This window comes from Oryx dammah, unplaced genomic scaffold, assembly GCF_014754425.2.
Source record: "Oryx dammah isolate SB20612 unplaced genomic scaffold, SCBI_Odam_1.1 HiC_scaffold_28, whole genome shotgun sequence".
NCBI classification, from domain to species: domain Eukaryota; kingdom Metazoa; phylum Chordata; class Mammalia; order Artiodactyla; family Bovidae; genus Oryx; species Oryx dammah.
Window position 1 is genome coordinate 63,925,149 of NW_024070212.1, and position 72,089 is coordinate 63,997,237.

At 38.0% G+C, this 72,089-nt stretch overlaps 1 protein-coding gene across 1 annotated transcript; it reads left to right on the plus strand.

Moving 5' to 3' along the window:
* Positions 1–27,328: 27,328 nt before the first annotated feature.
* Positions 27,329–28,945, plus strand: LOC120856962 (zinc finger CCCH domain-containing protein 8-like). The gene is given in 2 exon segments (XM_040232475.1): positions 27,329–27,815; positions 27,818–28,945. Coding segments are annotated over 2 exon segments (912 nt in total). The 5' UTR covers positions 27,329–27,398; the 3' UTR covers positions 28,313–28,945.
* Positions 28,946–72,089: the final 43,144 nt, after the last annotated feature.

The window sequence follows — 72,089 nt, forward strand, 5'->3', positions numbered from 1 at the left end:
TGTCCATCACATTTTTACATTTGGATTCAAAATGTACATTAGCGTGATAAAATGTTTTCCCCATCATTTTCCCATGAGCTGCTTCTCATTTAGTTAAATACCTCTTCAGGGGGCTGAGACTCCATTGATTTCAAAGGGGGATCAGTATGCAGATGAGATTTTTAGACCATATTGAATAATGAAAAATTGGACCTCTCATCACTCTTCCCCAAGAGGGAAAGGCTGCATTCAGCAGAGCCAAGGAAAGAGAACACAAATGAAAAAATATAGAAACCAAGGGAACAGCAGGTACAAGAATTAGTCATGGTTGCTCTGGAGTATAAAACTTTACCTCCAATATACTGCCAAAAATACTGAATGATTTCATAGAACATGTTATTTGAGCTTTTACAGAAAACAGTTTCCTGAGATTTTCTTTTTTTATGCCCTTGTGTTTTCTTGACTTTTTTTTTTACCCAGTTTCAGCTTCCTTAGATATGTTCAGAGGATAACATTTTTAGAGCACATTACCAAAACTACTTACCCACAGGAGTCCTACTGACCTTGATCAAGGCCACAAGGCAAAATCCCCCTTCCCTAACTTTGAAAATTAGCTTGATATTTCCAGTCATATTTTCATCTGGTTTTGCTATTCCACATATGAAAATTATTTCTCTGAGAGATTTGATTTACTTCTATTAATTATTATTCAAAAATATATGCTGTAAAACAATTGCAAGCAAATACCAAATGAATGAAAACAGATGGCATTGTAATCTGGAGAAAGAATTTTGCTCAGAGGTGGGAGGAGGAATGAGCAGAAAGATACAATATAGATAGAATTTTCTTAAATTGCCCTCAGAAAGTTAGCATTAAAAGTGACTAAAATAACTTTTGCTGGTATCTCTTTTAGTTTTAAAAATGTTTATATTTCTAAGGTAAAAATCTATAAAAATAATCCAGAATTTAAAGAGCAAAAATAAATTATTTTATTTTATGGTCTCAGTTACATTTCAGCCTATGTTAGATCAATGAAAAGATTTACCTAATGAATTTAGAAACCATGACATCTGAATGATAAAAGTAAGCATGAGAATTTAACAATTCTTTGAATAACTCATTAAAAATTTCCCCCAGTCTTTAAGACTCTTGTTCTAGCAGTGTTTGTAGACTTTATCCACCCAAGATCAGAACAGTTGGTCGATTTCATCAACTCTTTTAGATAATGTATCTAGAAAGTGAAAAGGAGTCAACTTTTGAGGACAATACCTTTCACCAGATTGCTGCTGCTGCTGCTAAGTCGCTTCAGTCATGTCCGACTCTGTGCGACCCCAAAGATGGCAGCTCACCAGGCTCCTCTGTCCCTAGGATTCTCCAGGCTAGAATCCTGGAGTGGGTTGCCATTTCCTTCTCCAGATTAGGAGCGGGTATTTTGATCTCATTAACATCCACAAGAAGTTGCTGAAGTGAGGACCTACTCTGGGAAAGCAGGCCTCCGGGGCACAAGATGAACATGTAAGGTCAAGTTCACCTGATATTGATCAGTCAAAAATACCTCTGCCTAAAAAGCCTAGTCTGAGGTCCCCATGAGGCAATGTACTTAACACTTCCCAAACTCCCTTTTGAGCACAGATTACCCACTGTACTTAAAGCACCAGATGGAATCTTGAAAAAAGTGTTGCAATGCAATCAGGCATCAAAGTTAAAATGAATTTTACAAACAGTACTAAGACTAACTACATTTCCAAACCACTTTTGGCATATTTCTTTGGTCTCCTCCATTCATTTTGCCAGCAGTCGTTGATTTAAAAGGTTATATGAATGTGTGTATTTTTATTCGAATGTAACATTTACAGAGAAAGCACTTATGTAAATAAACCTTTGGAAAATGAGGCTGTTATGATTAAAGCACAAATGTGGGCATATGCCATGGAAAATACTGTTCTTTTTCTTTAATATTATGTTAAGGAGAAGCTATTTAAATAAATCCCAAGTAAACATTTTATGCATACATTCACTATTATAGACACTCAGTTTTCTACAATATTATAGAAATGTGTGTAAGTACTTTTAAACTGGAAATATCTATCATGATTTTCCCAGTACAACGATCATAGGGAGCATAACTCTCATATTTCATACATATATATAAAATATATAATGTATATATATTAAACACCAGGGCCAACTCTGGCTTCTATTTTTTCTGTATAATTCCACAGGTGATATATGTGAGACCTGTGATGAAGCTACATTTAGCCAACTCTGCATTCACCAGGGAAGAATTGATCTTCAGCTTTCATTAGGTGGTAGAAATAGACCACTAGCATAAAAAATTGTTCTTAAAAATAAATAAGAGAATTTTCTGCCTGGGGACCACTGTTCTCCAGTAACTTGAATTATGGAATGGGCTAAATAAAGGCCATTTCTCTTCTCTATTTGCCCAGATGAACCACTTGAAATGCAAGTTGATTTTTTTTTAAATTCTTTTATCCCCTCAGCTTGGTAGGATTTATCCTTGAATGTTCTGTTCTGTGCAAACTGCATGGAGTGCTGCCATATATTTATCTAGCAATCTCTAAAAAAAATAGAGAGCTTTTAAAAAATAAAGACTATAAAGCCCATAATATTTGCCAAACTATTAACTGTGATATGCAATTGTGAGATTACTTGACAGGGAACTTCACAGAAAGCTGAAACTTCTCATTTCTATAAAGTCTTTTTTAATCAATGGCTTCAAAGTTGTTCTCACTATGTCTGCATGAACACAGGAAAAAGTATGCAGCAATTTTAATCTGATTAAAATCTACCAGTGTTCGTTAAGTATCTACTATGTGTAAGAACATGGTTTGGTAAGTCTGTGGTCTACAACATTCATTTCTTCACCAGTTAATGAAGTTTAAACACTAAGACCTCAGCTCAGCATCAACAATTCCTAAAATATTTTCCTATCTCCCGCCTCCCCAATCACCAACTTAGATTCAGGTCACTTTTAGTTTTCCAGTGTTTGCTTCTATGGCATTGCACTGACCCTCCTGGATTATAATTGTTTGTTGCAATTATTTCCTACTCTAAAGGGTTTCTCAGAGTTAAGAACTCTGTCTTTTTCTATGTTGTGCAGAGATTAGCACAATGACAGAGAGGTGAGTGAATAAATGAGTAAATCAAGACAAAGTCAAGGAGTTTGTAACCCCATAATGCAGATGAGCACAAAATTTCCAGTAGTGTAAGGTGGGATTTAATAAACAGCCGAAAAGAGTTAAATAAACTGCTTATAGAGTAGTTCAGAACAATAAACAACTATGTGTGGTTAATGCTGTTCAGTCACGAAGCCGTGTTCCACTCTTTTCAACCCCATGAACTGCAGCATGCCAGGCTTCCCTGTCCTTTAATATCTCCTGGACTTTGCTTAAACTCATGTTCATTGAGTCAGTGATGCCATCCAAACATCTCATCCTCTGTCACCCCCTTATCCTCCTGCCCTCAATCTTTCTTGACCTCAAGGTGTTTTCCAATGAGTCGGCTCTAAGCATCAGGTGACCAAAGTGTTGTAGCTTCAGCTTTGGTATCAGTCCTTCCAATGAATATTCAAGGTTAATTTCCTTTAGAATTGACTGGTTTTATTTCCTTGCAGTCCAAGGGACTCTCAAGAGTCTTCTCCAACACCACAATTCAAAAAAATCAATTCTTCAGTGTTCAGCTCTGTTTATGGTCCAACTCTCATATTCATACATGACTACCAGAATAATGATAGATTTTACTACATTGTCAGCAAAGCGATGTCTCTGTTTTTGAATAGACTGTCTAGGTTTGTCACAGCTTTTCTTCCAAGGAGCAAATGTCTTGTAATTTCATGGCTGCAGTCACTGTCTGCAGTGACTTTGGAACCCAAGAAAATAAAATCTGTCACTGTTTCCACTTTTTCCCCATCTACTTGCCATGAGATAATGGAACCAGATGCCATGATCTTAGGTTTTTGGAGCTACTATGTGTGTAATAAGAAAAGGTGACTTTTGAGATCAACCTTAAAGATGATTAGGAATCCAATAAGGAGAACAGTTTTGATGATGGAAGGAAGAAGCATCACAGGAACAAGGAGAGAAGGTCAAGAAGACAACTAACACATAGCAGGCAAGAAGGAGGCAAAATATGGTGATTTAAACTTCAGGCTCTGGGACCAGCCAACTGAGGTACCAATCCTCATAGTGGCCTACCTCTACTACTGTGACCTTGGGCAAGCTGTCTAACATCTTTAAGTCTTGCTTTTTTTTTTCTTTTTTCCTAATTATAAAATGAGAATAACAATGGTAACTACCTCACAGAACTATTGGAAAAATTAAATGATTCCAAACATGTATCAATAACCTCAGATATGCAGGTGACACCACCCTTATGGCAGAAAGTGAAGAGGAACTAAAAATCCTCTTGATAAAAGTGAAAGTGGAGAGTGAAAAAGTTGACTTAAAGCTCAACATTCAGAAAACAAAGATCATGGCATCTGGTCCCATCACTTCATGGGAAATAGATGGGGAAACAGTGGAAACAGTGTCAGACTTTAGTTTTGGGGGCTCCAAAATCACTGAAGATGGTGATTGCAGCCATGAAATTAAGAGACAGTCCTTGGAAGGAAAGTAATGATCAGCCTAGATAGCATATTCAAAAGCAGAGACATTACTTTCCAACAAAGGTCCGTTTAGTCAAGGCTATGGTTTTTCCAGTAGTCATGTATTCATGTGAGAGTTGGACTGTGAAGAAAGCTGAGCACCAAAGAATTGATGCTTTTGAACTGTGGTGTTGGAGAAGACTCTTGAGAGTCCCTTGTACTGCAAGGAGATCCAACCTGTGCATTCTGAAGGAGATTAGTCCTGAGATTTCTTTGGAAGGAATGATGCTAAAGCTGAAACTCCAGTACTTTGGCCACCTCATGCGAAGAGTTGACTCATTGGAAAGGACTCTGATGCTGGAAGGGATTGGGGGCAGGAGGAGAAGGGGATGACAGAGGATGAGATGGCTGGATGGCATCACTGACTCAATGGACGTGAGTCTGAGTGAACTCCGGGAGTTGGTGATGGACAGGGAGGCCTGGCATGCTGTGATTCATGGGGTCGCAAAGAGTCGGACATGACTGAGTGACTGAACTGAACTGAACTGAACTGAAACATGTAAAATGCTTGACACATGACAAAAATTCAACAAATGAACACTACTTGTAACTCATCACAAATATCCCCATCACTATTGTGGAATCTTTGTGCAGGGAACAATGTGCAGTACATCTTGAAGTGGATGTAGTCACAATATGGAAAGTGTAAGCTTCCAGAATTGGGTTTACATATAATTTGTGATACTACAGGGAGAGACATAGTTTTACTTCATCTCAATTTAGTGCAGTTCATTGTACATCAGACTTGTTGACCAGGAGCCCATGTCTTGTTTTTCAAATAAATGGAAATTCCTGAAGCCACAGACTATGTGGGGCACTACATAGCATAGCACCTAGAATTTATTAAATGTCAGATAAATCATTCGTAATCAAATCCTGGACTAGAGAGATACCTTTAGATCTCCACTCTGGAAAGTCAAATATCTGATTAAAATTTTCTTTCCATCCCTTATTTAGAGATATTCACCAAAAAACACTCCCAGACTCAAACTTTTTTTTTTTTTTTTGCACTGGAAATTGACTTGGGCACTACTGGAATCAAAAGATAAAATAAACTCTTTCTGTTCAATAATACTTTTTACAGATAAGTTTATTCTGAGTAAAAGGTGTATTTAAAAGAGAGATAACAATCTAAATTAATATAGAAGGAGTGTTATTTAATTGCAAATTAAGTCTTCCACAATCCATGATACTATAAACCCTAACTTAGCAGATAATTTGCCCTAAATTATTTTAGTGTATTCACATATTAAATCATTGAAGGCAGGGAAAAATCATCATAAAATATAGGAAAAATATCAAAAAAGTAATTAAATAAATATATCTATATATTTGAGATAGGAAATAGATTGAATTTAAATTAATTTCCAAAATACATTAATAAGTTTGGGTAGTGACACATCTGCTTTCATTGGAAAGAATGCACCACTGTTAATATAAACATTAATACTATAAGGCTTAAGAATATTCTTCTACTCAAAATACAGTAATTTCATCATCTACTAACATGAGCAATTGTTGAAATGGGACTGGAATTCAACTTTCTTAAAACAGTCTTCTAATTAAAGGTACATTATTACAGAAAATATTAAAATCAGTATAATGATATATCTTAAATATTCTTCTAGAAATTAACATAAGTATACATTCAAATGGGAAATTTAATATTGATAATTTTTGCATATTGATTTTTTTTTTTTTGCTTTGATTTTTGTAAATGAGAGTTAAACTCGAAGTGAGGGAGTCATATTGGGAGGTAGCTGGCTTTTACTAACTATAGAGAAAAGTCTACTTTTTTCACTGCATTTAGTAAAGTGTCCTTCCTCTCTGCTTGAATTATAATATTACCTGAAATAATTAACTGTACATGATTATTTGCATATTCAGCCCACAAAGCCACTTCAGTCATTACATGACTTTTCTGTTTGATTTCATACAAATTCCCAAGGCAGTTTTAAAGTTCTTTGGAACTGTTCTTTTCAACATAATTGCAGATTTGTTCATGGAAATGGAAATTATTTTTTTATTCTGCTTGGAAGATGAACTTCTCAGAAACTGCGGATTTATCAGCAGAATGAGTATTTATCATACTTCCTCTTTGAAATATTCCAGGAATTCTTATCAGATCATAGAATGTGCAATGGAAGGCATTGAGTTTTGCTGGGTGTCTATGAGGATCAGTTGAAAATACCAGTTATTTCATCTACTTTTAACCAAACTATTTTCTGGTTTTGGACTCCTGAGTCTATTTTCCAAGGTAGAGCTGTGTTGTGGAGTTTATCCTGTTCTTTCGCATGTATTCATCTCTAGTATATCAGTTAAGGTCACAATCCTCTTGAACTAGTTCCTCAAAGTGAATTTGGACCCAGACTAGAAAGTAGTCTTCACTTTCCAGTCATTGTTAGGAGAGGATCCAGCAACTCCTCTTCCTCTTATTTGTTTTTATGATCTCAAATATTCCTAATTCAAATGTAGCTAATATACCATATACCAAAAACTGTCTCGAATTCTATTTAAATATACAAAAAATGCACACAAACGAACAAACTTTGTTTTTAATCCCCCTAGGAAGAAATTTAATGGATTTCGCAAGTGTGTGTGTGTTAGTCGCTCAGTCATGTCCAACTCTTTGCAACCCTGTGGACTGCAGTCCACCAGGCTCCTCTGTCCATGGAATTCTCCAGACAAGAATACTGGAGTGGGTATTCAATACAAACACCCAGATAAATTTAGATAAACTAAAAACTTGGAAAAATAACATTTGAATAAACAACAAATGTAGGAGTATATGTCCCAAATATTGTATCTTGTATTTTTATCTGATAATTCTACACAGGAAAGTCATCAGTTCACCAAAGAAACAATGCCTTTGGAGTTTTGGAGCCCAGTGTTATTTTAGAAAGCAAAAACACCATAATACTGTGAAGAAAAGAATTACTCAGTTTAAACAACTTCTTAATATTATGAAGTTAGTAGTTTAATTTTTCTTCTAAGTTGTTAAAGTTTTCAGGCCTAATCATCCGTATTTATTTGACAACTCTTATGGTCTGATGAAAGCTAGAAATGATAACAATTTAAAGAACCTTACTGCTTAACAAGATCTCTGATCTTCGGGTCAAGTCACTATTTATAAGACTGTGAACCTGAAGGTGTTGATTAGATACGGCAGGTACTCATGACAAGAGCCCACATGGCTAGAGCGGAGGTCTGGGAACCGATAAACACACACAAAATTTTGCAAAAAAGAAGAAATCAAACAAAACAAAATATCAGATGAAATAGTAGACACTTCACATAATGATTCTGACTTATATGTTCAAATGCTGCATTCCTATAGCACTCAGTTTGCAACACTTTCAGCCCTGCAGAATAATCATTTGTGTATTGTTTATCTATACACATAAGTTAATACCCCTCTGTGAATTACAAAAGCACAATGGACCTAGTATATGTTGACCAAGTCTTGACTTCATTAGCTTAATCAACTATTTGTCACCCTGAAATAACCAGTGATCGAGACATAAAATTTTTAAATTGTGTTAATATGTACAAAATCCACTGGAGTAATGTTTTAAAATACTGTTCACTAGTTTAGTGTGGACAAATTCTGTAGTGGATTTGAGAGCCAAAAACTAGAAAATACTGGTATCATTAACGAGAAAAGGACAGTTTTAGCAAGGGAAATTGTACCTTTATCTCATTTATGAATATAGAAACAAAAATTGAAACACTAGATATACAAAATGAATCCAAACCAACATAAAAATGTACACCATGGCCAAGTTGAACTTATCTTAGGAATACAAATAAGCTTTAACACTAAAAAGCCTATTAAACTCTTTAATAATAAATCTATTATATTAAGGGGAAAGAGCACAAGGGCACCTAAGAGATTTGAAAATTTTATAAAAGACCCACCCATCTTCATATAAAGAGCAAACAGAAAACTAAGAAGAGAAGGGGCTTCTTAACCTTATAAATGACATGTACCCAAGTGGCACGATGTTAAAGAATCTGACTGCAATGCAGGAGACTCGAGAGACATGGATTCAACCTCTGGGTTGGGAAGATCCCTTGAAGGGAAAAGTGGCAACCCACTCCAAGAATTCTTGCCTGGAAAAGATCTAAAGAGAGGTAGCCCATGTTCAAGGATAAAATTATCCAGTATCCTAAAAGTGTATGCGCTCCTCAATTTCTACCACCTCCACTTATATCAACCTAGTCCAAAACCCCATTCTCTTTCCTCATTTTTCTAATCCTCTCCTTATTGATCTCCATACTTCTACCCATGACCTCAGGACATGTAAGTCCTGTGCTCAAAATCTTCAGTAGATTCACATTTCCCCATATACTTGCTAAAATCCCTAAAATCACTGAGAAGATACATGGTGATCTGGGTCCTTCATTCACTCTATCACTGTCCCTTCATTCAACTTGCTCCTGATGTCATGGCCTCTGGGCTATGCTTACAACATCCCAGGATCCTTCCTGCTTTGGCTGTTCTTTCTGCATCCCTAGAACCCTCACCTATGTCAAGTCCTTGCTGAAATTCTCTTTCAAAAACATCGATCCTAGTTACCTTACTGAAATTGCAGCTGGCCTTCTACCTCCAGACCCCCCCATCTCACTTGATTTTTCTCAATGGTAATTGTTACACTCTTGTTCAGTTGCTCAGTAGTGTCTGACTCTTTGCAACCCTGTGGACTGCAGCACATCAGGCTTCCCTGTCCTTCATTATCTCCTGGAGTTTTCTCAAACTCATGTACATTGAGTCAATGATGCCATCCAACCATCTCATCCTCTGTCATTCCTTATGTACTGCATAACTCACTTTTTTATTATGTTCATGTTCAGTCTCTGCTCAGTTAAAACAACCTTCATGAGGGCAGGGATGTTTTTCTTCCGTTTTGTTTATTGCCAGATCCACAGCACAGGCAATTGATACCTAGCACATAGGTCAAATATTTGTCCAATTATGCAATGAATGAAATGCAACTTTACCACAGTGAGATAGGGATTATTAATTAATTAATCTAATTATTTGTAATTATTGCCCATACCCATTAGAGTGCCAAAAATTTAAGAAATATGACAGTCAGGAAGGATGTCGATCAGCAGGAACTCAGACAATCTGGTGGATAGCAATTTTGGATTTATTTCAGAAAACATGTTGACATTATCTTGTAAAGTTAAACAAACATCTACACTCCCTACGAAGCAATCATTCTACTCTTATGAACAGATATTAGAGTAAAATCTAAAATTTTCTGTAAAAATTATTACAGAAGTATACAAGAAGGCACATGCAAAGTATTCTTGACTGCAACACTAATAATAATAAAATGCTGGAAGCGACACAAACGTCCTTTGACCAAAGAATAGATAAATAAATGATGTTTTATTTTTACTGAATCAAATATTACAAAGCAGTGCAGATGTATGGAACACAGCTATGTACAAAAATATGGATGTACCTTATAATGCTGAATAGATATAAGACTACTTAAAACAGAACTATTTTTATAAATTTCAACACAAGAATTAATTGGATCATATATTGCCTCTGGTTTACATACATATGTCAAAATAATGACATATATAGCTTTATATACTAGTGTAGAAACTACTAGCACTGCTAAAATACTTCAAAGTAGTTTTGTCCAATGGAAAGCATGGAATAATCAAGTGTACACAAATAGGTGAAACTCACATTAACATTTAAGTTCTTAGGTTGCATAATGGCTTCATCAATGTTTATTATATTTTTCGCTATCATATGGACTTCTCAGGAGGCACTAGTTTAAAAAAAAAAACTGCCTGCCAATGCAGGAGACATAAGAGACACAGGTTCAATCCCTGGGTAGGGAAGATTCCCTGTAGGAGAACATGGCAACCCACTCCAGTATTCTTGCCTAAAGAATCCCATGGACAGAGGAGCCTGGCAGGCTACTATCCATAGGGTCGCAAGAGTCAGACATGACTGAAGTGACTTAGCATGCACATGTTACATATAGTTTAAATGTACACATGTGCTTTGAATATGTCAAAAATAATTTAGGTATATTTTAAATAGTTAAACATTTAATATAAAAGACTAGCAGAAAAAGAAACGCAAAACGCCCAAAGCACTTTTTGCCTTGCTTCAAAAATGAATTTGGATGTTAGTGATTTCAAACGACTGTATATTCAGCTTATGTTTCAAAATTCTCAACAATCCTTTGGTGTTCAGCTTTATGGTCATTGATTAATCTCAAATTCTGCAATTTAGAAGATAGTCCACTCAAAACTTTGATCTTTCAAACTTCTGAAAGAAGTCCCTCAGTTCATATTTGAGATCCAAATTTTCTGCTTTGGTGTTTCATGTTGCTATTTTTACTAGTTGAAATAGCCTTTCTCGTTTATCCTGACAGAGACAAAAGAGTTGAAAAAGGGAAAAGCAGTCTAAAAGAGGAGTTTTTCCTAATCAGCTCAGCTGTACCACATTTTTACAAATAGTTCAACTGTGTCTATTTTCAGACAAAACCCTTGTGTTATTCCAATAAAGGATAACCTGTGTTTTTTTTTTTTTAATTTATATCATATTTTCTGACCCATGCCAATTGCTTAGATGGAGCTAAGAATGTGGCCACAGTGATAGGTGGCCATGAAGATTTTGTGAGACACATTATCTTCTGCTAGGCAGATGAAATCCTTGGAATGAAGGTTCCAAAAAAGAAAAGGGAAACTTATTTCCATTGCATTACATATTTTGATATATTCCTAATGTATTCCTTTTCAAAATATCCTTTGCTAAAGTAGAGGCAAAGACAGAATGAACAGCAGTTGCTCCTCTATGCACACCAAGTAACCATTTTTAAAATTCTTAAAAATGCAGCAGAGTAATTTAAAAGAGCAAGTGGCATGGTTACTTTTTTAAAGCATGGATTCTCTGTAGCTACATTTACCACGCTCAAAACATGCAAATTACACAATACATGAATTTAGATATGGCTAGTCTCTATCAAGACTAGCTAATGCAAACATTAAACCCACTTATTTCTGTGCTACATGGAGATTTATTATTACAGAGCCAACATTTCCCTTGCAACCATTCAACAGCATTGCCTTAAATATCAAGACATATTTAAGATGTTGAAATATTCCACTCAATAATATTCCTTGTATTGCTGCTAAGTCACTTCAGTTGTGTCTGACTCTATATGACCCCACAGACAGCAGCCCACCAGGCTCCCTCGTCCGTGGGATTCTCCAGGCAAGAACACTGGAGTGGGTTGCCATTTCCTTCTCCAATGCATGAAAGTGAAAAGTGAAAGTGAAGTCCTCAGTCGTGTCTGACCCTCAGCGACCCCATGGACTGCAGCCCACCAGGCTCCTCTGTCCATGGGATTTTCCAGGCAAGAGTACTGGAGTGGGGTGCCATTGCCTTCTCCAATTCCTTGTATTAACAATAGCTTTTTTAGTTTTAATCAGATACATTTTTTTTCTTCACTTTAACAATAGTCTTTTTTAGTTATTAATCAGATACATTTTTTCTTCACTTTATGTCTTCTCCTTGACTTCCTGTAAATACCTTAGAAATTTCCAAGTGTGAATTTACCTTGCTTGATGAAGTCAAGTTGTTTTTTTGCATTTGAATTGCAAGTTGAATGAGGCTATGGTTTTGTTAACTCAATATTTATACTCAAATGCAAAAGTTATCGAAATTATTCTATGCCTATAGTCTGTGATTTCTCCTTTTGTGTCCCATTCACCTTTCCTTTTGAAATCATTGTTATCTGGATATAAAACTATATATATATATATATATATATGTCCTATTAGCAAATCAATATTTCTATGTAAGAAAAAGGTCTAAAATAAAAAAAATTAAACTCTCTTGTATCAAAATAAATCATCTCCAGCAATTTAGTTCCTAAAAGAGTGGCTTTTATGCTTATGCAAGGCTGACTTCTTGCTAAGCCTTTACTCCAAGGCATTTCATAATAGAGATCCCTGGTGTTTGCCCTTGTCATTTTTCAAGGATTAATTTGATCCACCGTCATCCAGCTAAACTGCCTTGTGTCTCTTGTTAGTGTGCAGTTCATATCTAAGCCCTAGTATTTGTTCTTTATATTTTATAAAATAACTCTCTGTTCACTTTCAGGATATACTACTCATCATACAGTCGATGATTGGAGAAAATGCACTGTCTCTTTATAACATTTTAATGCTCCCAAATATTATTTGTTAAAGGAGGGATTATGAAGGAAGTATTGTCATTCTAGCTTAAATGTTATGATTTTCCAACACTTAGCATAAAAGGAACACATTAACAATCAAAATTCCTTTAAAGGTAAAGGAATAGAATGTTTAGTCTGAAAGCCTAAAAGGTAAATGAATATAAAATTTAGTCTGAAAGCTTAGAGGGAAGATGAGGAACAGCATAAAGACAAAAGAAAAATGGGAAAGCCGAAGCAGTAAGAAAGAAAGAAAAAAAAAGCCTCAAAGATGAACTGTAGTAGAGAGAAGTGCTTATCATTATTCTCAGAATGTATAAATTTCTCTTTTTGTACCAAAATATTAAGTCCTTTGAAATGTTCCAAAAAGATCAAAATATAAAATTGATTCCCACTCTTCTATTCAAAGATTAGCATTTCATGAGCTTCTGCCCCCTCTTGGTGAATCTTTCCTTACTAACATTAGTTATCTAGACACTTGGCATTTTTTCTCAGCATGCATGAGTCACAACACAGACATCTCTATCCTCAAAATAAATGGATGTTGAACTTTGAATAAAACATGCCTCTTTCATCTTCATCTCAAATGTGTGCCTGTGCACCTCCTCCCTCTTAGTCTGTTGTTAGATTGCCTTCAAATAACAATTCTTTCTCTTATGCAATCCAGGTTGAAAAAGGATGGGCTGAGGATTTACCTTGGGAAGCACCTCTCCAGGAATGGAAAGAATGAAGGAAGGGGTACCACTTCCTTGATATTTTTTGCAGGGCTCCAAGTTACTTTTATTAGGCTACATTTCTAAGAGATACTAGGTTCCAAGATTTCAGAAAATATACTTGCTTCTTGATAATACAATTCAATTTTCTAAAATAAAATTATTTTTATTTCACTAAAAAATGTGACAATCAGGTGGGAGGGGGGTTCAGGATGGGGAACACATGTACACCTGTGGCGGATTCATGTCAATGTATGGCAAAACCACTACAATATTGTAAAGTAAAAAAAAAAAAAAAGTGACAATCAGAAAGATTATTCTAAAGGAGAATGTGGAAATATCTTAGTCAAATAAAAATATGCTCCATTTTGGGTTTATTGACTATTGCAATATTCCCGAGTCTTACCTATCTGCTATCTTGTTTCTATACAAGGAACTGCTTACCTTGTAAGGTGGATATTTTCATCTCATTTTATGGATTCGGAAACTGAAACAGCAAGTCATTTATTGTGTCACACTCGAAGTCACTGGCAGACCAATGGACTCCTAAAATTAGGAGTGTCCTAATTTTTTACCCAGAATTGTTTTTATTTATTCATTCATCCAATATCATTGATTGAATTTCTGTTATGTACCAGATACTGCTCTGGACTGTAAGAATAACATTATAGTGCCTTTTAGCCTATAGCTGCTGCTCCTGCTGATGCTAAGTCGCTTCAGTCCTGTCTGACTCTGTGCAACCCCATAGACGTAGGCTCCCCCTTCCTTGGGATTCTCCAGGCAAGAACACTGGAATGGGTTGCCATTTCCTTCTCCAATGCAGGAAAGTGAAAAGTGAAAGTGAAGTCGCTCAGTCGTGTCCGACTCCTAGCGACCCCATGGACTGCAGCCTACCGGGCCCCTCCCTCCATGGGATTTTCCAGGCAAGAGTACTGGAGTGGGTTGCCATTGCCTTCTCCAAGCCTATAGCTAGATACCTGTAAATATATCAATTTGTGATGTAGAAATATTACACATAAATTTAAATTAAAATATATTACTGGAAGTCAAATTATTTCAAATGAAACTGAAACTATCAAATTATTTACCAAATTCCATTACTGTTTATGATTATTATTGATTCAATTTGCCACTATACCTAATTTGATTTTAATTACAATAGACTCTAAACTCCACAAAAACTGAAACTACCATCCTCTTCATTACTCTAGCATCTCACAAAATTTCTAGCAAATAATAGGCACCTAGAAAATATATCTTGAGAGAATTAAGTAACGACTTTTCTTTATTCACGGATGCTTATTCACTGTATCCCAAATCAGCCTCCCCACCCAGAGCTGGCACTTGACATAACTAGAAAATAGATAAATATCTTCACTGGCATCATCCTCCCATCTCCCATCTGACTCAGTCCTTTGGATTCTCTCCTTCCTCAAGCTTCTATACTGAGTCTCATGATCACAAGAATCTTTTCCGAGGCTAAATTTTAAATGATACTAGTATTTATCATGTGTGTGTGTTCTTAGTCATGTTTGATTCTCTGTGACCCCATGGACTGTAGTCCACCAGGCTCCTCTGTCCATGGAATTTTTCAGGCAAGAATCCTAGAGGGGGTTGCCATTTCCTACACCAGGGATCTTCCCGACCCAAGGATCAAACCTGGGTCTCTCGCATACCGACATTGGCAGGCTGATTCCCTACTACTGTGCCACCCGGAAAGATCATCTACACTTGATTTGGCCAAAATGCCAAGAGGTGTAAATACTAGTATTTATAATTCAAGACCATTTTAATTGGCTCCTCTCATAGCTCAGTTGGTAAAGTCTGCCTGCAATGCAGGAGATCCCAGTTTGATTCCTGGGTTGGGAAGACCTGCTGGAGAAGGGATAGGCTACCCACTCCAGTATTCTTGGGCTTCTCTCATGGCTCAGCTGGTAGAGAATCCACCTGGAATGTGGGGGATCTGGGTTCTATCCCTGGGTTGGGAAGATGCCCTGGAGAAGGGAAAGACTACCCACTTCAGTATTCTGGCCTGGAGAATTACATGGACTGTATAGCCCATGGACTCACAAAGAGTCAACTGACCGACTTTCACTTTCATTTTAATTGTATTTTTTTGTATGGTTCTTTAAAAGTTTCAAGATCAATGGAGTAAATCCCTAAAGGCAATATTTCAAACAAAAGCTGAGAATATATGTCTGAGGAAAAAACACCTACCCCACCCCCATTCAATGGAAATCACAATTTACAAGACATTGTCTCTTGATTCATTCGACTTTGGCCTCCTGCTGAACATTTGTATGAGTAAACCATTTGGAAATCAATGCTTCCCTAATTTTAAAATTAAATACTCTCCTAGAAATAAAAGAAAGACAAAAAGTAAAGACTCTTTCTAAAGTAAAAGAAAAAAAAATCCCTTAAAAAAATAAATTCTCACCTGGAAGCTCTCCTTGTCAGATTCTTACACATTTTTAAAAAATTCTTCAAGTTTGATAAGGACCTAACAAATTTGTTTTAAATGAAAAACCATCACGTCAGCATTTGTCAAGGGTGTTTAAAAGATATAAATCTGAAGGACAATAAAAGGTTTCCTTCCATTGTCCAGAGTTGTTACTGGGACCACTTGCCAAACAATGAACTGCAGTTGTCAGGCCTCTTTGCTTGTCACTGGAACCCTGGGACTGAGCCTTGCTGATGGTGTCTGCAGAAGAAATATGAAACACTTGCCAGCCAAACTGATAAAGAAATGAGCCTTCTTCACCTTCTCCTTACTTACCAAGGAGGAATCCATGGCTCTGGAAGAGGACAAAACGAAAGGAGCTTGGAAATGTGGAAAGCTGTCCAACAATCAAGAACAGTTAATCAGTAAGCATCATCTTCAGTAACAAAATGCTCCACTACAAAAACAAAATTGAGACAGATATTGTGGGTTTCCCTGGTGGCCCAGGAGTAAAGAACCCATCTGCAGTAGGGGGATGCAGATTCAATCTCTGGGTCAGGAAGATCCCCTGAAGAAGAAAATGACAATCCAGTACTCTTGTCTGGGAAATCCAGTGGATAGAGAAGCCTGGTGGGCTGCATTCCGTAAGGTTGCAAAGAATCTGACACAGCTTAATGACTAAGCACACACACACACATATACACACACTGACATTCGTTTGTTAACTATGTCTTTTAGTCTGTTTGGGTTACCATACTAGAATGCCACAGACTGGGTGACTTATAAACAATAGAAATCTATTTCTCACATTTCTGGAGACTGGGAAATTCAAGATCAAGACACTGGAAACGTGATGTCTGGTGAGAGCCCACTTCCTGGCTTACAGAGGTCATCTTTTTGTTGTGTCCTCACCTAAAGAAGTGAGGGTGTGGAGGGAACTTTCTAGGGTTTCTTTTAGAAAATGAAAGTGAAAGTTACTCAGTCATGTCAGACTCTTTGCGACCCCATGGACTATATAGTCCATGGAATTCTCCAGGCCAGAATACTGGAATGGGTAGTCTTTCCTTTCTCCATGGGACCTTCCCAACCCAGGGATGGAACCCTGGTCTCCTGCATTGCAGGCAAATTATTTACCGATTGAAAGGGATCCTTCAAAAGGGCTCTGCCCTCAACCTAATCAACTATCAAAGGCCCCACCTCTTGGTGTCATCAACTGAGGTTAGGATCTCAAAGTACCTGTGGGGGTCACAAATTTTCAGTCTTCAGAACTGTAGAAGCAGATAGGGTATCAGATAGGATCTGTGTATGGCATTTTTTTTTCATCTGTGTTGTCCTTTCTAACATTAATAATGCTTACTTTGGTCTTTGAACATTTATATAGAAGGAAATGTTACAGAGCAAATACACAGATGGAATTCTCCTAGGAATAAAAATTGTTGCAATCTGTGAAGTTCCTACAGTATTTCAAATATATCACCATAAATTTTGAGGGACTCCTACAGTTAGTTTGTAGTCTGTTAATTTCTATGGGTTTCATGGAGTTAAATGCTGAACTATAGATGGTGTTTTCAGGGATCCTGAGAAGATCTCAAATAGATTGACCATCCTCAAATATGAAGATAAATCTCATTTTAACTGGACCTCCTCCCTTGTGTCTCCAAAGGCAGCTGTGTTTTAAATCTGTCATCTCTACAGAAGATGAAGTAGCATCAGCTTTAGTTGCTAAGAAGAGAGTGGCCACAAATGCACAAAATAAAAACAAGGCTTCACCAGCTAGTGTAGACAATGTGGTTTAAAAGATGACAGTGAAAGTGAAAGTCCTTTAATCATGTCTGACTCTTTGTAACCCCATGAACTGCATAGTCCATGGAATTCTCCAGGTCAGAATACTGGAGTGGGTAGCCTTTCCCCTCTCCAGGGGATCTTCCCAAGCCAGGGATCAAACACAGGTTTCCCACATTGCAGGCAGATTCTTTACCAGCTGAGCCACAAAGGAAGCCCAAGAATACTGGAGTGGGTAGTCTATCCATCCCTTCTCCAGCAGATATTCCCAACCCAGGAATTGAACTGGGGTCTCCTGCATCTCAGTGGATTCTTTACTAACTGAGCTATGAGGGAAGCCCTGGGGCTAAAAGGGCTATTGAACTTAAAAAGCCCTTAAAAAGCTCAAAAAGCTATGAGGGAAGCCCTTGGGCTATTTGAACTTAAACATTTTTCAAATAAATTCAAGGTGAGTAGGAGAATTTTACATTACCTTTCTAGCTCATTTGCTTTCAGACACTACCAGGGAAATAATTAAAATGTGTTTACTAAATCTCTGAAAATGAATATTTCTTAATTAAAGGGAAAATGCTTTGTATCAAACAATGATACAAATCTCCTGAGAAATTCTGTAATTTTTTAAACTGTGATAACAAAGCAATGGTTGTTTACCCCTCCCCATGCTAAGTACATTCTTGTTTGATTACTCTAGTTCATAAACAAAGAATTAAAGAACAGAGAGATATGTCAGCCTTCTCAACCCTTGTAAACAATTCTTTGATAAGTGAAGGGCAAATTCGGTGGTAAGGAAATAACTCTGTCTGATGTAATGACAGGGTTTTTTTTTTTATATTTTTCAAATGAGCTCTTTCCTGTTCTTTAAACTACCTTATCAAAGAACACTTTAAGAGGGAGATGTTTCTTTAGACAATTTGCTTGGAGCATTTCTAATGTTTAGTATACCCAAGGTAAAAAAGAAAAAGCCCGGTTAAGACATTATGCTGTAAAAGGAGGAGGTCAACTGCTTTTTGCCTGCTATGAACATCAGAAGAGATGTTCTAAACAGGATTTAGAATTCTATCTATTACAATGGTTTAAAGGAATATTTTTTTTACTTTGATATTACAGAAAAACACACATTCATTAAGAATGGCTAAAATCAAATTAATAAGAAGAATATGCTGCTCTCATTAATTAATTTAAATATTCTTATGTATTTGATATATTTCCATTTTTTTTCCTTTAATTTCTAACCATGGCATATGGTGACATGTCTGGTCTAAATCTTTAATTTTGGGGAGATGTGAAGCTAGGTTTGTTTCGATTACACATGACCTTTTGACCTTCACCTCATCTGTTTTGGAAAGTTTCCTTCCTTCTACAATGGTTTTAACTAGAAGTTATAGAGAATTCTTTCCTTCTGTCCGTGATAATTCAAGTTTAGACTTTAGGTAAAACAGTTTTCTGATGTACTGTGAGATTTAAGTGTTCACCAGCATGATGAGATATCAATCCTTACAATGTGAAACCTCCTTAATGTTTCCTTCCCTGCTTTTATCCCTCTGATGTTAGTATGTCTAGGCATGGTTCTTAGACCTCTTGTCCTCTCTGTCTCCTCTACTATCTGCCTCCCTTGATGACTATATCACTCACCTGGAGTTGCATGCCATCAAAAGCTAGATGCCTCCTAAATTCATATTTCCAGTCCCAACATTCTTACAGAACTCCAGACTTAAATGGCCAATGTCTATTTGAAATCTCCATTTGAATGTCAAATAAGCTCCTTTAATTTAGCATAGGTAAAGCTAAACTTTTGATGTACCCTAAGGAGAATACGTGAACCGTGAACTTCCAGATGTTCAAGCTGGTTTTAGAAAAGGCAGAGGAACCAGAGATCAAATTGCCAACATCCACTGGATCATGGAAAAAGCAAGAGAGTTCCAGAAAAATATCTATTTCTGCTTTATTGACTATGCCAAAGCCTTTGACTGTGTGGATCACAATAAACTGTGGACAATTCTGAAAGAGATGGGAATACCAGACCACCTGACCTGCCCCTTGAGAAACCTATATACAGGTCAGGAAGCAACAGTTAGAACTGGACATGGAACAACAGACTGGTTCCAAATAGGAAAAGGAGTACCTCAAGGCTGTATATTGTCACCCTGCTTATTTAACTTCTCTGCAGAGTACATCATGAGAAACGCTGAGCTGGAAGAAGCACAAGCTGGAATCAAGATTGCAGGGGGAAATATCAATAACTTCGGATATGCAGATGACACCACCCTTATGGCAGAAAGTGAAGAGGAACTAAAAAGCCTCTTGGTGAAAGAGGAGAGTGAAAAAGTTGGCTTAAAGCTCAACATTCAGAAAACGAAGATTATGGCATCTGGTCCCATCACTTCATGGGAAATAAATGGGGAAACAGTGGAAACAGTGTCAGACTTTATTTTTCTGAGCTCCAAAATCACTGAAGATGGTGATTGCAGCCATGAAATTAAAAGACACTTAGTCCTTGGAAGGAAAGTTATGACCAACCTAGATAGCATATTCAAAAGCAGAGACATTACTTTGCCGACTAAGGTCCGTCTAGTCAAGGCTATGGTTTTTCCAGTGGTCATGTATGGATGTGAGAGTTGGACTGTGAAGAAAGCTGAATGCAGAAAAATTGATACTTTTGAACTCTGGTGTTGGAAAAGACTCTTAAGAGTCCCTTGGACTGCAAGGAGATCCAACCAGTCCATTCTAAAAGAGATCAGTCCTGGGCATTCTTTGGAAGGACTGATGCTAAAACTGAAACTCCAGTACTTTGGCCACCTGATGCAAAGAGTTGACTCACTGGAAAAGACCCTGATGGTGGGAGGGATTGGGGGTAGGAGGAGAAGGGGACAACAGAGGATGAGATAGCTGGATGGCATCACCAACTCGATGGACATGAGTTTGGGTGAACTCTGGGAGTTGGTGATAGACAGGGAGGCCTGGCGTGCTGCAATTCATGGGGTCACAAAGAGTCAGACACGACTGAGCAACTGAACTGAAGGAGAAACAGAAGGCCTCAGTTGTACTTTTTCTTATCTCAGTTAATGGAACTAGAATTACTCTCTCCTCCTGCATCAGCCAGTGCACTCCAGCCGTATTTGCCTTTTGCTGGTCCTCAAACACATAAAGCTAGCTCCTTCCTCATACCATCACACTTCTGTCCCCTATGCCTGGAACATTCTTATCATAGATCTTTGCATGACTATTTCCTTCATTTTGTTCACAGTTGTCCAAATGGCATCTCTTCAGAGGATTTACCTTTGAATCATGCCTCCAAATCAGTTATCACTCTCTTTACTCTGCCTTTCAGGTAGGATTTGAACTTCCATTATTTATTATTTGTGTCCCTCACAAGAATGCAGACACTCTGTCCTTCATGGCCCTATCTGCTGTACCTGTTAATACACAGCAATGTATAACATATTAAAGATATTCACTAGTATTTGTTGAATGAATAAGTGAATAAATGATACATAGGCTTCTTTGCTAAGATTTTAGCACCTTCACATGGCCAAGGCAGAAACTGCCCACAGTAGCCTACTCTTGCACTTTGGCACTGTGTGTTTGTCTTGGAAAACTGTATGTGTGTGACGTGAGTGAAAACTGAGATAGCTTTGTCTCTAAGGGGCTACGAACGTCTGGACCAACATTTGTAAAACATAACCATGACTGATTTTAATACCAAAAGAGACTTCTTTCTGCTAAAATCCAAGTCTCCAGAAAAGCTGTAGGACCAGCAGTGGTTCTTCAGGCTACTGTCTTGGGTATAGAAACTGGAAGATGCCTATAAATGCAAGACTACCAGTGATGCTACAGACTTAGAGATTAGTATAGCATGCAAGCAACTAAATTTATCTTTTATATCAAATTTGATTCTAACCCCCACATTCTCAAGTCCTTACACTAACCTACTATATCTAAGCATCCGTGATAACTTAACACCATGGGAGTAATTTAAAATTACTGCTTTCAGGTAGGATGAAACAAAAAATTGAAGATAAAATGTCATAAGATTTCTTAGAATTTTTTTTCTTCTAAATAGAGACATTTCTTGTTCCAAACCACAGGTTCCAGGTCAAAGCATTGAATTTCAACTCAATGACATGAGCAGCTATTAGCAAATATGTGTTGGTTATAGTGGTAGTAACAAGTAGGGAGATTCTGCTAGACCAGTTCTCACCACCCTCATTTGAATAAAGAACTTTGTGCATTCAATATGGCATTGTTCTATTGTTGAGATGCTAAATTGGCTATTTGAATCAAAGAAATATGTATATTTGCATATAGCATAAGATTTCAGTTTTGCATATTTTGCAAATATAATTCTGTTCACCATGACCTTACAGGATTCAGGGGAAGAAAATGGATCCCAACAAGCAAGTATGGTGGGAGTTGCAGGAAAAGTATTAACGACAGTGGCAGCAATATATTAGCTGTGGTAACTTTTTTATACCAGAGGTTATTACCTTTTTATTTTTTAATAACTTAATACAATAGGAACAACCTTGGGAAAATGAATTTTCTGGAGTAAACAATGGAAAGGAGTTATTAACTTAACACCACAGGAAATATATTGACCACAGTTAAAAATATATTCTCTCAGAATGCAGTACATAGAGTTTACTTACTAGTTCTAGTATCTCTTTGTAAAACTAAAGAGAGAAAAAAACCCAGAAAGAAAAAAAAAAAAAACACCATGCATTGATTGTTGATGTGTATTCTGCAAAAACAACATACTGAAAAAGCACAAAAGTATTCAACTGTGACTATGGAGTATGTGTTACTTTACATAAAATGACTCCTAAATATCCTTGTCTGTTTTAGATGTCTCAGAGTATGTAAAGGGAGTAAAATATTCAATTACTTTTTAATGTCTAAAAGTCACTCAGCAAAATGAAATCAATGCAATTGCCAAGAGCCCTCTTTAAAGGATCAGCTGTATTAATTCAAGATATGCCTTCTTCCCTCAGGTAACTTTAGTTGGAACACTGTTATTTACACTTAACCCTAGGTAGGAGTTGAATCCCATGCTTTTAAGAATAAATAAGAAATTGATCATTTTAATGATAGGCAGCAGAGACGTATCAAGTTCCACAAAAGCTAGATTATGAATCTAACCTGCTAAGAGATATCCACAATTTCATATCCTCAAATCCTACCTTAATGTACAGGTAAACTGATATAGATCTATAGCAGACCTGTTAGTGCTGATGTATTCCAGTAGTCTAATACATCCACCCACAACAGCAGAAAAGAACAGAGCTGTGCTCAATTTTCATAAGATTCATTGTGAATTGATTTCACAAGAGATAAATTAGGCCAAAATATTATCCATGGTTTGACTTGACACAAGTAGGCACTGCTATAAAAACTTGCATTCTTGGTATTTTTCCAGATTTAACTAGTGTGACAGGAACTTCCTCAATTCCAGGTATCATAGACATTTTCTCAATATACTTGTCAGAGGAACTCAAGGTCTGGCTCACTAAGGGTCCTCAGAAGTCCTTAAGAACTGCAGAAGATTCAAATTATCTCAATTATGCTGCCACAAAGATCAAAATGAATTCTTGGGCTATATAGTCATTGGAAAAACATATTAATAGTAAAGAAGTTATTTAGATTGCACACATAAAGGCCAGTTTTGCTGTAGCTTTTCACTTCATATGTTGAATATCACCTTGAGGAGAAATTTGCTGTCAGGACCTGATGAGAAAGGGAAATAAGCACATTCCCTATTTTTCAGTTGCACAAAAGACCTTCCCAATGAAGTTGGATTCACAACTAGGATGACCTGCCTGTGACAGAGAAAACTCCTTTTTATATGTATATTTTAAGAGGACTCTCTTGAGGAACCACCTAATACTAAACAAAGTATATTCATGTAAAAGCAAACAATAATAACTTTCTGATCATTATCAGATTTGTGTACTTACTTGAAGAAAAAGAAAATAATAGTCTTAACTGCTCTATAGCAGTAAGCCAAAAAGTTTTTGGCACTATTTGAAGATTTGACTTAAAGGTTTAATTCAAGGTGAAAATTGCACTGGGACACATCCTGAGAGAAATAGTTATGATTTTGTTCATTCTTTCCCCCTAAACAGGAAATTGCTTTTCTGACTCTACACTATGTTAACAGCAGCATAAATACAGCTCACTCTTCTGAATTCAGACGTAATACTCAATGATGAAATGGGGGTGCAAGGGAGATAGCAGGTCATATGCCAGATTGGAGTGAATAAAATTGATAAACACTAGTAATCCCCAAATACATCCCTAAGTAATACGTTGCTGGGAAAAAAAAAAAAATCCAGCAGTTAAAAAAAAATTAGACTGTTAGATTTAGAAGGCAAGGAACTGCTTTGCTACATGTCTTTAGGAGGATATATTAAACATTTTACCACACTAGAGATATCTACAAATATTAGTTGTAAACTGGAAAATTAAACAAGTTTAATTGCTTCAATGACATTCTTATATTATTTGCCTGAAGTAAATATTTGAAATATTGTCTACACTTAGTTGAATCTTAAAGGTGATAAAAATTACAATTGTATCTAGAGACAGATATTTTTATAACTTTACATTTTGCTTTTTTTTGATGGCATGATTGGGGCTTTCCTGGTGGCTGAAATGATAAAGAATCTGCCTGCAATGCAGGAGACTAGGTTCAATTGTTGGGTCGTGAAGATACACCGGAGAAGGAAGGGGCAATCCTCTCCAATATTCTTGCCTGGAAAATCCCATGGACAGATGAACCTGGCAGGCTACTGGTGTTGCAAAGAATTGAACACAACTGAGTGATTAATACTTTGGCATGATTAACTTCTGCTTTAAACTACACATTTCTGGCAAGGAGAATAAATTTCAATTTAAATTGAAACTAATCTGATCACTAATAGAGGAATATAGGACATGAATGATGTTTATCTTTCTTCCCCAAATAGAAAATTTTCTACATCAAATTAACTCAACAGCAGGTTCTCTTCCTGTTGTGGGCATGTTGAAGTTGAAGGACAATGATTTTAGGGTCAGGATCAAGAGCACACTCTGTCACTTTCAGATAAAATATCTTTAGGTAATTTATTTGACATCTTCACATCTCACTTTCATCAATTACAAAAGAGATATACTAACATATGTACTTAAGGGCATTGGAAGAATTCAAAAAGATGAGTATACATAAGCAAGTGATTAGTTTGTGGTCTATAATAGACACTCAATAAATGTTAGTTTTTTTGCATTTCTTTTCCAAGGGGATGGTCTTGATCCCTGTCTCCTGTACAATGTCACGAACCTCATTCCATAGTTCATCAGGCACTCTATCTATCAGATGTAGGCCCTGAAATCTATTTCTCACTTCCACTGTATAATCATAAGGGATTTGATTGAGGTCATACCTGAATGGTCTAGCGGTTTTCCCTACTTTCTTCAATTTGAGTCTGAATTTGGTAATAAGGAGTAAATGATCTGAGCCACAGTCAGCTCCTGGTCTTGTTTTTGTTGACTGTATAGAGCTTCTCCATCTTTGGCTGCAAAGAATATAATCAACCTGATTTCAGTGTTGACCATCTGGTGATGTCCATGTGTAGAGTCTTCTCTTGTGTTGTTGGAAGAGGGTGTTTGCTATGACCAGTGCATTTTCTTAGCAAAACTCTATTAGTTTTTGCCCTGCTTCATTCTGCATTCCAAGGCCAAATTTGCCTGTTATTCCAGGTGTTTCTTGACTTCCTACTTTTGCATTCCAGTCCCCTATAATGAAAAGGACATCTTTGTTGGGTGTTAGTTCTAAAAGGTCTTGTAGATCTTCATAAAACTGTTCAACTTCAGCTTCTTCAGCATTACTGGTTGGGGCATAGACTTGGATTACTGTGATACTGAATGGTTCGCCTTGGAGATGAACAGAGATCATTTTGTCATTTTTGAGATTGCATCCAAGTACTGCATTTCGGACTCTTCTGTTGACCATGATGGCTACTCCATTTCTTCTGAGGGATTCCTGCCCACAGTAGTAGATATAATGGTCATCTGAGTTAAATTCACCCATTCCAGTCCATTTTAGTTCACTGATTCCTAGAATGTCGACATTCACACTTTCCATCTTTTGTTTGACCACTTCCAATTTGCCTTGATTCATGGACCTGACATTCCAGGTTCCTATGCAATATTGCTCTTTACAGCATCGGACCTTGCTTCTATCACCAGTCACATCCACAACTGGGTATTGTTTTTGATTTGGCTTCATCCCTTCATTCTTTGTGGAGTTATTTCTCCACTGATCTCCAGTAGCATATTGGGCACCTACTGACCTGGGGAGTTCCTCTTTCAGTATCCTATCATTTTGCCTTTTCATACTGTTCATAAGGTTCTCAAGGGCAAGAATACTGAAGTGGTTTGCCATTCCCTTCTCCAAAAAAAGCAAAATGGCTGCCTGGGGAGGCCTTACAAATAGCTGTGAAAAGAAAAGAGGTGAAAAGCAAAGGAGAAAAGGAAAGATATAAGCACCTGAACGCAGAGTTCCAAAGAACAGCAAGAAGAGATAAGAAAGCCTTCTTCAGCAATCGATGCAAAGAAATAGAGGAAAAGAACAGAATGGGAAAGACTAGAGATCTCTTCAAGAAAATTAGAGATACCAAGGAAGCATTTCATGCAAAGATGGGCTTGGTAAAGGACAGAAATGGTATGGACCTAACAGAAGCAGAAGATATTAAGAAGAGGTGGCAAGAATACACAGAAGAACTATACAAAAAAGATCTTCATGACCCAGATAATCATGAAGGTGTGATCACTAATCTAGAGCCAGACATCCTGGAATGTGAAGTCAAGTGGGCCTCGGAAAGCATCGCTACAAACAAAGCTAGTGGAGATGATGGAATTCCAATTTCAAATCCTGAAAGATGATGCTGTGAAAGTGCCGCACTCAATATGCCAGCAAATTTGAAAAACTCAGCAGTGGCCACAGGACTGGAAAAGGTCAGTTTTCATTCCAATCCCAAAGAAAGGCAATGCCAAAGAATGCTCAAGCGACTGCACAATTGCACTCATCTCACATGTAGTAAAGTAATGCTCAAAATTCTCCAAGCCAGGCTTCAGCAACACGTGAATCGTGAACTTCTTGATGTTCAAGCTGGTTTTGGAGAAAGCAGAGGAACCAGAGATCAAATTGCCAACATCCGCTGGATCATGGAAAAAGCAAGAGAGTTCCAGAAAAACATCTATTTCTTCTTTATTGACTATACCAAAGCCTTTGACTGTGTGGATCACAATAAACTGAGGAAAATTTTGAAAGAGATGGGAATACCAGACTGCCTGACCTGCCTCTTGAGAAATCTGTATGCAGGCCAGAAAGCACCAGTTAGAACTGGACATGGAACAACAGACTGGTTCCAAATAGGAAAAGAAGTACGTCAAGGCTGTATATTGTCACCCTGCTTATTTAACTTCTATGCAGAGTACATCATGAGAAACGCTGGACTGGAAGAAACACAAGCTGGAATCAAGATTGCGGAGAGAAGAGCAGCGTCGCATGGGACCTCCTTGCAGCGGGCTTGTTTCTTGGTAGCTCCCCGGTGCCGGCGCGGAAGAGAAAGATGGATTTTGAGAATCTTTTCTCCAAACCGCCAAACCTGGCTCTTGGCAAGAAGTCCGCCACGGATTCTGACCAAAGAATCGGTGGTGAAATAGATGATACAGAAGTTGAAGAAACACAAGAAGAGAAAATAAAATGGAAAGTAAAACTGGAATGTGAGCAAATTCCCAAAAAATTTAGGCACTCTGGAAGCTCTACATCTCCGAAGAATTTGCAACATAGGAAATCAAGAAGTAAGGACTATGATGCATATAGTGATGATGCCATCTGCAATCAGGAGCCAGAAGATAATTTCGCTAAGGCGCTTCAGCAGTACATACAAGCTAAAGAGATGGCAAGTGTTACTCAGTCCCTACTGTGTCCTGAAGGATCTGTGAAGAAAGAGACAGCAAAGGGGACCACGAAAGCTGTTAAGCAAAAAAAAATAAAAACTTTAAGGCTGTTCACAAGAATGGTAAAAAGAAGAAAATGAAGCGAAAGTGTCCTGGCCCTGGAGACAAAGGAAGTGCTTCCCTGAGGAGCCGTGGCTCACAGGACCAGAATAGGAAATCTAAAGAGCAGCAGCAGCCTGTGAGAATGAGTCAGGGGTTCATCAACCAACCTACGGTGCAACGCCAGGGAAAGCAAATTTGTAAATACTTTCTTGAAAGGAAGTGTATTAAGGGAGACCAACGTAAATTTGATCATGATGCAGAGATAGAGAAGAAAAAGGAAATGTGTAAGTTTTATGTACAAGGATATTGTACCAGAGGGGAAAACTGCCTTTATTTGCATAATGAATATCCTTGCAAGTTTTACCATACAGGAGCAAAATGTTACCAGGGAGAATATTGCAAGTTTTCACATGCTCCATTGACTGATGAAACACAAGAACTGTTGGCTAAAATTTTGGATCCTGAGAGGAAGTCATCATGAAAATAAAATAGATGAAAAAGCTTTGTATGGATGAAGAGTGCTTGTGTCTGTCTATCCCTGTTCAAAACTACTGAAGACTTGATTTGGAGTGGTTTACAAGATTCCTGGTGTAGGGCTCCCCCTGGTGTCATTACAGTGAAGTGCAACTCTTCCGTGGACAGTGCAGAGGAACAGAATGTGGTGTCTAATGTGAAGGGTTGGTCTCCACCAAGATGGTTCCAGTCATTGAAACAGGAGGAGTGTATACGACAGAGATGCCAGCTGGTGGACAGATGTTATGGTAGCAGGTTGCAGAGGTCTCTTCTGAGTGATTGCATGTTCTTAATAAAATAGGAAGCAAGGTTAGACTGAGTAAGGATGGATGAAGAGGTACCGGAGTTTGAAGAAAAGAAAACCATCAGGTTTCTCATAGAAGACATCTGGATAGTAGACAGTAAATACACAGTTAGCTCTTTTCATGTCATTAACTACATTCACAACATGTTGTTAATGGTTGCTCATAGCTTTGTTTTAAATTATGGTTTGATGATGTTTTTTAAAACCCATTTCCTGTTGGACAAAAAAGTTGTTTCCAGTTTCCTACTATTATAAATAAAATGGAACAGTGTCTCTTGCTAAAAAAAAAAAAAAAAAGATTGCCGAGAGAAATATCAATAACCTCAGATATGCAGATGACACCACCCTTATGGCAGAAAGTGAAGAGGAACTAAAAAGCCTCTTGATGAAAGTAAAAGTGGAGAGTGAAAAAGTTGGCCTAGAACTCAACATTCAGAAAATGAAGATCATGGCATCCGGTCCCATCACTTCATAGGAAATAGATGGGGAAACAGTGGAAACAGTGTCAGACTTTATTTTTTGGGGCTCCAAAATCACTGCAGATGGTGACTGCAGCCATGAAATTAAAAGACACTTACTCCTTGGAAGAAAAGTTATGACCAACCTAGATAGTATATTCAAAAGCAGAGACATTACTTTGCCGACTAAGGTCTGTCTAGTCAAGGCTATGGTTTTTCCAGTGGTCATATATAGATGTGAGAGTTGGACTGTGAAGAAGGCTGAGCACCAAAGAATTGATGCTTTTGAACTGTGGTGTTGGAGAAGACTCTTGAGAGTCCCTTGGACTGCAAGGAGATCCAACCAGTCCATTCTGAAAGAGATCAGCCCTGGGATTTCTTTGGAAGGAATGATGCTAAAGCTGAAACTCCAGTACTTTGGCCACCTCATGCGAAGAGTTGACTCATTGGAAAAGACTCTGATGCTGAGAGGGATTGAGGGCAGGAGGAGAAGGGGACGACAGAGGATGAGATGGCTGGATGGCATCACCGACTCGATGCACGTGAGTGTAAGTGAACTCCGGGAGTTGGTGATGGACAGGGAGGCCTGGCGTGCTGTGATTCATGGGGTCGCAAAGAGTTGGACACGATTGAGTGACTGAACTGAACTGAAACGTTAGTTCTTTGGAAACACATATGTAGGTTGGGAAGATCCCCTGAAGAAGGGAAAGGCTACCCACTCCAGTATCCTGGCCTGGAGAAAACCATGATCTGTATAGTCCATGGGGTCACAAAGAGTCGGACATGACTGAGCTACTTTCACACACACACGTGTAGGTTTTACGGTCTTGGGTTTATTTTATAGCCAGGAAAACTACAACTTACAGAAATGAGTGTGTAGTGGCTACTATAACATCAGTGACCTATTTAGAGGCAGAGTGAACCTAGAATCTGATCTTCTGACTTATTGTAAGTGAAAGTGAAGTTGCTCAGTCATGTCTGACTCTTTGTGGACTGTAGCCCACCAGGCTCCTCTGTCCATGGAATTTTCCAGGCAAGAGTATTGGAGTGGGTTGCCATTTCCTTCTCCAGGGGATCTTCCTGGCCCAGGGATCGAGCCCGGGTCTCCCTCATTGCAGACAGATGCTTTACCATCTGAGCCACCAGGGATGTCTCTGACTTATTAGTTAACATACATAGAGTGGGTTCAGGGCTTCCCAGGTGGCGCTAGTGGTCTCCGGCTGCCAATGCAGGAGACCTAAGAGACACAGTTTCCATCCCTGGGTCGGAGAGATCTCCTGGAGGAGGGCATGGCAACCCACTCCAATATTCTTGCCTGGAGAATCCCCTGGACAGAGGAGCCTGGTGGGCTACAGTTCATGGGTTTGCAAAAAATTGGACATAACTAAAGCAACTTAGCACATATTGGGTAACAGAAGGCTGACTATAACAGGAATAAAACTTTGAAGCAGACCTAAACTCTGACCCAGGGTCTGCAACTAACAAGTCTTTAACCTCTGAGCCTCAGTTTCCTTATCTAGAAAATGGAGAAAATATCTACCTACCTCAAAAAGTTACCATAAGAATTAACTGAAGTATTAGATGTGGATAACGTACCAGTATCTAGCAGGTAATGTTTACAGTGCAACAGAAGGTAGTCGTCATTATTATTTTTAACCATGATAAAGAGTTTATTAAAAGGAATAAAAAAGAGAAATGTCCATTTTTATTCTTTGTTTAAGAAATTTGCTCATGTTGTGAGGACATGTCTGGGAATGGCTAATATTGTGTGTTGGCATCATGGAAAGTACTATGAGATAACCCCAAATAACAAATCCCTTGCCCTTTAAGAGCTACTGGGGAAAATAACACAAGAAAAAATTGTTATTGACGCTAGCAGTGTTTAAATAACAAGTGAGATAAATAGAAGGCTGATAAGTTAAAATGGAGAAATAGATCAATGGTTTTTTGCTGAAATGACCAGAAAAATTTCACAGAGGAGGTAGAACTGAAATCAAACCCAAGAGCAGATCTATTTAAGAAAACTTTAGTTATGTTTTCTCTTCTTCCTATAGAAATGTTGAAAAATAGCTTCAGATGTCAGAATTATGAAAGAGAATTCAAATTTTCTTTGGAGAGTTGTGAAGAAATACAACTTTTTGGCTGAAGGCTGATGGGCAAATATTCTATATGAATATCATAAAGATGAGCACAACTTTAGTTTCCTGTCTGTGCATGTGTGCATATGATTGTGTGTGGGTACATATGCACAATTTTTCATGAGTTTGCTCACTTACACTCCAGAAACATGCATTGTTTTCTAAACCAATGCAATGCACATTGTAAGTATTCTTTGTTCCAAAGCACAGCAGAATAAGTGTCTCATCAAGTTATTTCTCAATAGCATCTCCACGGACAATTGATACATCCATTAAAAATGTTGGCAGTGTGTCTGGTTTGGTTACTGTTTTGATGTGCTTTCTAATGGTGCTGCTTGCCTTTGGCAATAATTGTAATTCAATTTATGCCTCTAAAAAATCATCCAATCCTATTGCTTATGCATTTTCACAAAATATCTTTTCTCTGTAGAGTTAATCAGCCTTACATTGAATGTTTTCTATTACCTAGATTTCACTGCATCGCCCAATAACTTTCAAGCTGAACAAGTCTGCATTCCAGAAAGCAAACACATTAGAAATAAAGTGACCAACCTTGAGTGGATGACAGGAGATGCCACTCATAAAAATAGTGACTTGGCTCTATTATGAAGATTGGAGTGTGTGGGTATGTGTGGGTGTGTATTTTGTTCTGGATAAAGAGACTATTTTAAATCTTCCATGATATAAACACAATTCTATGGTAACATTTAAAATAATTGTATGCATAACTTCATTTCACTTTCATCCAGACTTTAAAAAGTGTTTGAAAAATGTTCTCAAGGCAAATATATGTACATAACCACTTTGTCAAGCAGTCTTAATATGGAGAAGTATAAATATGAAATAACTCTTTTCTCTAATCACCATTTTCAGTTATGTTCTGTATAATCTTCCTGGGCTTTGATGTTATTTTGGGCCAATTTTATCACCTTTGATAATGTAGAAGTTTAATTCAAATCTATTAGTGTTTTACATGCTGTTGAAAGAGCAAGAACTGGAACCCTGATTCAGTTTCAGAGCCTTGACCTAGAACCCTGACTCTAACTACAGCAGGCAAAGGTAAGACATGAACTGAGCCATCTCTTTCTAGTCCCCCTTTCAATACCAACCGTCAGGTTTGGGGTAGAAAGAAGGGAGCAGAAAAGAGATGAAAGTCTCTTTCCTTACCTGGACAGCCTTTCTGTGTTTTTCACTTGTTTTGTTCCTTTAGTGAATCTAATGTGCTCGTTATCAATGCTCAGAATGTGTTTGAGTCCAAAAGCTGAATCTCCTATGGCACAAAACATCACTTTATAAAATGTGGCCCTGGACTGGTGGCATTGGTACCACCTGGAAGACTGTTAGACCCTCAGCCCCAACACATGCTGAATCGAAATCTGAATTTTAACAAGATGCCCAGGTGATTTGTATACACTTTAAAATTTAAATTATTTTCATTCAAAGCAGCTCTTTTTACTTCTCTTCTGTTCCAGATTGATATACTTTTAACGTATAATGCAAATAGATTGCTAGAAACACATTAAAAAAAAAAAAAAGCAAAGCACCAACCCAAGTTTTGTTATTTGATTCAATAGACCAGGATGGATTAAGAAGTACCAAATCGGCTCTCCCACCAGAAACATATATGAAATGAGTTATTTTCAAACATTAGACAACAGGCAACACAGGTCTTTGATTCCTAAGAGAAGGAAAACAAACAAGAGGAGCCTTATTGTCACCTGCTTACCTAGAGATGTGGTACAGGAAAGGGGAACCCAACGCAGAGTATAACAGGCTCACAGAATTGAGGAGTCAAAGCATCCACAATTCAGTGAGGTTGGGATAGCTTGACTTTATGGGCAGAGTCCTGGCAAAGAGGTAGTGAGGAAGAGAAAGTGCACTGGAAATCTCTTGTTTGTTTCTGAATTCTAAGTTAGGCATTAGCTGTACATCATGTTGGAACATCATGAGGCTGGGCAGAAACTGTCAGGGGCCTCTAAAATGAGCAAACCAGAAGTTCATACACAGCTGGGAGATTTTTCAGTTCCAACCAACAAGAGGGGGGAAATCTTTGCTAGATTTTTTTCCCCCTCAAACTCAGACATACAATTTCCAGATTAACTTAGTGAAAATTAGGAGAAATGGCTCTTAAAAATTCTAAAAGACAAGTTTCTCTCTTTACAGATTAGCAATAATTTTATCTTAACAAAAATAACACCATAAGAAATTATTATTCAAGTTCAGTTTAAACAAAAGTTAGTAATCGGGGAGAATGTAATGGAAACTTTATTAGAGGAGCTGAGAGCAGAAGGAGCTTTTGGTGTCTTTTGGTGTTTTCAGACCATCCTCTATTAACTACAATTTTTATCCAGAAATCTGGGAAAGTCTGCTTCTTGGACAGAGTATTATGTGTGGAAGAAGCCTTCCACATTAAGCATAAGTGTTACCAGTTACTATTTGAAGTGATCATCCCTTGTCTGTTTTTCAGTTCTTTAACTATTCTAGAAGTTATCAGGAACCAGGAAAACCTAGGCAAAAGTAGTCTCTAACCAGCCCTTAGGATGTGGAAAGCCTGGCTAAAATCCAATCTCAGGTATAGTATGCTTTAATCATATGAAAGTTTTATGTAAGTTAAAACTTTAACTATCAGAATATCCATTTATAAGTCACAGAAAATTCCAGGAGTAAAGTCAGTTCAGCTGTAGATTTGGCAAACACAAAACAAAACCTCTAAATATGGACCTAGAAAATTTGGATTTGAGTTGCAAATATGTCAGTTAATAGTTCTTTGATCTAGAAGTAATAAGCCGTATTTTCTTGAAATGTATCCATTGTAAAATAATGAAAGAGTTAAATACAGTAGTTAATTAATATGAAAGTAGTATAAAATGCTACGTGTTTTATTTGCATATATGTATTTTTTTTTTCAAATAAGTAAGCTCTTATACACCAGCTAGTATACACTGAGCACTGTTTTATGCATCTTTCTTTTCATAAATATTAACTCATTTAAGTCTCATTTTATAGATAAGGAAACTGAGTTATAGGGAGGTTAAGTAACTTGCCCAAGGTAACACACAGTTAATAAGTGGTAGAGCTGGGATTAACTTCAACTTCACTTGCTCAGTCGTGTCCGACTCTTTGCAACCCCGTGGACTGCAGCCCACCAGGCTTCTTTGTCCATGGGATTCTCCAGGCAGGAATACTGGAGTGGGTTGCCATTTCCTTCTCCAGGTGATCTTCCCAACCCAGGGATCGAACCCAGGTCTCCCATATTGCAGGCAGACGCTTTAACTTCTGCGCCAAGAATCCCAAAAGCCTGGTTTCAGAGTCTGAACTAACCCAGGTTTTCTATGGTCTTTGAGAGCAGAAAAATCAGCTTTGTTGGTGAGCTTCTGGATCTTTCTGACTTGCACTCAGGAATGGTTTTCTTGAGTCATTGCTTTGCTTTGATAGGGTCTGTGATTGCCTTCAGTGTGCTAGTAAGGGATTAAAGAAAACACACACACACACACACACATCGAAACCAAATCTTAGGGTCAAATTATTGTGAACTCATGGACTCACTTTTTTGCGTGTCTTTTGATTTTGTTTTGTTTTGATTTTTTTTGTTTTGTGTTGCTTTGATTTTTTTTTTTTTTTTGGTTTTGCTTTGTTTTTATGGTGAATAGATGGGCATTTTATACTGGCAAGTGAATCATGAAAATCCTTCGAAACAAATTATCCAGAGTCCCTGGAAAACAGTCACCACTTGAGCTAGATAATAATGATTCACAGTTGAAAAGGGCTGGCTCAGAGGTTTTAAAAAAAAAATCTGCCTGCTGGTGCAGGAGATGAAGCAGACATAGGTTCAATCCCTGGTCAGGAAGATTCCCTGGAGGAAGAAATGGCAACCTGCTCTAGGATTCTTGTCTGGAAAATTCCATAGACAGAGCAGCTAGGCAGACTACAGTCCATGGGGTTACAAAGAGTCAGACACGACTGAGTGACTGAGTAGGCATGCATGCATTTATGATCACCACAATCTCACATGGCAGATTTGCAATGATCTTATTTTACAGAGGAGAAAATGAGAACTTGGACTGAATTGCTAGGCAATATATTAGCAGATCAGGCCACACTTCTGTGACCTGAGAACCTCTGAGTGCATGACTATCTTAATGGGGCCCCCATGATCAGGGAACTGACTGATATATTCATATATCCCTGTAGCAGATGCTGGTGATACCCCGGGCTGTATCTTCCTGGACCTACATGAGTTGCCTGCAGCCACAGGGAACAGTTTCTGGCCCACTGATAGTTTCCCACGTCAGACACAGTTCTCTCTCTTCTTCTCTGTCTGAGGGATTTCTCAGGCACCATCAAGCAAACTTGATCATGTACAGAGTTTATGCCCATTCTGGGTGTGACCTCTCTCTACCAGTAGGAGATGGGAGACTAGATAACATCTCCCCGTTTTCTAATGGAAGAATGAAGGTAACATTTATAAAAGATTGTTTGGCAACCATGCAGACCATCCATGACATTGATTAGTAATTTTCAAAGTTTGTCCTGAGCTGAATAGCTATTGTTTGGCTCTGATGGCCTCCTGTGTAACCACAGATTGATCCAGAAATGTAAGACCTTTCTTTAGTTCTTCATAGTGAAAGACGTAAAATTCTAAAGACTTTCTTATTTTCATATTGTTAAAGGAATTTAGTAGTAACTACACAGTTTCTAAATTTAGTGTTCATGATGCTGTGAAAGTGCTGCACTCAATATGCCAGCAAATTTGGAAAACTCAGCAGTGGCCACAGGACTGGAAAAGGTCAGTTTTCATTCCAATCCCAAAGAAAGGCAATGCCAAAGAATGCTCAAACTACTGCACAATTGCACTCATCTTACACGCTAGTAAAGTAATGCTCAAAATTCTCCAAGCCAGGCTTCAGCAATATGTGAACTGTGAACTTCCAGATATTCAAGCTGGTTTTAGAAAGGGCAGAGAAACCAGAGATCAAATTGCCAACATCCACTGGATCATCGAAAAAGCAAGAGATTTCCAGAAAAAAACATTTCTGCTTTATTGACTATGCCAAAGCCTTTGACTGTCTAGATCACAATAAACTATGGAAAATTCTGAAAGAGATGGGCATACCAGACCACCTGACCTGCCTCTTGAGAAATCTGTATGCAGGTCATAAAGGGACAGTTAAAACTGGACATGGAACAACAGACTGGTTCCAAATAGGAAAAGGAGTGAGTCAAGGCTGTATATTGTCACCCTGCTTATTTAACTTCTATGCAGAGTACATCATGAGAAATACTGGGCTGGAGGAAGCACAAGCTGGAATCAAGATTGCTGGGAGAATTATCAATAACCTCAGATATGCAGATGACACCACCCTTATGGCAGCGTGAAGAAGAACTAAAGAGCCTCTTGATGAAAGTGAAAGAGGAGAGTGAAAAAGTTGGCTTAAAGCTCAACATTCAGAAAACTAAAGTCATGGCATCTGGTTCCATCACTTCATGGGAAATAGATGGGGAAACAGTGGAAACAGTGTCAGACTTTATTTTTCTGGGCCCCAAAATCACTGCAGATGCTGATTGCAGCCGTGAAATTAAAAGACGTTTAGTCCTTGGAAGGAAAGTTATGACCAACCTAGACAGCATATTAAAAAGAAACATCACTTTGCTGACAAAGGTCCATATAGTTAAATTTATGGCTTTTCCATTAGTTATCTACAGATGTGAGTTGGACCATAAAGAAAGCTGAGCACCAAAGAATTGATGCTTTTAAACTGTGGTGCTGGAGAAGATTCTTCAGAGTCCCTTGGACTGCAAGATCAAACTAGTCAATACTAAAGGAAATCAATCCTGAATATTCACTGGAAGGACTGATGCTGAAGTTGAAGCTCCAATCCTTTGGCTACCTGATATGAAGAGCTGACTCATTAGAAAAGAACCTGATGCTGGGAAAGATTGAAGGCAGGAGAAGAAGGGGGTGAGAGAGGATGAGATGGTTGGATGGCATCACTGACTCAATGCACATGAGTTTGAGCAAGCTCCAGAAGACGGTGAAGGACAAGGAAGGTTGGCGTGCTGCAGTCCACAGGGTTGGAAAGAGTAAGACACAACTTATCAACTGAACAACTGTGAGAAAAGTGGAATAGAATTAAAAGTTCAAGGATAATCAGTGTAAAACAATGTAAAATATTTGTCAAAAGGAACTTATACTGTTTATATATTTTAGTGATACATTTCTCATTACTGAGTTGAATAGTTTCCAGTGAATTCATGTAAAAAGATAATGAAGGTTTATTTTTAAATGTCAACATTCATAATATACCATAAATTACTAACTTTGTAAGAATTTAACTTTAAGATAGAAGACTCAGGTTAACCTAATGACAAGCAAGAAGGGATTTTTTTCCAAAGATCTTCTAGATTCAAAGACCTAGATATAGGAACCATCTTTTGATCATCCAGAGCTAAAAGAAGGTTGTGAACTCAGATCATGTTATTATAGCCGCTCGTAGAATTGCCTTCACTGAATTTCATTTTAGCAATGTCTCCAGCTCTTATTAAAAATAATTACAGGAACAGCCATATGGAATCCATCACTTCAGAGGAATGCTATTAAAGGCAGTATATAGCATGTCACAAAATGCCCTCTAAACAAAGTTCCACATGAAAAATTTCTTTTGGAATTCTGTTCTAGGAAAAGGTTTGCTTCCCTTGAATAGTTAGTGTGCTTCTTCCTTTCTTATCATAAGTCTTATAATGCTGGCTATATCTTCCTTCTTGCTTTGGCTTCCAGGAAGTTCGCCACTAAATCTGAGGTTAGAACAAAAGAATGATTTCAGTCCTAACAGATTACACAAGTTTTGCTGCAGTCCCATCAATCTATTCTTACATATAACTTCTTCCTCCTAGGTTTTTATTCTTAATTCTCTTTGCCCTGATTTTATGATGCATATTTGTTAACCTGTCCCCAAATTTTGGGGGAGACAAGGTGGGGAGACAGGACATGAATACATGTGAATTTGAACAATAAATAGTCTTCTCAACAAGATATCCACAGGCAAATCATACACTTGTTTCTCAGTGTATTCTTATTCTGTGTTGGGGAGGAAAAATCACCAAAACAAGGACCCTCAGAGGTAAGAACAGGACACCATCATTATTCCCAGGTAATGCTTTCTTTTAATCAGTTTCTTAAGTAAGTATACTCTGTGTATTTATTTCTTGGTATGAGCACAGGACTCGATCTAACCCTTGACTTCTGTATCCACTTAACAGGACTTAACAGTTTTCATGAAATAAAATTTCCATCAGACTCAGCAGTGTCTAGGTATCTACAAAAGATTGTTGCAGTTGTCCAGTCATGTGTCCAGCTGTTTGTGACCCCATGGAGTGTAGCACACCAGGTTCCTATGTCTTCTACTATCTCCCAGAGTTTGCTCAAATTCATGTGCATTGAACCAGTGATGTTGTCTAACCATCTCATCCTCTTCTCCTTTTGCCTTCAATCTTTCCTAGCATCAGGGTCTTTTCAAATGAGTCGGCTCTTCACATTGCGGTAGCCAAGTAATGGAGCTTCAGCTTCAGCATCAGTCCTTCCAATAAATATTCAGGGTTGATTTCCTTTAGGATTGGCTGGTTTGAGCTCCTTACCATCCGAGGGACTCTCAAGAGTCTTCTCCAGCACCACAATTTGAAAGCATCAATTCTTTGGTGCTCAGCTTTCCAAAAAAAAATAAAGGTGCGGACATTTAATAGTAGTAGGTCAAACTAAAACTTCTTGCCAAGAAAAAAATATCTAAAATACATCTATTCAGAAACAATACTTTTATCTCCTTTTAGTGAAATCTGATTTAATGTGATAATCCCTTTCCTTCAGGTTTTGTCTCAAATGCATGACCTCTTCTAATCAATTATTATGGAAGGAGTCACCCCAGCAGCATACTGATGAGTAAAGAGAAATCCCTCTTGCCCACAGATGACACCGCTGGTTCTGCCTTCATCCCTGCAGTCTCCTCAGCTCACCTCCACTCAAGATACCTGTTACTTGCCTTTCCTCATCCCGTTTCAACTTCTGAGAGACTGGCACTTTGTAACCATCTGACTTTCCCAGCTCAACCATATTTTCTTCAATCAGTATATAAATATTCAAACCAAGTTGAAGTACTAGAAATACAGAGGTAAATGCCAATTATAAAATTGAATATTTATAATTGAATGCATAATTGAATATTAATTGAATATTTTATAATATTCATTGAATATAATTGAATATTCCAGAGACAAGAAGAAGATCTGTGAACATGGGAGAGCCTTCCCTCAAGAATTTGGTTTGCTCCTGGCTTCTTTTCCCATTGGGTACATCTCTAAGCCCTATTTAATACTATATCACAGGGTCCTCAACATTTTTGGCACCAGGGACCGGTTTTGGGGAAGACAATTTTTCCATGGGCCAGGGCAGGGGATGGTTTTGGGATGATGCAAGCATTGCATTTATTGTGCACTTTATTTTACTGTTATTACACCAGCTCCACCTCAGATCATCAGGCCTTAGAATCGGATGTTGGGGACTGCTGCTGTATATCACCAGAGAAGGCAATGGCACCTCACTCCAGTACTCTTGCCTGGAAAATTCCATGGACAGAGGAATCCTGGTAGGCTGCAGTCCATGGGGTCGCTAAGAGCCGGGCTCGACTGAGCGACTTCACTTTCGCTTTTCACTTTCATGCATTGGAGAAGGAAATGGCACCCCACTCCAGTATTCTTGCCTGGAGAATCCCAGAGACAGAGGAGCCTAGTGGGCTGCCGTCTATGGGGTCGCACAGAGTCAGACATGACTGTCGCACAGAGTCGGACACGACTGAGGTGACTTAGCAGCAGCAGCAGCAGCAGCTGTATATCACACCACATTGCATGCCTCACACTTTCACTTCTACTCTATCATTTAAATAAATCCTATCATCACACGAACACATGCATACACAGACATACACACATGCACACACATATCACACAAAAGTTAATAGACTTTATGTATACGATTACACAGACATCTTCTCTAGGAGGGTATTCAATGGGACATTTGTTTGCCACGCAGAAAAATATGACTTAAACTGGAAAGTTAATTAATTCGGAATAGAAATAAGTGCTTACTTACTCATAGTAATAATTCCTAACTAGGGGAAATTTTAAATCTATGTAAAGATGGATAAGGGGGACACAAATAGGTCCTTGAGATATATGCAGTAATAGGGAGACAAAATGTTATCCACCAAATTGTATTTGCCATTGAATTTTTAAAATAAATATATAAAAATATCACATTAGGGTATGCCTCCAAAGGTATGACTATGTAATAAAAAGTGACACTTATTACCTCTGAGGAGTGTGGGTCCAGGCAACTGGTGGAATAATGCATTTCACTGACTACTGTGTAGAGGTTTGAGTAGTTAAATTTAATCACAGGAGCTAGAAAACAGTGAAAATATTACTCAGTCATGTCCGACTCTTTGCAACTCCATGTACTGTAGCCTACCAGGCTCCTCTATCCATGGAATTCTCCAGACAAGAATACTAGAATGGGTTGCCGTACCCTTCTCCAAGGTATCTTCCCAACCCAGCAATCAAACCCATGTCCTGTGCATTGCAAGCAGATTCTTTACTGTCTGAGCCACCAGGGAAGCCGGAATTGCTATACAATTTCCAAAGGAAAACAGTGAACTAGATAATACTGAAGTGAGGAGTCTGTGAGCCACAGATGAGGGAAGAGGACTCTAGATTGCCCTTTTCTCCCATCATCACCCAATTATTGTTCCCATTAGTCCACAACAAATTTACAAAGAATGATTTTTTTAAATTGTTTGCTTTGTTGTGATGGATTTAAATTTGCCCTACAGATATTGGAGTTAATTCTCAATAAAAAATTGAGGTTAAATATCCTCAGAAAATATCAATCTTAAAAAAAAAAACTCCATCACTTTGTTTATAGCACAATGATTTGTTCAATTAGACAATGAAGTGACAAGATATTAGAATGTTCCTTTTTTTAAAATTTTGTTTATTTTATTTATTTACTTTCGGCTGTGCTGAGCCTTCACTGCTGCTCAGGCTTTTCTCTAGTTGCAGCGAATGGTGGTTACTCTGTAGTTGCAGTGAGCAGCCTTCTCATTGTGATGACTTCTCTTGTTGCTGAGCACGGGCTCTTGGGCCCCCAGGCTTCAGCAGCTGTCTCCTAGGCTCTAGAGCACAGGCTCAATAGTTGTGGCACATGGGCTTAATTGCTCTGTGGCATGTGGGGTCTTCCTGGATCAGAACTTGAACCCATGTCTCCTGCATTGGCAGGTGGACTCCCGAACCATTGGCCAGAATGTATTTCTTAAAGCCCATTAATAACACTGTATTCTGTATGTATAATGTTCTACATTATGAAGATCCAAAAGATGCTATATTTTACAACCATAATGATCCCTTGCATGTAGACAAAAGTCATTGGATAGGAACACTGATATGCTTTTCTCTGATTAATCTGTCTTTGGTAGTTTAATTTTTAGACCAAACCAGAGATCCAAGAGGATCAAGAAAAACTTTTCCCTCCTTCACAATCCATATGTTTAAACTCTCAGTTGAACTGGCACTCTTCCTTCATTCAGTTCAGTTCAGTTCAGTTCAGTTCAGTTCAGTTCAGTCATTCAGTCGTGTCCAACTCTTTGCGACCCCATGAATCGCAGCATGCCAGGCCTCCCTGTCCATCACCAACTCCCAGAGTTCACCCAAACTCATGTGCATCAAGTCAGTGATGCCATCCAGCCATCTCATCCTCTGTCATCCCCTTCTCCTCCTGCCCCAAATCCCTCTCACCATCAGGGTCTTTTCCAATGAGTCAACTCTTTGCATCAGGTGGCCAAAGTATTGGAGTTTCAGCCTCAGCATCAGTCCTTCCAATGAACACCCAAGACTGGTCTCCTCTAGGATGGACTGGTTGGATCTCCTTGCAGTGCAAGGCACTCGCAAGAGTCTTCTCCATCACCACAGTTTAAAAGCATCAATTCTTCGGCACTCAGCTTTCTTCACAGTCCAACTCTCACATCCATACATGACCACAGGAAAAACCATAGCCTTGACTAGACGGACCTTTGTTGGCAAAGTAATGTCTCTGCCTTTCAATATGCTAAGTTGGTCATAATTTTTCTTCCAAAGAGTAAGCGTCTTTTAATTTCATGGCTGCAATCACCATCTGCGGTGATTTTGGAGCCCAAGAAAATAAAATCTGACACTGTTTCCACTTAGCCTCATTCTAAAAGAATATATAGGGAGAGTACTTTGATTTGACTCGAAATATATCAGTTCAGTATGGTAACATTGTTCTCTCATACTATTCAGATGGTGGTCTGATCTGCAGGCATCCACATACATGGACCATTGTCTGTGCTGTATCCCCGGCCATGAATCCATCTCCTCCTTGTTCAGATGTCCTTCATCTCGTGACCCCTTAGGTCTAGGTCATGCAAAGCAGTATCTGTTTTTCTCTCCCAGCCAATCCGGTCAATACCAACACGTTCTAGAGGACCCAACTTAAATGTAATCTCCCTGTCAGATCTTTATCCTTCTAAGATAGGGTCGTTAAATATCCCTGTTGGTACATTCTTCTGCAATTATAAAATCTTAAGAGATTTTCAAATACTCTCATCTACTAGTCCTTTAGTATCCTGAAGGATGAGTACAAAACTTACTTATATCTGTTATCATTAGAACTTGACAATTCTAGGAAAGTATACATTTGCTGAAAGAAAATGAATAAAATAAACAGTAGGTGAACATCACCTTGGAGAAGGGAATGGCAACCATGCCAGTACTCTTGCCTGGAGAATACCATGGAAAGGGAAGCCTGGCAGTCCATGCGGTCACACAGAGTCAGGCACGACTGAAGAGCCTTAGCATGAAGAACAACTAGATTTAAAACAGAAGGTCCAAAGTATTTATTTTATCCATTAAGTATTAAATTAGTTTAATAATGGCTAAAATAAAACCTATCTGTGACCATAAGTTTTCATTTATTAACGGAGCTGCAAAATTCATAATATGAACATAAACATATGGAGGAGTAGAAATACAAATCAACCACACTGCACCAGTCAAAAGCTAGAGAGTCAGTTTTCCGTTAATGAATTAAAACCCTTTATTCATTATTTTTCAGAGTTAATGACCATAAGCATTAATTTCAGCTCTATACCATTAAACCTTTAAACCAGACAATTTTCAGACAATTGTATAATACTTTCATCAAGCATATTGATTTTATTCAAAATCCTGCCTGTAAAATTAAGCCCCCTAGCTTAAAGGCATTTATACAATTTTTCTAGATGTTAAAAGTGTAATTGGAACTATTTAATTAGTCAGAAATATTAGTCTTTGAACTAAAATTAGTACTTCCTCTCATTCTGGAAAATAAAAATATACTAAAAAATAAATCATATACATCATTAAATCACCATTAACTTTGAATATCATGCTGATATTGATAGGCAGTTCTGAATATGGCAGTTGATATATTTTAATTATATTTTCTACCATAAAGGAATTTGAAGATAGTTAATTAAACTGAAAGTCATTCAGTCATGTCCAATTCTTTGTGACCCCCATGGACTATACAGTCCATGGAGTCCATGGAATTCTCTAGACCAGAATACTGGAGTGGGTAGCCTTTCCCTTCTCCAGGCTTCTCCCTTCCCCTTTCCCTTCCCAACCTAGGGATTGAACCCAGCCCTCCCTCATTGCAGGCAGATTCTTTACCAGCTGAGCAACAAGGGAAGCCCAAGAGCACTGGAGTGGGTAGCCTAACACTTCTGCAGGGGGTCTTCTGGACCCAGGAATTAAACCAGGGTCTCCTGCATTGAAGGTGGATTCTTTACCAATTGAGCTATCAGGGAAACCCTATAGTTAATTTAATTATACAGGAACTATAGCTTGTAAGGTAGTAAGAATCTCTTGGAATATTATAGATTTGTTTATTTATAAATAATTTTCTCTTCAAAATAAAATTTCACTTCTAAATGCAATAGCTTATTTCCAAGTGAGATTTCACATAGCCATTCTATAGAATGCCATAGTTAATGTTGCAAAACTCTTAGAATTTTTCTTTCCTTGGGACAAATTATCTCCATGCCAGTATGCTAGACTTAGTGCACAATAAAAGGACAATGTCTGTCCCTATAAATCTGAATCATAATACAAGATAACAGCCATTTAAAATTTTAATGCAGCTTAAGCTTCTCAGATATATTCTGGCTGGTGTTGTCCATCTGTGTTTGTTCATAAATATCAGAAAAGGGAAAATTTTTAAATTTTTATTACACTGATTATTAACCATCTGCTAAATCTCAGAGAAAAACAGAAAAACAAGCAGGGATCCGCCATGTGTGTGAGGTGGGAAACAATATTCCAGGGGTTCTTAACAAGGAGAGATCATGTGAATGATCCAAGACCCTTTTTAAAAAATAAAGATGCCTGTATCAACCCCTGGAAATTCAGACAGAGTTATTGTTTTAGGCAGAGCTAATGACAAATGCTAGCACAGATAGGTGTTGAATAAATACATAAAAGGAATATTAATATGTAAAAGTAATCAGAAAAACTTCTTTAGATTTTGCTTATAAAATATGAACTACTGAGGTATTGAATGATAGCCTAACACATAATGATTCAAATTTTAATTCTTCCTGGTTTTTAATGTTATCCTTATTGACTTCCCTGGTGGCTCAGAGGGTAAAGCGTCTGTCTACAATGCGGGAGACCCGGGTTCAATCCCTGGGTTGGGAAGATCCCCTGGAGAAGGAAATGGCAATCCACTCCAGTACTGTTGCCTGGAAAATCCCATGAACAGAGGAGCTTGGTAGGTTACAGTCCATGGGGTCGCAAAGAGTCAGACACGACTGAACGACTTCAGTTCACTTCATTTATTGATCCTTAATATTTGCACAAATGATTTTCATCATTAATTCTTTCACAAATATTTCTTGACTTCAATTGCATACCAAGAATACATCTGGAGATGTAGAGAAAAATAAGGTGAAGTGCCCCTTTCACTGAGAGATGTATTTTTCTTTGAAAAACATGAAGAACAATCATTTTTGTTTTAACCTCTATACTTTCATGATTTGCGTGAAAATTTGTCCAGAGTCTCTGTTATTTTGAAATTCTTAATATATATTCTTAAACAAATATTCATAGACTTTAGTAATCACCCATTTCAATTATCTCAGATTCCTAATCTCTATCATTCCTTTCCTTGCTTCTCAGCACCACACAATAGCTAGTTTTTCATTCTGGTTTTGTCTTTGATTTTGACATTTCACAAGTTTCATCTTTTATTATGGTTCTGCCCATAATGTCATGATATTTATTTTATCTCACCCTGCATAATCCTTAGTTTGCAAAGAAAAAACCCCCTCCTTGTAGTGGTAATGGTGATGGTTTCTGTTATTGTTCCTCCAATTTTTTTTTTCTTTTTTTGTTGTGTTTTGGTTTCTAGGAGTTTAAACTGATGACTAAGAGTTGAGTTATCAAGGAAAACCTGAAGTGATCATGCTGAGCTCTAAGAGAAGTCTTTGTTCATCAACACAGGATCCCAGTAAACCCAAGACCTGGAACAGGATGAAAGTGAAAGTCTGACTAAATGAGGAAGCAGACGTAACTGCTCCAGCAAGTGCCTCTGGAGGATAATAAAGTTCATTAAGTAAGTGTCCAACAGTTACTTATGAAAGGATTACTATTAATATATGGAAAGTTCTTAAAACAGTACCTGGCACAAAATAAGTGGCCAATAAATGTGAGTAGAAAGGGAAAGGAAAGGGAGGGAGGGAAGGATGGAGGAAGGGGAAAGTTGGCAGCACTGGGAAAAAAGAGAGTGAAGTTTCCTTGAGACAAAGCTGAACATTTTTTCTATTAATGCCCCCAAATTGAACATATTGAACCCTCCTCATAATCTTCACCCCACAAAACCAAAGCCCTATCACCTTAGAATACAATTGTTTCCAGCTCTTGTGAGGTTTCATGCCCCACCAAAGAGGTTTATCAAAGTGCTGTATTTCTTTTATCCACATTCAATTCCTTCCTGAGAAATACTGATAAGTATAATTTTCTTCATTTATTTTATTTCCTTAAGGTTCTAGCACCCTGGCCAGGTTTGAGAGTCTTTTACGGATTCAAATTTGTGAGCTTTCTTCCCAAACCGCTTATTGATAATGTTTTGTCTTTTTCACTCAGCCATCTATTTCATTTCTCAGTTTGAAGAGCAGGTCTACAGGATGCTAAGTGATTTGCCTGGATGTAGAGTTTGTGGTTTTGTGGGGACTTTACCTAACTGTCTGTCATCATTTGAGTACCCTTTCCTTTCCATTAAATTTTTTTGCTTAAAATTCAGATTGGAGAATTCACTATACTTCATATTTGGAAATTAAGAGCAATTAAAAATGAATTCTATAAAAGTGTAAAAACCAATAGAAAGTAGATAGGCAGCCTTTAAATTTTCTCCTCTACTTTTACGGAAACCATTGTCAGTAGACTAAGTAAATATAAGTTGCCTTAATTTGTTAAGGAGTGCATTTATTTACAATATGATCTAACAAATGCTATTCTAGTCTAACTAATTGTATATAATATAATTACATATAATTATTTATAATATAATTAATGATTTTTGTTTCTGATCAGAGACACTATGACCTGTGGAGAATGATTTGATGTATGTAAAGCCCCAGGGTGTAATAATAAGGCAGACTATCACAATATTATGACGTATTTTTAAGAACTGGGTTGGCACGGGGCTAATAATATAGAATAAAATGATTCTGAAGATTGCCATCAAATTTTCACATTCTTCAGATGATACTGTAATTCACAGTCTTCAGATAATAAGGAAGTAGGTTCTGGATGCTTTTATTTCATTTTCTCCACTTTTAAAAACTGGAATTGACCAATAATCAAAAGAAAATTTTAACTCAATAAAATGTAAATAATCTTTCATCTTCCTAGAAACAAAATGAAAAATGCACATTGGCCAGTATTCCAAATGGCCTTGTGAAAATAATATTAATATTCAGTTAAGCTTTTATTGATTCAGTTAAGCTTTCTTTCATTTCTAATAAAAAAAGGGGGGGTTCATAAGTTTCTGATCAAAAATCTTAACTAACTCTCTAAGTAAAATAATAAAACAAGATCAGCCATTGTGACAAATAGTATTTTTCAAAAAATGACTGCACCCTTACATAGCTTATTCCATGTACTCATCTTAAAATACAATATTTATGCTCCTTCATGGGGAGGTGAGGTTTGTGTGTCTTCCCCTTTAATCTGAGTGGACCCCTGTAACTGCCTCCACCAACAGAGTATAGCAGAAATGATGCTATGTGATTTCCTACACTAAGCTGCAAAAGACATTCATTTTGGCCTCTATTTCTTTCTGGAGACTCATGCCTTTGAAGTCTCAAATCACTCTACAAGAGACTAGCTATAATAAAGATTTAATTCAGCAGAGACCACAATGAGAGAAGGAGAAATGCTCAAGAAGACCCAGCTGTTGTAGCTCTGGGCAATTTGAGTTTTCCCAGCCCAGCCTTCAGATGCATGAGTCAGAAGTCTTCAGCAGATTCTGGCTCCCAAACAGTGGACTGCCTCAGCCATGCTAAGTGGAAAGGAAATTAGGTGACCTTACCAACCCAGCTCATACTGCTGATTCCTGCTACTTAAGCAAAATAAAAGACGTTTTAAATCACCAAGCTTCAGGTTTGTTACACAGAGGAATGAAACAGAGATGTCCACTCTACGCAAAAACTGTAAATAAAGCAAATATGGCAGAGAACAGTTAAATCATTCATTCATTCGTACATTTTCATACATTTCCATAAATATGGATTAAGTACCTGACATGTGCCAGTCACTATGTCAGCCAGTAGCTGGTAGTAAGTAACAGAGACAATGTTGGCCCCCCTCCATGAAATTTAAAGCACTGGAAATCTGCCAACAACAGGCAAGTCTATGAACAATCTGATGTCCTATAACAGTGGGCATTATTAGAGGAATCTAGAAAAAAAAATTTTATGGAAATGATGATGGAAATAGCTGACAAATTTCCTTTTCAATGGTGACATGTATTCCCCTGCTGACCTTAGTCAGAATTTATGCTAAAGAACAATAGGGAAAAAGATTAAGTGAATGAGATAATTTAGAATCTTGAAATCAGATCTAGTGTTTTATTGATATCTCTTTCTTTGCATTAAATTGTGAATAACAGACACTATGTTGGGACAATATAACATTTTATGATGTTTTGAAAACTGTGGGTCAGATTAGTCAGGAAAGTATAATTCTAAGATGACCTTACTATTGTTTGATTCAGCAAATAAATGATGCTAAGAGTCCCTTCAAACTTACAGTGTAATTTGTATTGTTTTATATGGTTTTAAATGTTCTTTATATGCAATATATTTCTCATAAATAGCAAAGCCAGGAATAAATTAAGGAAGCTTTGCACATGCTAGTTATGCAAACTTAATCCAAATAGAGGCTCTAACACTCATCTCTATACCATGATAAACCTCCAAACAGCTGAGAATTTTTAGTGGGAGGATGAATCATATTATTCCATTTAGATTATTTCAGCATTAAAGGATATGGCTTATTTATGCTGCAGATGATAAAGCCGTGTGGTCAGGTTAATGCTAAAACTGAGCCAGATTTGAGAATACATGGGAAATTTTAATTAGAAGTTTATAAAAGTCTAAAAAATCTCTGAAGGGTTTAAGAATGAAATGAACTTAAAACAAATCTAGAGCTAATATATTAGCTAATATGCAGGCAGTGATTAAGGGAAAACAGGTAGCTGGTACATAATTTGTATAATGGTCTCCTTTTTAAGACTGGCTGTGGAAGCCAACTCCAGTTGGTTGCAGAGGTTGTTTGTTGTCAACAAAGAGCAATCAGAAGTGTACTGCCCTTTGTCAGAGAACATGACACACTCTCAAACTTTAGGCTCCTTTTGTTGGACTGAGACATTTGACTCTACCTCTAGAAACTAAGTTTAGATCTGTTTATTTCTCCTACTATTAGTTTATAATCATCTTATTTTCTTCACAGATTTGCTAGTGAAATTGACTGGAATATTACAAGGGAGAAAAAGCATCATTCAAGGAAAAGGAGGAAATGGGGAGACAAGAGATGTTGATTATTAATTGCACGTGCCCAATGACCTTTTTCCCTTAACTATCACCTTACAAGTTACTCTAAGATGTTAAACCACTATTACCATGGAGGATACCCTAGCTATAAAGGGGTTATAATAGATGCAGTAAAATATTTTTAAAATATGCTCTGAAAGATAAATCCAATGCAATTCACATAAAGCCTAATGCATTATGTACAGTCTGTGCTTAATAAATGCATTACTCATAAAATATACATCCACATGTCCTCCTTTCTTATCAATAAAGCAATCAAGCTGAGCATAAGATTATCCAGAAATTCTGCTCCATCCAATACAAAAATATAATCATATCCTTCCCTTTTTAAATCATGCTCAGATGAAAAGAAACAAGAAATGGTTACCTTTAATATTTCATTGTATAAAGTATTTCATATTTAGCCTACTTAAAATACTACATGCAATTTTTTTTCTTTCATGTTTCCCGGTATAGAAGAGAAAAAAAAAAAAAAAACTGCAGCTTTTTACTCCTAACCCAGGAACTAATCTTGAAGTATAATCCAGGTTAGTAATTGAGATTGGTTGCAGTTACCCTGAAGCATCCAGGGACGTTTTGTGCTACAAAGGCCTTATTTTGATTATCAGTAAATGGACATAATGTTAGTTCCTGATCTCTAAAGGAATTTGACTCTATGTTTGTTCTTTTAATATTCTTCTCCATTTGTCAGTTTGAACAGCCCATATCCACTGTATGAGTTGTTAGGCATCCAAATCACATCTCTCCAACAGAGTTTGCCCAAAGCATTTCTTCAGCTAAGATCAAGATTCTGTGTTTAAAATGAGCGTTAAGCTGGGTGCTGGCAATGTGCTCCCCTCTGATCTCCTATTTTTCGTGTGAACAAATGATCCTTTAATTGCTGGATGTCATCATACCCCTGTATATTTAAAGCCACATTCAACTGATAAACAAATATCAGGTTAAGTCAGCCATGGTTCATTTTAGTATATTGTTAGGCAGATTCTACAGAATGCCTGAAATGCTGGTAGCATTATTATGAGAATAAGGGAGGGGTCTTTAGAAAGACAAGATAATATACAACAGCTTTTACTTCCCCCTACCCCGACTTCACTGCCCCCCAACTTCAGATCTTATATGATTATTTGCTGCACACCAGCAGACCCTATGGTTCTCTCTAATACCTGTTAAGGCATCTTTGTATACTTCACTAGCAAGCGTGTCATTTGGAAAGGCAAGTACCACTTTACACGAGGCAGGACTTTGTATATCTCTAACATTCATTTTTCTCTCTGACAAGCAAAAATCGCAGGTCTCATTTTCCAATCCTTATTAAAATGTGTGATCCTGGTTGTTTGGAAGGCTCATTAGTGCCATTGCTCAGTGATGGACTGCACATCTTTATAAGAAAGACAGACTGTATGGACGGATCAGGATGCTGGCCATAATGAAACCCAAGTGCATCCCCCGCAAGCCTCAGAATCTAGATCTTCATTTGCTTTTGTAAAAAATGAGAACCCAGATGAGTGTTTGAAAACGCAGCTATTCCTAGTTTTCTCAGTAATAAGCATGCCCCACTATTGCATACAAGACCTTCAGAGAAAGTAAAAGAACTATGTAATTCTTTGCAACTAAAGTGCAGAGATCAGGCAAAAAAGCAGAGGGCTGTTAGGGATGGATTAAAAATATACACAGGGAACTTCCCTGGTGGTCCAGTGGCGAAGACTCCAAAGTCCCAATGCAAGGGGACCAGTTTTGATCCCTGGTCAGGGAACTAGACTCCACAAGCCACAACTAAAACCCAGTGCAGCCAAATAAATAAATTAAAAATATATATTTTTTAATGTATGCAAGATCAAATTCAGAGACTTGTCTCATCAGTGATAAAGTGCTGGTCTCTTGGGTGATGGTGTCAAAGGCATTTAATTTTCTGTACTTTTCAACTTTCTTTCCAAAAAAAAAAAAAAATGAGTCATAGAGTGTTTTTCTCTAGATCACAAACTGCCAAAAGTTGAGCTAAATGAAAGGTTATTTTCTCAAAATGAAAAGAAAACCATGATATAACCTTGCAACAATAAAACAATTATAATATTAATAGTTCTGAGTCTTGGGAAAAATGAAGCAAAATTCTGCTACAGAGTAATCCAGAGTTTTTTAAATTAATGTGCTCCTCCATAACTAATGAGCTATGCATATGTGTGGTTTCGGTTCCTGAAGTATTTCACAAAAGAGGACTCCATGGGATAAATATATACTGACCTTTCAGTTCTAAGACCTTATTTTGCCTCAGAGCTGGCACTTACTCACTGGGTGGGTTGGACGAATCATTTAACCCCATTGGGCCACATGCCTTACCTGTCTCATGGAGTTGCTATTTAAAATATATATGGGGCTTCCCTGGTGGCTCAGAGGTTAAAGCGTCTGCCTCCAATGAGGGAGACCTGGGTTCAATCCCTGGGTCAGGAAGATCCCCTGGAGAAGGAAATGGTAACCCACTCCAGTATTCTTGCCTGGAGAATCCCATGGACGGAGAAGCCTGGTAGGCTACAGTCCACGGGGTCGCAAGGAGTCAGACATGACTAAGCGACTTCACTTCTTCATATATATATATATAGATAGATAGATAGATAGATAGATAAGGAATTTCTGGAGTTATTTGGACCTTTGAGACCATCTGAATCAATCTTTATTTTTATATGAGCAAATTTAAGCAAAAAGAAGTTAAGTAACATTACCAAGGTCATCCAGGATTTAAGTGGTGATTAAATTAAATTAATACCAAATTATGACCTAATACAATAATTTTATTAAAAATATATTACTTATATTATTTTATTATTCATAGATATATAAATTAAAACTAAAATGTAGCATTGATCCTAATTAAAGCTCAAATGCATAAATGACTGTATCTAATAAATAACATATGTAATATATATCTCTTTTGAAAGTTACCTTAAAAGATCCTGACTAAACATTGTATTTTCTGGGCTGATACTATTAATTTTCTCCAACATTTTAGAATTATAAAAGAGAGTTAGGACATTATATACAGAGAAAATACAGTTATATTAATGGAATTTAAAAGCCAAAATATTTTAATTTCTTTTCATTTTTTACCTAATTTATCAAAATTGTGTCATAAAAAATTGATAGAATTTGGTTTAATTTTTTTTCTGGGTATTTATATTTTATGAAGATACTTCTTCTCTTAAAAATAGAAGTAACTTAATGCAATGTTATATCTCTCATTGGATCATGTAATAGAAAAATTACTCTTACGGAAAAACAGATAGGATCCAAATAGTTTAGATAATAGTGATTGGCCCACCTGATGCGAAGAAGTGACACACTGAAAAAGACCCTGATGCTAGGAAAGATTGAAGGCAGGATGAGAAGGGGACAACAGAGGATGAGATGGTTGGATGGCATCACCAACTGGATGGACATGAGTTTGAGCAAGCTCCAGGAGTTGGTGATGGACAGGAAAGCCTGGGGTTGCAAAGAGTCGGGCATGACTGGGTGACTGAACTGAACTGAACTGAATGTTAATTTCTTAGTTTTGACAAATGTTCCATAATTAGGTAGTATGTTAACTTTAGGGGAAACTAAGTAAAGGCTTAAAACTCAACATTCCTCAACATCACTCATTATCAGAGAAATGCAAATCAAAACCACAATGAGGTACCATCTTATGCCGGTCAGAATGGCTGCTATCAGAAAGTCTACAAACAATAAATGCTGGAGAGCTTACAGAAAAAAGGGAACCCTCTTACACTGTTGGTGGGAATGCAAACTAGTACAGCCACTATGGAGAACAGTGCAGAGATTCCTTAAAAAACTGGAAATAGAACTGCCATACAACCCAGCAATCCCACTGCTGGGCATACACACTGAGGAAACCAGAATTGAAAGAGACACGTGTACCCCAATGTTCATCGCAGCACTGTTTATAATAGCCAGGACATGGAAGCAACCTAGATGTCCATCAGCAGACGGATGGATAAGAAAGCTGTGGTACATATACACAATGAAATATTACACAGCTGTTAAAAGGAATACATTTGAATCAGTTCGAATGAGGTGGATGGAACTGAAGCCAATTATACAGAGCAAAGTAAGTTAGAAAGAAAAACACCAATACAGTATATTAATGCATATATATGGAATTAGAAAGATGGTAACAATGACTCTGTATGTGAGACAGCAAAAGAGACACAGATGTAAAGGACAGACTTTTGGACTCTGTGGGAGAAGGCGAGGGTGGGATGATTTGAGAGAATAGCATTGAAACATGTATATTATCATATGTGAAATAGATCACCAATCCAGGTTCGATGCATGAGACAGGGTGTTCAGGGCTGGTGCACTGGAATGACCCTGAGGGATGGGATGGGGAGGGAGGTGGGAGGGAGGATCAGGATGGGGAACACATGTACACCCATGGCTGATTCATGTGAATGTATGGCAAAAACCACCACAATACTGTAAAATAATTAGCCTCCAATTAAAATTTAAAAAATAAATAAAATAAAGAAATTCCAGGGACCTCCCTGGTGGGTCCAGTGGTTAAGAATCCACCTTCCAATGTAGGAGGAATGGGTTCAATCTTTGGTCAGGGAACTAAAATCCCACATGCCTTGCAATAAAATAAAAACAACAAAAAAAGATAAAACAGAAGCGATATTGTAACAAATTAAATAAAGACTAAAAATAGTCCACATTGAAAAAATTTTTAAGGAATTCTCTTGTAAAATGTTTCTGAAAAGCAGTAAAGAGGGCCTACTTTACCTCAAAATAAATAAAAATTAAAAAAAAATAAAACTCAGCATTCAAGAAACAAAGATCAGGGCATCCAGTCCTATCACTTCATCACAAATAAATGGGGAAACAGTGACAAATTTTATTTTCTTGGGCTCCAAAATCACTGTAGATGATGACTACAGCCACAAAATTAAAAGATGCTTGCCCCTTGGAAGAAAAGTTATGACAAACCTAGACAGTACATTAAAAAGCAGAGACATTGCTTTGCCGACAAAGGTCTGTATAGTCAAAGCTATGGTTTTTTCCAGTACTCATGTACTGATGTGAGAGTTGTACCTTAAAGAAGGCTGAGTGCTGAAGAACTGACGCTTTCAAATTGTGGTGTTGGAGAAGACTCTTGAGAGTCCCTTGGACAGCAAGGAGATCAAACCAGTCAATCCTAAAGGAAATCAACCCTGAATATTCATTAGAAGGACCGATGCTGAAGCTGAAGCTCCAATACTCTGGTCACCTGATGTGAAGAGCCGATTCATTTGAAAAGAGACTGATGCTGGGAAAGATTGAAGGCAGAAGGAGAAGGGAACGATAAAGGATGAGATGGTTGAATGGTATCACCGATTCGATGAACATGAGTTTGAGCAGGTTCTGGGAGATGGTAAAGGACAGGGATGCAGTCTGTGGGGTCACAAAGAGTCGGACACGACTGAGTGACTGAGCAACAACAACAAAGTAAAAGATATAAGGAAAATTCTCTGTATTGTTTTTGCAACTTTTCTATAAATCTAAAATTATTCCAGAATAAAAAAAGTTTAGCTTTTAGCATAGAAGTAAAATTGAGAAATATCAGTAAGGGGTATACTGAGCCAATAAAAGCAATCTTAATTGAACAGAAGAATGATGAAAGATGGTAGTTGCAAAGAAATAAAAGAACAAAGTCAGGAGAGAAAGAAGGAAGTGGGGAGGGAGGAAGAAAGAAGGAAGGAAGGGGAAAAGGAAGCAAATTTTTCTAGTTCCTTCTAACTATAGAAATATAGGGACATATTTTCCCTAAAACCACAAACTGTCCAGGTCCTACTGTATGAAGTGTTATTGTTCAGTCGTGTCTGACTCTTTGCAATGTCCATGTCCTAAATTTACTCATTTAATCCTAAAAATACAATGAAGTATTTGTTTTATTACCCCCATTCTAGATATGATTGAGCTGAGCCACAGAAAATTTAATTACTTGCCTAAGCTCCTGGGATTTAAACTAGGATCTAATAAATACCAGTCTTTGCAGCAAAAGAATGACTGCCTTTCCTTTCTATGAAACTCTGATGGACTTGTGCCCTTTAATGATTTACAAAGTGAAGCAATACTTTTCTTTCAGTTTTGCTTGCAGCTGTTTTAGTCTCCCTACTTATGCAGGAGGCTGAACCCAGAATGGACTTCCTTTAAAATTATTAAGTTTTACTCACAAGTATAGCTTTGAGTGTTGCCTAAGATGAAGTTAGGTTGCGCCAGGCAGAAACTGAGAGACTACCCCATTCTGCATATTTTACCACTTAGGACTTCAAGTAAAATCTCACAAGGAAAGATCTCTTAAGTTTTTTCATTGCAGCTGTCTTTCTCTAAAGCTCAGCTTTAGTCAAAGAGGCAGGACCAGGTGATAGATACACTACTCTGTAATTAATCCTTTCCATCTTACTGCTTGCTTCACCCTTTTCCATTTTCCTGTCTCTCCTACTTCTATCTCTGGATTTTTCAGTTTCTTTCCTAGAGGCCACCTGATCCTCCCCACATCAACAAAAGCAAACAGGGAGTTGTGGGGGCCAACATGTCAATTGGCCAGCCTCTCCAAATCTAGGAGTAGACTCAGCTGGGACATCCTCCTTTGTAAGCTAATATGTGGGCAAGCATAAGGTAAAGAAGAAAGGGTAATATTCTTGTGAATTTAAATAACTGTGGTTTCCTAAGAGGCTAAATATCTATGAATAGAAGCATCTTTCTGTACACCTGGAAAAAATTCAATGAATATCCATTGCTATTTAGCAATTCCAAATTTACAAATAAAAAAGAATGATGTTTGAAAAGGTGCAGCATTTTCCCTAGGGGCTTCAGCTACGTAGATACCTGTATTTCCTAACCCTGCTAAAGTAACAAACCCAAGAGATATAGCTCATTAAGTGGTGAAATATATTCACACTTCCACAGCTGCAAATGAGCTCAACCCCAGAAGGTCACTGTGAGAATTAAATGAGATGATGCGAAAATACTTGAAAACACTGAAAAGCCTTATCATTGTAAACCATTATTGTTGTTAAAGTATATTTTCTTATCTCCTAGGATTAGTGAGATGGGATGCTACAATGAGATATTAATTGGCAAGTTTTTCTCTACCTTCGTTTGCCTTGCGATCATCTTTCCTTAGGGTACTTTATTACCCAAAGGTCTCCCCCCATTGCAGGCAGATTCTTTACCAACTGAACTATCAGGGGAGACCTGGGTTCAATACTCGGGCTGGGAAGATCTCCTGGAGAAGGGAATGGCAACCAACTCCAGTATTCTTGCCTGGAGAATCCCACAGACAGAGGAGCCTGGAGTGCTCCAGTCCATGGGGTCGCAAAGAGTCGGATACGACGGAGCGACTACACTTTCACTTTCAAGACCCATGCAAGTGGTTTGAACAACTTGCTGGATATCAGAATAGGGCAGGACTTCTGTCCACTGACACTGCAGCAGCTGATCACTGCCCCAGGACTGAAAATTATAACCAAGGAGAAGAAAGACAAGAGGAGGAAAAAAAAAAAAAACAACTTTAATTTCCTTTTAGTTTAAACTTGAAATGACCTTCAAATAAATCCCTGAGTTGGACTGAATTTCCCCGCAAGCATTAGGAGGAAAATAAAAACCTTCTCTGCCTTCAGATGGAATGCAGCTTGAAATAGAAATTAAAATCTTATAAAAAAAAAAGGTAGGGAATTCCCTGGTGGTCCAGTGGCTAGGATTCTGTGCTCTCATCCCTTATCAGAGAACTAGATCCTGCATGCCTCAATTACCATTAAATTTAAAAACAAAAAAGAAAAAGTAGTTATATTTTGTATGAAAGATATTATGTGAAAATTAATATTTGCTATATGCTGGATCATAGAAAAAGCAAGAGAATTCCAGAAAAACATCTATTTCTGCTTTATTGACTATGCCAAAGCCTTTGACTGTGTGGATCACAATAAACTGTGGAGAATTCTGAAAGAGAAGGGAATACCAGCCTACCTGACCTGCCTCTTGAGAAACCTATATGCAGGTCAGGAAGCAACAGCTAGAACTGGACATGGAACAACAGACTGGTTTCAAATAGGAAAAGGAGTGAGTCAAGGCTGTATATTGTCACCCTGCTTATTTAACTTCTATGCAGAGTACATCATGAGACACGCTGGGATGGAAGAAGCACAAGCTGGAATCAAGATTGCTGGAAGAAATATTAGTAACCTCAGAGATGCAGATGACACCACCTTTATGGCAGAAAGTGAAGAGGAACTAAAAAGCCTCTTGATGAAAGTGAAAGCGGAGAGTGAAAAAGTTGGCTTAAAGCTCAACATTCAGAAAACGAAGATCATGGCATCTGGTCCCATCACTTCATGGGAAATAGATGGGGAAACAGTGGAAACAGTGTCAGACTTTATTTTTCTGGGCTGCAAAATCACTGCAGATGGTGATTGCAGCCATAAAATTAAAAGACTCTTAGTCCTTGGAAGAAAAGTTATAATCAACCTAGATAGTATATTCAAAATCAGAGACATTACTTTGCCAACTAAGGTCCTTCTAGTCAAGACTATGGTTTTTCCTGTGGTCATGTATGGATGTGAGAGTTGGACTGTGAAGAAAGCTGAGTGCCGAAGAATTGATGCTTTTGAACTGTGGTGTTGGAGAAGACTCTTGAGAGTCCCTTGGACTGCAACAAGATCCAACCAGTCCATTCTGAAGATCAGCCCTGGGATTTCTTTGGAAGGAATGATGCTAAAGCTGAAACTCCAGTACTTTGGCCACCTCATGAGAAGAGTTGACTCACTGGAAAAGACTCTGCTGCTGAGGGATTAGGGGCAGGAGGAGAAGGGGATGACAGAGGATGAGATGGCTGGATGGCATCACCAACTTGATGGACGTGAGTCTGAGCGAACTCCAGGAGTTGGTGATGGACAGGGAGGCCTGGCGTGCTGTGATTCATGGGGTCGCAAAGTGTCAGACACGACTGAGCGGCTGAACAGAACTGATGTGCTCTTTCTGGTAAGACAATGTTAAAAATGGAATAATAATCTTTCACTCAAAAATTCTGCTTCACATCTCTTGCATGCGTGTCTGCTCTGGACATACTAGCACTGCTTTAGCTCATATGGTAAAGAATCTGCCTGCAATACAGGAGACCCGGGTTCAATCCCTGGGTCAGGAAGATCTCCTGGAGAAGTGAATGGCAATTTACTCTAGTATTCTTGCCAGGAGAACTCCACGGACAGACCACAGGGTCCCAAAGAGTTGGATACAACTGAGAGACTAACACGACTAATGTTTAACCTAGTCTGTAAATATTATCAAATCAGTAGATGAAATTTTAAAAAGGAACAATAAAACGATTACAGGAAATTTTCCATGATGTTTATTTAACTAATATTTTGAAAGCCTTGTTTTTCATTTAGTCTCAGCACCCCATCTCCATAATTTTAAAAATTCTCCCCTAAATGTATTCTACTGAAGCCCTCCTTTCTGGAGGCACCAATATATAAAATGGAAACATAAATATCTAGAGAACTTTAATTCTGCTTTTAATCTCATTGGTATCAAGTAGTTATTTTTCTTCCCTGCCCCACTTCAGGAAAAGCCACACAGGATGGCTTTCGGCCAACAGGATGTTAGCAAATGTGACTCAGAATGAGGCTGGATAGGACCTTGGGAAACTGGTTTTACTCACTTGTGCTTCTGATATCAACACAAGAAGAGCCTCCCCAGAGCAGCTACTGCCCCTTCAGCCTGGGCCCAGAATAAACACAAATGGAGCAGATATGGGTTCAACTCTCCAAAAGAGCCAGCTCCAGCTTCATCCACAGCTTAAACCAGAGCCACCCCACTTCTCTCACCCTAGATCTGCTCCTTCCCAGGCCACCCATGTGCTCAATCACTCAGTCGTGTCCAACTCTGTGCGACCCCATGAACTATATTGCCCACCAGGCTCCTCTGTCCTTAGAATTTTCCAAGCAAGAATACTGGAGTGGGTTTCCTCCTCCAGGGGATCTTCCTGATCCAGGGATCAAACCCATGTCTCTTATGCCTTCTGCACTGGCAGGTGGATTCTTTACCACTAGCACCACCTGGGAAGTCCATGGGCAGGAATAAATTGGTTGGCACCTAAATTTTGGATTCGTTTGTTAAATAACACTAACTGATAACATAAGACCTTAGAGTCACTTGATTCCTAACCCTTTTCTTGTAATAATAGTAACTTTGCCCAAAATAGTTGGGTAACTTGTCCATAGTCGTTGTTGAGACAGTGGCAGAGTTGAGCTCTATGCACACCTGCACTGCTACATGTTCATAGAGCCACATTTCCCAGAACTGAATGGACAGTTTTATTTTAGAAAATCATAAATAACCAAGGGAGAGATATGTTTCATTTCCCCCAGCACTGTGCATGGGCCTGGAGCCAGCACCACTCCTAAAGGTAGAATCCACATCCAACTCTAATTCCCAGGATCATCTCACATGATGCTCAGTAAGCAATAGAGAGGGGTGCTGCCTCCCAGAGTGACGATTACTCATGCCTTTGCTTTAATTGAAAGGTACAAGTATACAGTCCTCTCAATAATGAGCATGAAGTCTTTATCAGGGGGAGAAGGAAAGAAGGAATAGGGAGGAAGAGAGAGACATAAACAGAGAGGGAGGGAAGAACGAGAAGGGAAAAAGAAAGGAAAGGAGAGGGAAAAGGGGGGAGACATAAAGAATACTGACAAGAACATGTTACGGAATTTCCCTGGCAATCCAGTGGTTAAGCAGTGGGTGTGGATTCCAGTACAGAGTGTGTGGGTTCAATCCCTGGTTGGGAAGCTGAGATTTACATATGCCTCATGGCCAAAAAAAAAGACAGACATAATATAGAAGCAGAACTGCAATAAAATCAATCAAATCCTTAAAAATGGTCCACATCAAGAACATCTTTAAAATATATATATATGTATAAATATAATGTTACCTTTCTCCAGCTCTACTGCTTTGATGGCAAATTAAATGGATGAAAAGCATGACAGTCATTATTGTATTTTTGGCACCATACTTGTGATTGTGCCCATGTAACAGAAGGCACCTAGGTGCAAGAATCCGTGTGTCTTAAGAGGAGCCAGGAGTGGGGCTGTGGAAACATGGCTAGCTGGAATAGTGAGTGAGTAGGTTAAGAAGGAAGGAGAAGGCAATGGCACCCCACTCCAGTACTCTTGCCTGGAAAATCCCATGGATAGAGGAGCCTGGTAGGCTGCAGTCCATGGGGTTGCAAAGACTCGGACATGACTGAGCAACTTCACTTTCACTTTTCACTTTCATGCATTGGAGAAGGAAATGGCAACCACTCCAGTATTCTTGCCTGGAGAATCCCAGGGATGGGGGGAGCCTGGTGGGCTGCCATCTATGGAGTCACGCAGAGTCAGACATGACTGAAGTGACTTAGCAGCAGCAGCAGGTTGAGAAGGGAAAGGGAATTTGCATTCTAACATGTCTCATGTCCCATGTAAACATAACCCAGAAAGTTCACAGACTTCAGACATTATCAACATACACACAGACATACGCACAAATAAAATAACAATAAAACAGGGTGAAACATGCCATGAAATTGGGAGATGGGAGTCTGTAGATTCTGTGAAGATTGTTCTCTTGAACTTAAATCTATCTTTAAACAGATGCAAGCTGTATTACAATTCTCTTAGGAATATGATCCTATACTAACTTTTTTCAAAAATAACAAAGATTCTAAGGTGACTAGTAGCAACTTTATATATATTTTATAACATAAAATAAAATATAAAGAATAGGATGAAAATTTGCCTGATATGGCATCCAATCATACCATAAAAAATGAGTTTTAGAAACATTCAAGGAAATAACAAAGGCCATATTTTCCCTTTGCTATGTGTAAGGAATTCCCATTGAAGTCAATGGGATTTTACATAAAAATCAATGACAAATTATGGTCCTTAATGAAAGAGGAAATTATAATTATAGAGCTGCTAGTAGCATCACTAGAGTTAAGGCTGAGCAGTCTTTTCCATTATCACTTATCAGGATTTAATAGCTCAGCTGTTTTGAGTTCTACTTGGCTGAAATGTGATATTCAACTCATCAGGCTGGGTGTAATTAGTTATTATTATTGTTATTACACAAACAAATATTTTAATTAGTAAAGCATTTTTTAAATTATGAAGCTTAAAAGGAATGTTTTTTCTAGTGACAGGTGCAAGGGTGGAGAAAGAGAGAGAAAGGAGACATTCTTCAAAGAAGGTAAAATGTTGGCATATCCCTCAACTGGAATAACTCATTTTTTTTTTTGATTGTGGCTTCAGTGTGATCTTCTAGGAAACAGTATCTCCTGGGGGAAGTGGCAGCACTACAGAAAACTCGGGGAAGACCGTTCACTGATTCCTTTCCACCCATTTTTCTATTATACGGGTAAGTTCATGTGCAGCTTCCCTTGTGGTCTAGTGGTGAAGAATCTGCCTGCCAATGCAGGAAACACAGATTCGATCCCTGGGTCAGGAAGATCCCCTGGAGAAGGAAATGGCGACCCACACCAGTATGCCCACCTGGGAAATCCCATGGACAGAGGAGCCTGGCAGGCTACAGACCCTGGAGTCGTAAAAGAGTCGGACACAACGTAGTGACTAAACGACAAAGTGCATAAAACAGCAACACACTACGAGGCGCCTAGAAATTCTCAGATTCCCGCTTGACAAGGCCAGTCTTGCTTTGCTGCTTAAAAGTACATCTCCCTTGGCTTATACATGTTCTCCTGTTGCTCACAGGCTGTAGGAATGTCCATCTGAGATGTGGACAGACCTTAGACCAGAACCTTTTGAGAGATCCCAAGCAGAATTGTCAGCATATGTGGCCACTATCCTCTCACTCCCCCAGGTGGGTGGCCTTCAGAGACCAAGTTACAGACTGCACATCAAGCCCAGTGAGGAAACTAGAGCAGCAAACGCTCTCTCTCTTTTTTCTTTTTAAAGTAGTTTTTGTATTCACAACCGCAGAGTTTCTGGGCACTTGCAAAGGCCACCTGTGGATCCTTACATGGAAATGTTCACAACCTACAGAAGGGATGGATCAAGGGAATAGAATGTGAAAAGAAAAAAAAAAAAATCTTATGTCTATTATATCCATAATGCACTTTCCGTGCATTGTTTAATTGAATCCCATAACTACTGTAGTGTGTAGCATTTTATCCCCAAACGTGTAGCATTTTATTTACAGAAAAGCAAAATGAAATTCAAAAAACTTAAGTGATTTTTCCCAGATTGTTCAGTTAGTCCATGGCAGGGATGAATGTCAGCCTCAAATCTTAGAAGGCAAATCCAGTACTTATCCTATTTCCTTCCTAACTTCCAAATCCAAACCTCTACTCTCTCTTCAACACGGTCCACTGGGGTTTCCATCGTGTTCTCTTAGACAAGTGGCTCTTGTCAGGTCTACTGACCACCTCCATTGCCAAATCCAGTGGTTGGCATCCATCTTCATTCTTCACAACTTCTTGTCAACACAAAGCAATTGGAAATCCTCTCTGACTCTCTTTTCCAAAATGACAGCTATCCTGTGGTAAGTTTTCTTCCTGCCTCCCTGAAAGCTTTTTCTCGGTGTCTTTTGATGGCACCTCCTCCCTTGCTCAGCCTATAAATGCCCCCAGCTGCAACCCTTGGCCCTTTTCTTCTCTTTTGTCTTGCTCACTCCTGCCCTAGGGGCTTCCACTCAAACTCTTCTTTTATCTCCATATAGAAAACAATACCATTCTACACTGAGATGTGGACTTGTATATATAACTCCCTATTCAATAATTCCATGCATTTCTAATAAGCATCTTACATGCAACATTTCCAAAATAAACTCTTACCTCCCCCACCCATTGGAAAAGACTCCATCCCTTCTCTATTTTTCCTATCTGAGTGAATAGCACTGCCCCTTTTGTTGCTATTGAAACCAAAAATAAAAACAGTATGTCATCCTGTCTTTCTCTTGCCCTCTATTATGACTCTATCAATAAATCTAGATGATTCTGCATCTAAATAATGCCAGAGACTTACCCATGCTTTCCAGCATTGATATTCCAGGTCTGCAATTACCTACTAACTAGACTCCCAGCTTCCACTCCATTAGGTAGCCAAAGTGATTTTTTCAGCAGAAATCAGATGAAGTTACTTTCAGCCTTTAAAGTGTTCCAAAAAGAAATACAAAGCAAAACACACACACCAAAACTACCCCACGACCTTTAGACTATAATCCAAGTTCCTTTCCAAATTCTCACCAGGACCTCACCCTCCTCATTAGCCTGCCTTATTTCATACATCTCACACTGTTATGCCAGACTGTAAGCCAGACACTGGTCCTATTGTTGTCCCTATTCTCTTGTTCCCCCACAAGCAGGATGCCACTTCCACCACCTTGAGGACTTTGCACTTAATGTTTACACTGTCAGGAACACCTTGAGTTTTGCATAATTGGATCCTGCTTGTGATTGATTTCTCAGCCAACTGTCAGCCTCTTAGAAAGGCATTCCAGAATAAGCCTTGTAATGTTGGTCCTGGCACACAAGCCTAAAATATTTATTATCTGCACCTTTGCATTAGTCAGCCTGGGCTGCCATAATAAAACATCATAGATTGAGTGGCTTAAACAACAGAAACATTTTCTCACAGTTCTGGAGGCTGGAAGTCTGAGATCAGAGTACCACTAGGTCACATGCTGGTGGGGGCCCTCCTCCTGGCTTGCAGAAGGCTGACTTTCTGCCAGGTCCTCACGTGGTAGAGAGCACACTCTGGTGTCTCCTCCTATTATGAAAGAGTACTGGTGCTAGAGAATTGGGATTCTACCTTTATGCCATCATTTAACTTAAATTGCGTCCTTAAATGTCCTATCTCCAACACAGTCACATGGAGAGTTAGGACTTCAACACGAATTTGGAGGAGCACAATTCAATTTGTTGCATCAAAGACATGTAGTATTGCCCATCTGTCCGACAAGGGAAGTTTACCAATACTTCATGCTGCAGAATGCGTGTGCATTTTCCATTAAAACATTTCATATATGTAGAGCAGAGTAAGATTAGAAATAGCCATGATGTTGGTTATAAAGCATGAGCCAGTTATTTTAATTTCCTAAAATTCTCATTTTCGTTCTCTTTTTAAAACACATTGTTTGAACAAGAGAAAACAAACTTAAGAGTAGAATGAACATAAGTATCTCCTTGGTTTTTAAACTTGTGCTTGATAAAAAATGTAAAAAATAGTAATAATGAGAATCAGAAAGCCCTTCTAGAAGGCTTAAAGAAACAGAGCAAAAAACTGAAAATGTTTTTCCCAACAACTGTTTCCTCAGTTTCATTCACTGTTTATCACATTTTTGGAAGCCATTTTACAAAGTGTGTTTTTCTAAAGTCTGACCATGCCCTAACAGAAGAAAAGAGAAAAACAGATTACCCCCAAACAACCAAGATCTACTTTTGTCCATCACTAAAAGAATAACCAAGTAATATATAATAGGTATATACTGTGAAGAAAGTTGAGCGCCGAAGAATTGATGCTTTTGAACTGTGGTGTTGGAGAAGACTCCTGAGAGTCCCTTGGACTGCAAGGAGATCCAACCAGTCCATTCTGAAGGAGATCAGCCCTGGGTGTTCTTTGGAAGGAATGATGCTAAAGCTGAAACTCCAGTACTTTGGCCACCTCATGTGAAGAGTTGACTCATTGGAAAAGACTCTGATGCTGGGAGGGATTGGGGGCAGGAGAAGGGGACGACAGAGGATGAGATGGCTGGATGGCATCACTGACTCGATGGACGCGAGTCTGAGTGAACTCCAGGAGTTGGTGATGGACAGGGAGGCCTGACATGCTGCAATTCAGGGATCGCAAAGAGTCCGACACGACTGAGCGACCGAACTGAACTGAATTGATACTATGGCATAATAATAGCTAGCAGTCAGAAGTACTAGCAGCTTGAACATTTCTTAGAAATGGAGTGTTGAGTGAAAACAAGAAACAAAGATCAATGAAATATTACTATTCATAAAAATTAAAAATATATGCACATGCATCAAACATCACATAGTTTATATGTGTGCATATACTGTCAAGGGTAGGTATCAACTACGTTCCTTGAATACCTATGGGGAGATCTATCTGGAAGTTCAGGGAAAGAAGGAAAATGAGAGAAAGAGACAGATTTTCATCCTGTGATGATGGTAAGCATAATGTAATTCCCTCAGATATTTGCACCTGAGGTTCAGAGGAAGGGATGAAGGGAGAGGATGAGGGAAGAAGGAAAGAAGGAAGGGGAAGATGAAGGAAGGGAAGGAGGAAGAAAGGGAAATGAGCATAGGGACAGAAGCAGGGAAATTATAATGGTAAATCTGACTCTCTTCTGATCACATCATTTCATTGAGGTCCCAAGTCCCCCGGGATGTGCTCATGGACCCTTCCTGAGTGTGGAATAAAATTGAAGCCTTAACTCAGAGGGTCAGATAGGATCAGAGAGGCAAACAGTACAAGCTTAGATCTTGAAAGTAAGGGGTTGCCAAATTGCCCTTTTTCTTTCCTTGAGCCTTGAGTCTATCCTGACATATTGATGCCATCTACTGGTCCTTTCAATTAACAGCCTTTGTAAAATTCTTGCTTGACTTGGACAACTTTATATTTATTTGGGAGCCAGTAGTGAGTCTTTTCACTTAAATACTCCATTTCTTGCTAAAGATATCTTCTCTGAAGCAACATCTTGACCTCATACTGGTATGTTTCATCTTAAGCCTTTTCTTTGTTAAAGAAACTCTGCAGAATTCTTTTGTTAGAAGTACTCTTTCAGGGAAGAAACAGAGTGTAGTTTCTGATAGGGGCAAGAAAATCCATTTCCAAAATTTGCTATAAACATCAGCTTTGATTTTCCTTTTCCAAAGCTGGAAACATGTCTTGGAACTTAGATGTCCTTAAGTGTCCTTATAGACACCTAAAATGTATGTGTAATACTTTCCTGTCTGAATTTAAAAGATTTGCATGAACATTATAATCTTGGGGATGAATTTCTGGGTTTTTTAAATTTAATATAAATTTCTGAACTATAATAATCTTACAGCTGAAAGTGTATTATCAAATGCCTTATTATTTTATTGTCATTCCCCCATCTTTCTCTTTTAATTTATTATTTCAGATCATTCTCTGGTTCAACTCATAGAGCAAGGATAAATGTCAGTTTCTGTAATGCTGTTTCAGCCAAACAGCCAGTCACTTACTTCAGTACTGATGGTTCCCCTGAACATGTGGAAGAATCTAGTCAAGTCTTAGACTTGTTCATGAATAGAAGTTATTTATTGTTGTTGTTCAGTCGCTAAGTTTTGTGTCTGACTCTTTGCGACCCCATGGACTACAACAATTGTAAAATTTCAACCAAAAAATCCTGTTTCATTCCACCTTCCCTTCTTAATGGAATAGCATATCATATTAAATCATTCCTCATTCACGTTTCAGTTCAGTTCAGTTCAGTCGCTCAGTCGTGTCCGACTCTTTGCAACCCCATGAATCGCAGCATGCCAGGCCTCCCAGTCCATCACCAACACCAGACTCACGTCCATCGAGTCAATGATGCCATCCAGCCATCTCATCCTCTGTCGGCCCCTTCTCCTCCTGCCCGCAACCCCTCCCAGCATCAGAGTCTTTTCCAATAAGTCAACTCTTTGCATGAGGTGGCCAAAGTACTGGAGTTTCAGCTTTAGCATCATTCCTTCCAAAGAAATCCCAGGGCTGTTCTCCTTCAAAATGGACTGGTTGGATCTCCTTGCAGTCCAAGGGACTCTCAAGAGTCTTCTCCAATACCACAGTTCAAAAGCATCAATTCTTCAGCACTCAGCTTTCTTCACAGTCCAACTCTCACATCCATAAACGACCACTGGAAAAACCATAGCCTTGACTAGACAGACCTTTGTTGGCAAAGTAATGTCTCTGCTTCTCAATATGCTGTCTAGGTTGGTCATAACTTTCCTTCCAAGGAGGAAGCATCTTTTAATTTCATTGCTGCAGTCACCATCTGCAGTGATTTTGGAGCCCAAAAAAATAAAGTCTGACACTGTTTCCACTCTTTCTCCGTCTATTTCCCATGAAGTGATGGGACCGGATGCCATGATCTTAGTTTTCTGAATGTTGAGCTTTAAGCCAACTTTTTCAGTCTCCTCTTTCACTTTCATCAAGAGGCTTTTTAGTTCCTCTTCACTTTCTGCCATAAGGGTGGTGTCATCTGCATATCTGAGGTTATTGCTATTTTAGAGTCTGCCAATTAAAGAAGGAGAAAAATCAAGTGAATCATTTCTGGAGCATACACTGAGAATAACCACAAAACTGACTAGCCATCATGTCTTCCTTGATAGTGTGGCTATTAAGTGGCTGAAACTGATTCCAGGAACAGATCGTCCTCAGAATATTTCCTCAAAATCTCATATGATCCATAATGCTGTTGTTATGGGAAAACAGTCCTGAGTCTCCTGAGGATTCAGAATATCAGGAAGGCCTTGAAGCCCTAAGATGTTAACATGTTAACGTTAATGTGTTAGTCACTTAGTCGTGTCCAACTCTCTGTGACCTCATTGATTGTATCCCACCAGGCTCCTCTGTCCATAGAATTCTCCAGACAAGAATACTGGAGTGGGTTACAATGCCCTTCTCAAGGGTATCTTCCCAACCCAGGGATCAAACCCAGATTTCCCATATTGCAGACATATTCTTTACCATTTGAGCCACCAGGGAAATGCTGAAGCTCTAAGACAGGGGTCAGCAAGCAGCAGCCATGGGCCAATTTTGTGCAGTTTGCAAGTGAAGAATGTTTTTTACATTTTAAATGGTGGAAGAAAATATCAAAAGAAGAATAATATTTCCTGATGCATGAAAACTATGTGAAATTTAATTATCAGTGTCCGTGAATAAAATGTTACTTGAACACAGCCATGCCCACTTACTTGCCTTCTGTCTTTGGCTGCTTTAACAATACACCAGCAGAGTTCAGTAATTGCAGCAGAGAGGACATCATCCATTAAGCTGCAAATTTTTACTAACTGGCCTCTATGGGAAAAGGTTGCTGACTCTTGCCTGAAGGTCACAATTGGTGAAAGTGATGTACGGTGCTAAGAAGTCCTAGGTAGTGTCTCCAACCTGAGACATCAGTGAAAGGGTTTCCAGGGAAAACATGAGAACCAATGCAGCCAGCCTCTCACTCTCAAAATCTATTGTTCTTTATTCCTCATACCTTTAGTCCCTTCATCATCAGAAACTGGTCTCAAGTATCTTGAGGGTCCTTTACTGCTGTTCCCTTGGTGTGTTAGTTCATCTTAAACTACAAATATGAAAAAGGAAGGGCTTATATTATGTATTTCCCTTACTAATCTCAACTCTGGTGGTCTGTGGAGGTTAGGTCCAAACAAAGAATTGAAAAGCTCCAGGTGTATACACAGAAAACAAGCTAAGATTCTTCAAAGTATTGAAGAATGTTATTCTTCATTGTATAATAATATGAGGGCAAAAGCCAAGCATATAGATGGTTTTACTTCTCCATGGTTCTGTTTTCTTCAGGACTTTTCCCATGAAGTGATGTGTTCCTTGGTATCTCTGAACTCCTCTATTTTACATCACTAGCCCAGTGAGACTAAAACAAGCTTTAAGCCTCTGCTTTTATTTGGCCTTTGATTTTCAAAATTGTTAATTATCAAGGCTCCCAAGGTGTAAAAGATGCAGAGAAAGAAGAGCTCACCTTGCTGTATTTTTTCTTATTTTTGGCTGACTTGGTTTCTCTCCAATAGCTGTTTTTACCTATTTATTCTTCTCTTATTGTATCCAACTTTTATTAGTTTTTGTTCCAAGACAGGAAGCTTGTTCTGATGCAAGATACTCTCTTAAAACCAGAGGTAGAACTATTATTTTCTCTCTTTTTAAAGGAAGTAATGGATGGTCTCAAGTCTCTTTCTACTAGGATTACCAAATGATAAAACTGTCTGCTTCGTTCCAACAAAAAAGTGACTTAAGGCTGAAAATCCCAGGAGATGTCTTCCTAGTATAAAGTATATTTTCACTGAATGTTCAAACAGTGCACTTTACAGTAGCAGATATAATTAATTGTGTGCCACAGAAGAGGCCAAACTATAACCTACATAAGAACAGAATTTTGTCCCAAGGACATCTTTAGAAAGTAAAATGCCATTGGAAGACTATAAATCTGTGACAACTACTCTGTCAGAATTGCCATTGAGAATCAGAATTGCAGTTTAGTACCATCAACTTCTCCATTCTATCATGTATTTATGCAAATACTGAGCCCCAAACAAAGTACTCAGAACTGAATTACCTCCACCTTTCTCTCTTCATTATTTCCTCCTGCTTTTCAGTAACCATAGAATGTTTATTTCCCAAAAACATGGAAGTAGAAAACGTCAACATGTGATTAGTTGATTTCTTAAAGGCAGATCTTGCTGTAAGCAAGTCATAGTCAATGAATGTTTTGATATATGGAAATTCTAGAAACTCTTTAACCTCATTAAAAGCCTGTTAACTTGAAACAGATTCCAAGAAAAGTAATACTTTCATAGATAAAATAGACCTATCACTATTTCAAGAAAGGAGTAGGCTCATATATAGTGAGGTAAAAGGAAAGAAATAACGGTAAAAGCAGAAATCAGTTAAATGGGACACAAAAATATAATGGATGAGATCAACAAAATCAAAATCTGATTTTTAAAAATGACTAATAAAATTAACAAGATCCTAGTGGTAAGTACCAAGAAAAGGCAGCATAAGGTAAACTCAAAGTAAAAATTAATAACTAACAAAAGATAAGAGAAAAAAATCAATTAAATAGAAATAGAAAAGCAAAGAAGAAAATCAGTAGAACCAAAGCTTATTGTTTGTAATGATTAAATTTATAAAATTAATCAAAATCTAGCTATAATGACCAAAAAGAAAAGAAAAATCAAAAAGGAGATGCATCACTATAGATTTTGGTTCTATTTTAAAAGAATAATAAGGAAATATTATGAATAGCTTGATGCCAATAAAGCTGGCCTATGGACAATATGCTTGAAAGGTATGACTTATGAAAAGATATCCAAAATGAAATAGAAAACATAAATAGGCCTAGAGCAATTACAGAATTAAAATTTATAATCAAAATCCTTATCACAAAGAGAGGCCCAGAAGGATTGAATGATAAATTCTATCAAACATTTAAGGAAAAATAATACCAATCCTACAAAAACCATTCCAGAAAATTGAAAAAAGAATATTTTCCAATTCATGTAATGGGGCCAAAATCAGACAAAGATATCTCCAGAAAAAAAGAATTACACACCAAAATCCCATAAACACATACACAAATTTATAAATATACAAACAGAAAAATGTATAATGGCCAAGAATGGCTTATACTGATAATGAATGATCAGTTGGACAATCAAAAATAAATCAATCACCATATAAGTAAAGGAAAGGAAAAAATCCACGTGATCATCACAATAGATGCAGGGAAAAAACAAGAAAAACTTTAACTCCCATCTGTGACAAAAATTTTGAAAACTAGGAATAAAAGGGAATTTCTTTAACATGATAAAAGTCATATTTGAAAATCTTGCAGCTAATATCAATCTTGAAAGGCTCAAATCTTCCTAGCTAAGATCATAACTTAGGGAAGGATGTCTATCTCACTTCTGTTCAACCTTGTGATGGAGGTTTTAACTAGCCAATTTAATCAAGCAAAGAGATAGACGTTTGATAGATAGACAGACAAACAAAGATTGATTGATAAAGGCAAAGCATAAATATTGGAAAGAAAGACTAAAAATTGCCTTTACTTGTCAAGGACATTATCAACCATGTACACAGAAAATCCCATCGAATTTATACAAAAGTTACTAGAACTAAAAATAAATTTAGCAAGATCACAGGACATAGTCAATAATATAAAGATCAATTTTATTGCTGTAATAATCACAATTAAAAATATTAAAGTATAATTAGAAACTATCATCATTTACTAGAACATCAAGATATGAAACAGGAGTAAATTTAGCAAAAAAAAAAAAAAGAGGGGCCCAAATTTGTACAATGAAAACTACAATATATTGCAAAATTAAAGCATGTATAAATAGATATACTGTGATATTGACAAAATATTGGCTTTTGTTTTACTGTTTTATCTTTGACATATTTGGAAATTAATTTGATGATGATCTCATAAAATAAGTTTGGAAGTGTGTAAAAGTATGTAAGATACTTTGACGAATTCATCTAGGAATGAGGTTTTCTTTGTGGATAGGTTTACTTTTCAAAATTTAAATGTTTAATAGCTTAATTAATGATTTAGTTAGGCAGACAGGGCAAATCACCCCTTCCTCCACCTTTATATCCTATTGAAGCCCTCAGCAGATTGAAAGATGACAACCCATATTGGGGAGGGCAATGCACCTCATTCAGTTTATCAATTCAAATGCCAGTCTCTTCTGGAAATAGCCACAGACTTAACCATAAATAATGCCTAATTGCCCAGGGGGCACAGTCGTTAAGAATCTGCCTGCCATTGCGGGATATGCAAGAGGACGTGGGCTCAATCCCTGGGTTGGTAAGATCCCCTGGAGATGGAAATGGCAACCCAC